The sequence below is a fragment of the Lissotriton vulgaris genome, chromosome 7 (genome assembly GCF_964263255.1).
Source record: "Lissotriton vulgaris chromosome 7, aLisVul1.2, whole genome shotgun sequence".
NCBI classification, from domain to species: Eukaryota; Metazoa; Chordata; class Amphibia; order Caudata; family Salamandridae; genus Lissotriton; species Lissotriton vulgaris.
Window position 1 is genome coordinate 334,076,564 of NC_141695.1, and position 72,089 is coordinate 334,148,652.

A 72,089-nucleotide genomic window follows, 5' to 3' on the forward strand; every position below is an offset into this window, starting at 1 on the left:
ACCAGTTGGTAAGTAGGCTGTAAAGCTAAAATAACTTGCTGACGTGACCTTTCAGTGTTTCAAATGGTCAGTTAGAACATAGTATTTTTTTAAACAAAAAAAAAAGAGAGAGGAGGTAGTAACCGGCATCTAATATAACTAGGGGACTGGAGAGAAACATTGATTGATTTTTTTTCATCATTGATTGAAGTCTTTTCCATCAAGTGATTGAAATTTATATCATCATTGAAATATTTCTCTGTATCAACACCTTGGAGTTGATATGCGGCAGGGGTCTACAGGATCCCATACGCGACAGAAGAGCCTAGGCAGGACAATAATTTATGACCCAAGAGTAGAGGGTTGAAAAGATAAAAAAGCCCTCCCAGAGTGTGGCGAGGGAAGCGGTGACCATTGGCTGGCTGCAGGACACAAGGAAATGTTTTTCAATTTTGCACTGTCCTGTCATTGATCAATGACTGTATTTAATTATGTTTAGAGTCTTTAAAAAGTATTGTCCTGCTATGTTTATTTGAAAATGCTTCTTTGAGTGATATCAAAACAAAATTGCATCAGAGAAGTCAAATTGTTTTATGTGGTGTCTGAGTGTTCCACAACTGTATATTTTTTTCTCTCAAGTCTCTCTATCCAAATCTTAACAAAATGTTACTTCCAGGAGACACATTTGTTTTATCTTTCAGGGTTTGAAAATTGTGAGTAAAGGGCACAATGGGTTCTGGTAATTCTAAAGGAACTATGGAGGTGGTAAGGCCTCGCATGGTGAAAAAGACAAAGAAATTGTTTAAACAACTGTCATTAGAGAAGGATTTTAAATTACCAGCAGATAGCCCTGCAGCTCAGGTTGTGAAAGATACAAATTGTTTAGAATATGTAACTCCTTTTTGCGCACTAGTATGGACGTGGAAAGGGAATGAAGGGCTGTGGCCTAGATTTGGTTCTCTTGAGATAGATGATATTGAACGCTTGACAGAAAGAATACACTTAAAAGGTGACCCATCATGGGATTCACATTATGTAAAAGATTGTTTACAGCAGTGGCTTTCAATTGCAAAAAATAAAGCTCTCCTTTCAAAAAAGAAAGGCCAGGGGAATGCCTCCACTGAAATAAAGACTGTTCTGCAATAGCAATGGTGAATAGTGAGTGCAAAAAGCCTACTAAAAAAGAGCTAGAATTAGCAAAAGATTGGCCCGCATCTTATAGCCAGTGTTTATTGGAATTAAGTAACTATGTGCAAACAGAACAGCATTTGTTGTCACTATGGCAAAAGTGTGGGTTTTCAACAATTGAAGCAGAACGTGTTAAGGAAATACCAAATGCCACTACTTCTAGAAGGGCTGCTGCTCTGCTATGTATCATAGCAACGGACTGCTGCCATTGGATCTATCGGGTAGAGAGAAGACGATTTGCTCCTTCTTCTGGACACGCCACTCCCAACACGAAGATAATTGAATTTCGTGACGCCGCAGTGGACGTTTTCACGCCACCTCACGGCCCTTGTGCCCCCCACCCCCCCCGGACCATCCAAGATTCTGTTGCGCTCCAGGACCCCGATCAAGATCTCCCCTTACCTGATTCATCTCAAGGCTACTCACTTTGGTCAGGAATTCACTGGACCTAGCACTGCACCCAGCCCTTCCCGTCCTGAAGATGATCCATAGTGATACGGATCGAAACGCCGTCGACTTCACAGCCAGACTTTAGGCGCTTCTTCAGTGGTTTTACCCAAATGAACTTTGAACCAAAACATTGAATTAATTGGAAACCATTGAATTTCACTGTATATATCTGCACTTTGCACTCTGCGCCGACCACGCTGTATATATTCTTTGTCACTTGCGCTGCCGTAGTGTCACCACTCACTGCACTCGTGCACCTTGTACATACCATTTGGGCTAATTTATTTACACAGTGCTGTAACTGTTTGTATTTACTCAATTTGCCTTTCATAACTTCTGAAAAATCATAAATTGATGCTTGTTTAGCACAATCATGAACAAAATTATTGACTCCTTATTTTTATTTTTTCCTTTAGGATAATACTGTATAGATATCCTTATTAGTTATTGGTTATTGTTTTTTGAATTACACCCTTTGGGATATTGTTTTATATACAACTGCTATGTATTTGGACGCACCGCCAAGTAAATATTGATATAAATACGTTGAAAAAACTGTTTATCGCCTCCAAGCCTCAAGGTCTTTTTGTCAAACTGGGGGAAGGAACAGACAATGAGCAAATAACTAGTAGCGCATTGACTGAGGAGGAGATTTTGTTGTTTACTGAGGAAGAAAGGAAAAGACAGAGAGTAGATGCAAATAGTGAATCTAATTCCTGGGTCTCTCATAGAGCCAGCAATGAGAACAGCCACCAAACAGTGGGACAAAACACCCTTCAGTCTGCAGGGCCTGTTTCTCCTGCACCTCAATTCTCATCCCCTCTTCCAGCAACTTCAATTTACCCATCACTTTCAGGCCCCTACAAACAGTGTGAAAGACATAACACACCTGAGCAAGCACTGGCTTCACAACCAAGCTTAGCACGTGTACCTTATTTCAAGGTGATTTAACTAGGGTACCTGACATACCAACTAACAACAGAGAGGGCAATTTTAGAACACCAGTCTTGAATGGGCACTTATCCTTAGGAGGGGACATGCTACATGCTTTTGAAACCCCAGCCCAACCTTCCACTTTTGGTCTGAGTGAAGACTTAGAGCTGAGTGCAAAAGAGAGAAAGGATGAGGAACATGAGCAGTTGGCACACCTGAGGAAAGAGGCAGATGAGTTCCAAGAAGAAGTGAACACTGATAGGGAGGAAATACAACGCTCCATTAATAAACTACAGGACAAGCTAGAGAGAAGGGAACGGCTGATACATATACAGTTACAAACACGGTCACTAAAGGGAAAGGGTGAGAAATCATATACTGATGATATATTATTGAACACTAAACTAACTGCACCAAAAATAGTGTTGGGGGGGGGGGGGGGGGGGGACAGCCATGCTAAAACCATGGACACCCTTGGAGGCAACACAAATGACTAAGGACGCACCTGACCCTCTGACTGCCAGTGTAAAATATTATGAGTGGCTTCATAAAATATGTATTGCCTATACCCCCCTCCCTCGAGATGTAGAAATGCTATTAAAAATAGGATATGGGAGCAGATGGTCTTTAGTAAAAAGTGCATTCCAAATTCCACAGGAAAGGGATTGGACCATACTGACTAATAATATGGATGTCACAGAAAATAGATTGATTAATTGGTTAGAGTCTATCAGGGACACAATTAATGGCCTAGCAGTTAAACATGGTGAGTTTTCTCAAGTCACTGCCACGTTGCAGAAGCCAGGTGAGTCAGTGGCTGATTACATCTTAAGGTACAATGAAGCATGGGATAACAGTGCAGGGGTACCACGCACCACAGAGGCCTATAAGGTATTGGCTACGCAAACCCTTATGAATGGATTGCTAGCTTCTGTGGCCCACAGTTGTAAACTACGCCACCCTGATTGGTCCACTAAAGGATATCACGAGTTGTGCACGCTTCTCATAACTATGGAAAGAGATGGTATTTTTAAGGTAAGGAAGGACATCGCTAAAAATGACAAAGGAATGATGTTGCAGCAAATACAAAGAGAGGAGGAGCCAGAGGGAATGTACTATCAGGGGGCACAGCAAAGACAGGATAATGGACAAGGATACCAGAGGAGAGACAAGAGTGGGGATCGGTGCTATTGTTGCCAGAGGTATGGGCACTGGGCACGCAATTGTAGAAATAATAGAGGTAGAAGGGACTGGAATGAGAGAAGTGACCAGTATAATAGAAATGATGGAAACAGGAATGAAAGGTCAGACAGAAATGAGACCCCGCCATCTGCACCACCCATGCCCAGAGACCTGAAGCAGACCCAGCACTCCCTGAGGAATCCTTTCCAGGAGCAACATGGATCAGCATAGGACAACGCGGAGAGAGAGATGGGACAAACTGCAGCAACCAGAGCCCAGTGCTTTATGATGAAGGTATCAGAGACACCAGAGGAAAATCCCATGTTTCAAGTTAAGGTAGGAGATAAAGAGATCGATTTCCTGATAGACAGTGGTGCAACCCTATCCGCAGTAAGAAACAAGTTGGGTCCTGGTAGTGGTGAAACAGTTACTACTATAGCAGTAAATGGAATGATGATGCATGAAGAATTGTCAGAACCCCTACCAGTTTCTGTTGATGACCTCACAATGACCCATCAGTTTCTGCTGTCACCAGATGCACCCATCAATTGGCTGGAGAGAGACCTCCTCTGTAAATTGCATGCAACATTATATTTTTCACAAAATGGGATTTACTTACAAGTACCTGAGGACAGGTTAGAATTGGCTAATAGAGCACTTACTGCTTGCAAATTAAGTGAGGACTCTGTGTTAAGTGCACCCCCTGTCTTCTCTCTCTCTCCCCAACACGTTACCAATGGACTCCATTACATGGAGGTTTTTATGAAAACATGTTCCAAGAACTGTTTAAATACAGCCCTGACATTGAGAGTGAATTAATTGGTCACTCATTTAGTGCAGTTGACATTAGTACCTGAGCCCATACACTGTACAGCAGCATTTTTCACAGGAGCAGTGCCTGAATGGTACGCCTACAGGGCAGATAAACATTTGCACTGGACAATGGAGTTGTTTGAGCACACATTATATGTAGGAAAAGAAGGGGGTGCAGTGAGCATTGAACTAGGACCACAGGAAATGAGATTATTTCAAGTGCCAGATTCTGAACCACATGTATCCATAGCTGTAGCACCAGGTTACTACCCTAAGGATTTGGGCTCCATGGTCAAACGCCTTCAGGACTTACCTAGAACTAAGGATTTTACATTTCCTTTAGGAATGGTGTCTGTGTTAGGAGATGGAGAAGGATGGTGTTGGACGTTGTGTATGAACAGAAAGGACAGGACTGCAGTTTTTGACAAACTTGAAGGGAATATGGCTTTACAGCGGACAAAAAAAAAAATCCTAGAGCAAGTGAACTCAGAAGTCTGGGCAAAACACAAAAATGAGGCAGTATTATTGAAAACATGCCCTCCCCATAAAGTGACACTTAAAGAGAATGCTGAATTACCTTATGTCCGTCAGTACAGGCTGTCACCTCAGGCAGAGGAGGGAATAAAACCTGTGATTGAATCTCTCTTGCAACAAGGTATCATTAAAAAGACATCCAGCCCCTGTAATAGTCCTATCATTCCATTACCCAAGGGCAATACTGGGCAGTATAGGTTCATACAGGACTTACGACAGATAAACAACATTGTGGTTCCTTTAGCACCTGTTGTGCCTGACACCAATACCATATTATCTTCCATACCTGTAGAGGCAGAGTACTTTTCTGTCATTGATCTCTCCTCTGCATTTTTCAGTATTAGAGTCCATCCAGAGAGCGAGTACCTCTTTGCTTTCACAGTGAAAGATACCCAATATACTTTCAGAAGACTGGCACAAGGCTATACTGAGAGTGCCACGGTCTATGCACAGGCAGTAAAGAGAGACCTGGATAGCCTACACCTGGAAGGAGGCAGTATCATCTTGCAGTACGCGGATGATTTACTCGTGGCATCCCCATCACTTGAAGCCTGTGAAAAAGACACTGTAGCGCTGCTGAATCACCTCCAGGAGAGAGGACACAAAGCTTCATTGTCAAAATTCCAGTGCTGCCAAAAAGAGGTGACTTACCTGGGTTATGTGGTATCCAAAGGAACAGGCCGCATATCACCTGACAGGATAAAAATGATTCAGGGCATGCAGCCTCCGTCCACCAAGAAAGGAATGCAGTCATTCCTGGGGATGATGAACTACTGCCGCCAGTGGATCCCTGAGTACAGATCCTATGATGCCATCCTGCGACAATGTACATTACAAGATGCTCCCAACAACATTGTATGGACTAATGAACTTGCAAACTGTTTTAAGAAACTGAAAGAGACTTTGTGTACTGCGCCAGCCCTGGGGCTACCTGATTACAAACTGCCCTTCCATCTCTATGTGTCAGAGCAAAATGGCATTGCAAATGGTGTGCTGACACAGCAGCATGGCTCAGGAAAAAGACCTGTGGCATACTACTCCGTGACTTTGCCTGCAGCAGTAACTGGGCATCCGGCTTGTTTGAGAGCAGTGGCGTCAGCAGCTGTGATGGTAGAGAGGACAGCTCCCATTGTGTTGGACTACCCTTGTATTGTTTATGTGCCACATTCGGTACAGTTGTTGTTGTCATCCGCAGCCACACAACATTTTTCGGCGGCCAGGCAAACAGGTTATGAGGTCACTCTGTTGTCTAACACAAATATCACCATTAAAAGATGCCCACCTGTTAATTTTGCAACATTATTACCTCCACTAGGTGATTCAGATGAGACCCCTGACCATGACTGTGTTGAAGTTGTAGAGACATGCACCACACCCAGACCAGATTTGCAGCAAACACCATTGGAAAAAACTGACTATGAGTGGTACACTGACTGTTCCTCCAGCAGACTAACAGACACTGATTAAAGAGCAGGGTATGCTATAACAACAGTAGACACCATAATTGAAAGTGCAGCCCTCCCACCTGGCACATCTGCCCAGCAAGCCGAGCTGTATGCTGTAACAAGAGCATGCATCCTAGCGGAGGGGAAAGATGTTAATATTTACACTGACTCTCGTTATGCCTTTGGAGTTGTACACAATTTTGGCCAGTTGTGGCAGTATCGTGGTTTCATAACAGCAGCAGGACGCCCCATTCAAAATGGCCCCTTAGTAAAGAATTTGCTACAGGCAATACTACTGCCCAACAGAGTAGCAGTAATAAAATGTGAGGCACATACAGGAGCTAATACTGAAATAGCCAGAGGTAACGCGATGGCTGACACAGCAGCAAAAAAGAGCATGTTACAGCCAGTACAGATGGTGCCTTTAATGGCAAAAAGTATTCCAAAAATACAGCTGATTCAGAGACAATTGTTGCTAGCTGATGTTAAAGAAGCACAATGGTCTGCACCTCCAGAGGAAGAAAGAGCGTGGAGTGATGCTGGATGTGAGCCAAATGATGAGGGATTGTGGGTACACCCGGATGGGAGGCCTGTGGCCCCACGCAGTATGTTCCTGCCCCTTACAAGGCTTGCCCATGGACCCACTCGCATGGCTCAAGGAGGGATGAATGCTTTGATTAGACAAGAATGGCTTGCACCAGGGATAACAGCTTTCACTGCACAATTCTGCTCCCAATGTCTTGTCTGTGCCCAGCATGCTAAAGGTCGGTCCCCCGCTACTCATGATCACTTGCCAGTACCAGAAGGTCCCTTTACCAACCTTCAAATAGACTTCGCCTACATGCCCCCAGTGAATGGATTCAAATATTTGCTGGTATGTGTGGACCAGTTTTCAAAATGGGTGGAGGCGTTTGCCACTAGGAAGAATGATGCAGCAACTGTTGTGCGATGCTTGATGAATGATATAATACCCCGATTTGGGGTCCCCCAGAGCATAAACAGTGACAGAGGGGGTGAATTTGTTGCTGCCATTGTGGAAAAGATGTGAGTGTTTGGGAATAGAGTGGAAACTGCATGCCCCTTACCACCCACAAAGTTCAGGGCAGGTGGAGAGAATGAACTCCACAATAAAACATAAATTAGCCAAAACAACTGATGCAACAGGCCTGAAATGGCCAGAGGCGCTGCCTTTAGTGCTGCATGCCATAAGAGCAACACCATCTAGAACAACTCTTGTCCCCCCCATGAGGTATTGATGGGGCGGCCTATGTCGGTGGGGTTGAGGTTGCCTCTCACAGCATCCCAAGCAGCACTGCTGTGGACGGATGAGCAGATTTCTGACTATGCTGTACAATTATCAGTGGTATTGAGGCATCACCATCTCCAGGTGAAGGAAGCTTTGCCCCATCCTTCCGTAGAACAAACACACCCTTTTAAACCTGGCGACATGGTCATGGTGAGAAAAGTAAAAAATGTTTCTCTTACTTCTAGGTGGACTGGACCCCACATTGTGCTCCTGGTTACCAGAACATCACTAAAGGTGGAGGGACGTCCCTAGTGGCTGCACGGAACAAGATGCAGAGCTGCACCAACAACGCCTGAGGCAGAGTCACCTTTAACAGATGAGCAACGGCCACAAGTGGAGCAGCGCGGAACAGAGGACAAGGGGGAGACAGACCAGACCTTTCCTAACAACAACGCTGAGGGTCCTTCATCAAGTGTCCCAGGAACGGTGACACCAACTGATGCTGTTGAGTGAAGCACGCAGGGCAGGTCCGGGAAACCGCCCCTGAACAAGACGACTACGGACCAGGAGGAGAAGCAGATGACAGCACACCACAAGAACTTTCATTATTGACACTTACGGAAAGTACCCTGGAACTGAGACAGAAAGGCACTGCCTAACAACATTTTAAATTCTGAAAGGAACATTTACCATTGTCCAGAAAATGCATTGCATTATGCGAACAATATTTTTAAGTACCTTAATTATGTGTGTGCTACCTGTACTGCAACAACCTGCTGACCATCCCCTCATTGCAGTACATGAGAAAGTTGCCCAGGCTTTAGGTCTTCAAAATTGCTGGATTTGTAGAGAGTTATCCAGACACCAAAGCGACCCTATTGGCCTTTATGAAACACCTGTGCCTATACAAAATTATGCGCAAGGAATAGGATGCCTCATATCCAATGTAACCTGGGATTGTGGAGAAGGAAGGATTGGATGGTACCCACGTTGTACCATACTGCCAAATATTCAAGCCCAATATCAAGTGTCTCCTACAGTAGAATACAAAGACAAGGAAAAAGCATTTCCTGTATGTTTAAAACATCATGTTTCAGGATATAACGCAGCTTCGCGATACTTGGGACATTTAAAAAGCAGCCAGTGTCCTAACATATTAGAATTTGATAATATCACAGGGAATTGGAACATAAAAGACAGACAGTTAGTAAGTAGGAACTGGACAGCTAAGGTACGGGGAAAACAAGTAAACTATACTTTGCATTACTGGAACATCACTGTAGATAGAGAGACACTATTGATAACACCTGATGGTCTTCTATATGATCCATTCATTGAGCAAAAGAATAAGCACGCTAGGGCATCAAATGTGATTTCTAAAATATTAGAATACCCCTTATGGGCAGCTCGCTGCTCGTACATGGCACCATGGGCAAATGTTACCCTTATAAATTCTTCATGGATTGATTACAAATGGTGTGATCAATTCCAAAACACTTTCCCTGAAGGGGTAGGCCTTCCACTCAGTAAATATCACACATTAGACACACAGCTACAGGGCGGAATGTATTTTGTTTGTGGCACTAAAGCATACAAGGTGCTTCCCCGCCACTGGGAAGGCATGTGTGCTATTTCTTACCTTACACCAAACATTTCAGTCGTGCCACACATTGCAGCCAATGAGCCACTAAATTTGGGGAGTTTTGCTCATAGATATAAAAGAGATATGAATGCACCTATTCTGGAAACTAGACAAGGTCTATTCTTTGAACTAATGCGTATATTTATTCCTGGATATGGGGTATATGATTTAGAATTGGCTCTAGTTAATATGTCTGCTGAGCTAGCTGTAGCATTCAATGCAACAAGAGATGCACTTCAACAGTTGCAGATGGAAATTAACTCAGTAGCTGCCATGACTATTCAACATCGAATTGCACTTGACCTCCTGACACTACAACAAGGAGGACTGTGCGTTTTATTAAATTCATCTTGCTGTTATTTTTTAAACAAAAGTGGGAACATAGCAAGGGATGTGGCACAAATTAAGAATGCAGTTCAAATATTCCGTGGAGCAGCAAAAATTACAGATTCTGATGACTGGTCCTGGCTATGGTCATGGCTACCAACAGGATGGTTAAAGCACTTACTTTTAGCGCTTCTGGGTATCTTTTTAACAATAGTGATATTTTTGTGTTGTCTTCAGTGTTGCTGCTCCATAGTACAGCAATGGTGTAGTAAAAGCATCCCTTCAATTTCGGCAGTTAAAACTCTACCTCCTACAGAACAGGAGCTAGCCTACAAGTATCTCCAAATACAACAGGATGTAGAGAAAGCACACAAAGAAACATTTCAATTAATGGCTATAGAGATATAATATAAAAGCATTAAGTATTAGTATATAATTTTATATATGTAGAAAAATGAATACCTCTTGGATGGTTCTACGCCAATATATGCATGTTATTTGAAGACTGTGATGCTAGTCAAAGATAAGTACTTTTTCGATATTTCTACCATATGTATGTAGTCATATTTTTCTTACAATGGTATTTGATATTGCTATCAAAAAGGAGGGATATTGTGGGGAAAAATATATCTCAATCCCATATTCTCCTCCACACTGTCTCAGTCCTCCTGAGCTAACCGCTCTGACCAAGCTACTTGCTCCGTGCTCCTGAACACCCCTCCCCTTACAGATCTATTAAAACTTGACCCCGAGCCCTACATTAACCTCTGCGACACGTCATGGGTTAACAGCTGTGGAAAGCCTCTGAATCTTGCAGGTTGGCTTAAACTTGCTTTCTGGTCCCTTGTGCCCTTATATTGCTCTATGTTCTGCGCCTGCATGGCACTTCTATTTGTATATGTACAACCGTATTTGGCCTTGGCCACATCTTATGAGTTTACTGATGACTGCACTTTCTGCCCTATATATTCTGCTGTAACTATTCATGAGGGGCAGAAGAAGCTTGTTCCAAGACGTGACAGTGCGTCTGCATTCTGCCTTGGCATGCCAATAAACGGACAAAGGTGCAAGAACATTTCCTGTGTTTTGGGAGGCAGCTGTGGTTTATTTGCTTTGCGTCTTCGTCTTGGCTCTGAGGAGGAGGGTTGGAGGATTTATTACCCAGCTTAATGTATTTATTACCCAACAATACAGCACATACGCAAGCAAAAAATTGAGGGTGCAATTCAGACGCACCACAACGGCTGCAAAACATTAAAATGTGTTTATTTCTCACAAAACATTAAGAAACAATATAACTTTACAATAGAGTGATGGATGGACTTTAATAAGCTACAGAAATAAAACATACCCACCTAAATAAAAAAATGCATACCATAATCCATTTGAACTTCAATTTGAACATTGGAGAGTCCTTTAGGAAATCCACAAGGAATCCGTTTTACAATTTAATTGTAAGCAAGGACTGTTCCTATGGAAAGGCTTGGGCAAGCATAGATTGGTCCAGCTGCAACAGAGTAAGTCCAATGGGCAGCAGTGAAATAGAGAGATCACTCGACAGGTGGCTCCATTGGGAAGCCATTCTCTGGCAGCAGATAACCGTCTCCAGACTGCATGGATTCCTGGTCCATGAACATGTCCTGGCTTGCTTCTTCCAACTGTTCCATCGTCAACCCATTGTCCGGAACCCCCACCTCCTCTTCATCCTCCCTCTCTATCTTAATCACTACACGGTCAACCCGATCTCGCTCCCTTCTGTGCTCCCTGTCCCTATCTCTGTCTCGGTCACGTCTCCGGTCCCGATCCCTGTCTCGATCCCGGTCTCTATCTTTATCCTTGTCCTTATCCTTGTCTTTGTCCTTGTCTTTGTCTTTATCCTTATCCTTGTCCTTGTCCTTATCCTTGTCTCTGTCCCTTTCACGGTGGCTACGTCGCCTGTCCCGGTCTCGCTCCCTCTCCTTGTCCCTATCCCGCTCCCTGTCACGCTCTCTAGACTTCTCTTCAGAAGGACCCTTCAATTCTGAGCCATCCACCCCAATCTCCGCTATGGGCACCTCTTCAGGGGGAGCATCGCCCATTTCAGATACCTCTCCATCCAATCGCTCTTCCTTCACAATCTTGTCACGGTCTCCTCTTTCTCGCTTGCGATCTCTGCTGCGACTCCTGCGCTTTCGGTCTCGGTCTTTATCCTTATCTTTAATATCTTTATCTTTATCCTTATCCTTATCTCTGCTCTTTTCCCGGCTGCGCTTGCGAGGTTCTTCCTTCTCCCGACTGCGGGTCCTTCGCCGGCGTTCCCGTGAGCGAGTTCTTCGGCGGTCACGCTCTTTATCTCTGTCACGGCTACGCTCGACGATGCCTGGCCGCTCTCGATCTCTCTCCCTCTCTCGATCCCTAATAAAAGACAGACAAGATTAAGGAGGGCATTCCACAAAAGCATTATACAGAAACAGAACAGACCTGCTCATGAACAACTACAGCACTGGTCAACCACTGAAGGATATAACAATCTCCAAAAAAACATTTGTTTGAATAAATGTTGCATATAGGACAGACAATGCTTCCTGAACTTTGTGCAATATAACACCTTAAGCTCCCAAATCTTAAGCCAAAACCTTAATGCTTGAGGTGCTCTTGAAAATACTAGACTGGTCATTATTTATGTTTGCCTACGTCCGATAACATGCCTGCTGCCTAGCTGTGCCTTGATTAAAGGTAACATATCAAAGGGAGGGGGGTGGGGGGACAAGTATCTCCAAGGTAGATCCATATAAAATGAGTTTTATATGCCCTGGGTAAAGTGAAATTGCACATTTCACTCCCCACATTGTGATAAAGAGCTGCCCAACATCGACTTTGGTGGTAGGAGCACTGGAGGGAGGATCTGCAATATTTTTAAATATTTAGAACCCCTAAACTCTCACCTATGTGTACGTGGAGTGGGACGTCTTGCAGATATATGCGGCATACTTCTAAAAGATGTTTTTATAAGCCCTGGTGCTGAAAAATTGGCCCAAGTCACTTTTCCATTGCAAATCCCATGCCGTAGGTTAACATTGGGAAAGGTTATTAGTTAATAACTGGAGAAAGAAAAGCTGTAAAACTAGGATTAAAGGACTCAGAATGGTAATGATAAATCCAACAATATGGTATTGTTGATAAGTGAGTGAGCCTGGCTGCTTTGAAGATGTGATAAATGACCCCTGGTGTTAGGAAGCCTCTCAAGGAGGAGAGGTTGCTGGGCATAGGAATGCCAGAGCAGGGGGTGAAGTCGTAAACCATGGACTTCAAAAGAAGGGGAGGACCCCTGCTCACCTCTAGCCAGATGCTAGGATTAAGGAAGGAATGCGAAAATGCAAGGAGGGACTAGCCATCCTAGGGGTGTGTCTAGCCAGGTCTTCTCTCCCTGCTGAAAATTCTGACATATTGAGTTTTGAAGAATAGTGGTTTCTAGGTTAGTATTTTGCAACACACTGCAGGAAGCAGTCGGAATTTTGGGAGGAACCCTGCAGCTCATTGGACAGGAGTGCCCACCTGCTTGGCCCCAGAGAATACTGAATAAGTATCTGAGAGGGGAGATGCCTCTACGATTGGTTGCTTGAAACTTAAGAGAATCAGAAGATTAAAAGTTTTATGTGCATTTCCACAAGCCTGAATCTGAAGACTGAACCTTTTTGCACCATTTGAAACGACAGCCCTGTGCATCTAACCTGCTTCAAAAAGGACAAAAGAGTGGACTGCGAGCTACAGGTTAACAGAGCTCACCTGGACATCACCACAAAGAATCCCCAGCCTGGAGTACTACCAGTGGATTTGTAAGGTTTTTGTTTTAATTGGACCCAGCCTGCTGGAGGAGGCTGCACAGGTGTGGTGAGAAATTCTCCAAATTGATATGGGTCAACGTGTCCCTGTCACAGCAAACAAAATGACTAAAAGGGGCACGGTTGGTTTCTAAGCACCAGAAAAAGACTAATCTTTCAAAATAAAATCACATCTCTTAGAGGGAGAGACCCTGGCGCAAGGAGTACGAACCCAGCACCCGTATGCAGGGCATTTGCCACCTACAAACAGGCAATCATTTCCAGGAAAGCTGAATTCTATGAGGACAGAATCTCAGCGGCAAGTAATCCCCAGAAAGAAACCTTTATGGTACTGACCGAGTTAAGGAAAAACAAGGAGCAGAATCTCCCCTTTACTTAAGAAGATCGTCACAAATTCCAGTCCGTTTTCACTAATAAAATATCGGATCTCCAGACAGAAATCCATCGCACCCCAAGCTTTAGCTGTCCTAGAAGTCCCTCACCGACAACCTCGCTGATTGTCCACCCTCTAACCACGCTACCACCACTTACTATGGAGACTCTGGCTGTCCAGATGGGGAGTGAAATCCGGGTCACCAGCAGACCCCTGCCCACCTAGGACCTTTAATCTAGCCCTGCCAGGAATAGAGGACGACGTACTCTCCCTTCCCAATAGCTCCCTGGAAACAGGACATGTCCCCACCAATTTTAAGGAGGTTCGTCTGACTCCGCTTCTAAAGAAGCCTGGTGCCGATACCAAGATCTTGAAAAATTTTAGGCCTATCACAGCTGCCTTTCTTAGCTAAGGTAATTGAACAGCACGCCCTTCCACACCTTTCCCGCCATCTTGAAAACAATCCTCTTTTAGGCCCGAATCAGGCTGGCTTCAGGGCCCATCACAGCACGGAATTGGTCATGCTCTCCGGGCTGGATGATCGGAGACTCAGGGCAGACAAAAAAACTATGCGCCATGGTGCCGTTAGACCTCTCTGCGGCATTTGATACGGTTAATTATGACCAATTATTGTCACGGTTGGGAGACCTCGGCATTCAGGGCACCGCCCATGCCTGGCTAACTTCAATTCTCAAAAACCGTTCCCAGAGAGTCCAACTGGCAATTTTGGTCTCCAACCCAGCAGGTCTCTCATGCAGAGTTCCCCAAGGCTCAGCACTTTCACCTCTCCTGTTTAACGCCTATCTGCAGCCTTTGATCTCTGCACTAAACCAGATGGAGTGCCGGCTCTACAACTATGCCGATGACACTCAAATTATTATACAAATTGACAATTCATCTACAGCACATGTAAGATTGCAAAACATACTAACATTAACTGTCAACTGGATGCCAGCCAATTCGCTAAAGATAAATCCGGATAAAACAGGTGCTGGTGATCACCACAGCGTCCAGCCCCTGTAACGACCTCCTTTGGCCAAAAGAACTGGGGCCCTCTCCGGAAACTGCAGCGGCTGTGAAAAGCCTGGGCATTCAAATAGATTGTAATTGAGCTCTACGCTGTGAATACCGAGCGGTGATAATAAGGACAATGACCATTGGGTCAATAGCCAGATAATAGTAACATCCGTGAGACCTCTAGGTAGTATGACTAGTATTCGTGGTTTACATCTACACAAACACACTACCACCGCAAATTGAAATGTATAAATTAATGTGTGTCATTTTGTTAACAGTCACATATTCTGCCATCGAGTAGCAACAATTTAGCAATTTCACATAGTGTGTCCATAACGACTTTCTGATAGCCAAAGTCGGTCTAGTTTATGTGATAACGGAGGCTTGAGAGCTGTTCAGAGGTCCCAAAACGCTGTTTGTTAATAAATAAAGTTTGTGTATTTTGAATACATACACACAGCTCACCCCAGTCCTATTTTTACTACAACGCTTTTAAATGGGAAGTGTGAGCGGCCTCCTTACGTCCAGGGACAGAGCCAGCACCAGCCGAAGGAGACCGCTCCCCACACGTGTAAGAATGGAGTCTAGTTAACTGAACTCAAGAAGCAATACTGCTAACGGTAAGAGCCACTTAATACTGGCTTTTTCATCTTTTATAGCTCGGGACCGATAGTACCCTTGCACCCCGTGGGACGTGACCCTTTCTCAATACAGGTAATATCTCTCATGTATCGCGCTTCATACTACTTGTGTCAGCGTAGTCACTGAATTATTAAGGCAGTGCGACCAGTCAATGGCTCGAAGCAGTATACAAGAGACGCGGTCCATTACCGACTTTGTCTCTTTATGAGTCCCCCTGTTTTATTTTAATATAGGAGCCTGGTTCACATGACGGACAGTCCATTATTAAATATACAAAGCGTTCCTTGAATAGATGCTTAAACGCGTCACTCTTATAAGGAGATCTTGTTGGTGACATTTCTTCACAGGTGGTGCATTGAACTTGTAACTGGACCATTGGCATAATACTAAGTGCCTCACCAGCAAGGTACACATGCCCTTACACCCAGCTCACCATCGGAGCGGCATAACATACATGTAGGATGCTTATAGATACTCGAGCTGCATTCAGGAAGAAGTAATCGACCCATATGAGCAGGTTGTCCTCCAGGTGAACACTTATCACCAATTGTGTACATTCGTTCCCAGCAGACAGCCTGGCAATTCAATACATTTGGGCTTCATTATAACAACAGTAGCATTGTTAATTATAGTTGGGAATGACACCTGTTCCCCCCTGATTAATTGTAGGCCTACGGACCCCCTTTTCGTAGGCCGTTTGTAGACACTTTCAGTTATAAGAACAGATATACTCTACATTCAAAAAGTACATTTACAGTAATGTCTCTCTCAGTCTCTTGGTTCGAACCCGGTAGGTCCTTAGTGACCTCCCTTCTGAAACTAGTGCTAACAAATTACGCACCTTTGATCAATTCTCATAAACAGAGAATGTCTCTAGTGCTTGTATGAATACACCCATATGTGCATACTCTGTTTTTCTGTTTCTTTCCCCTATTTTAGGAATTGAGAACAACCGAGAAAACAAGTGTTGAATATTACACTGTTGAAATACTACACAAGTGGTGTAAGTATCTATTTGTTGGTATTTGTTGTCCTAACGAATGCTCCACAGACCCGGCTGGGCAAAAAGGAGCTGAAACATGTCGACTGTGTCCATAAAGTGGTATAAGATCCAGTAACCTGATCCATCATTATACCCACCATAATTTTTAACCACAGAACTCCACCTTTTTTATTAAAGTTTCTTCTGGTGAGGCTCTGTTTTTAAGCCAACTATTCACACCCTCTCTCTGGGGGTGCCCCTCATTGTCTAGACACTGCTACCCAGACCAGAGGTTGCCTCGGGATGAGGCTGGCCACAAACTTGGACATCCGATGACTATGCCATAACGCGAATGTGGGGCGGAAAATAGATATACACCGCAAATAACATAGCGTTTATGAGGGTGATCCATGCTAACCAATGGTTATGAAGCTACAAGTGTCCATTCTCCTTTGATTACTTGACCATTCATATAGATGCCAAACTTTCCATGGCTCAACAAGTCTCGTTCGTTGTCGGCAATTGCGTGGGCCTACTAAGACAACTGTGGAAACTATCTCCACTCCCGATCTCGGCCACGCTCAGACGGGCTGTTTCAGCTATGATCCAGTCGTGCATGGACTATGGCAATTCTTTATATGCTGGCCTTCCCCAACAACTGTTGGCCACCCTACAAACAGTCATGAATGACGCAGCAAGATTAATCTTTAAAAAACCAAGACGGACACACGCTACACCACTGCTACGTGAGCTTAATCGACTCCCTGTACGAACAAGCCCCAAGATACATCAGGGAGCGCTTAGTTCCCCATGTTCCCAGTAGGACTCTTCGATCAGCAGATGCCACCCTTCTGGTTTGCCCCCACTTTAAACTATCCTCTATGGGAGGGCGAGCATTCTCCAATGCAAACAACTTGCCAGTGAGCCTGCGCATGGAAATGAACCTCCTACCCTTCAGGAAAAGCTTTAAACCGTACACTTCCTGGAGGCATGGGGTGCGTCCTAGCATTTTGCCCCCCTTTACTCCGCCATCTAGCCTGTGTGCACCCTCTGAAAAGCACTTTGAGACCCCTGGATGATAAAGCGCATCACAAATCTAAATAAATAAATCTCTGGTTCCCTACAGTGATTTTTATTGTTTTGGTATCATTTAAAAGATCAAAATATTTTCTAGTTTTATAAATTGGTGTTGGATTTTTTTTGTGTTGAGTCTTAATATTTACTGAATCAGTGTTTCTAAATGTTTTACAAACCCGTCTTTGAAGTTAAGCCTGCCTGCTTGCAGCAACGTTACCATGGATTGAGCATAGGAATAATTGAAGACCTATTTTGTGTTTGTGGCGTTCCTGCCAGTGGCAGACCTTCATTTGCCCCTACCAATCCACTTTCCAGCAAGTTTTATTAGAAAACTCAATTCCTGTCCCTTCTGTTTTACAGGAGTCTGGGAAGGAATGAGAAGCTCATCCCTCAAATTTATTTGTCTCCTACTTCTTTGCTGCACCGGTGCCAAACATCAGGGTAACGCTCTGCAAAGCTTGGCATTCACAAAAGTTCCAGCTGCTTTATCTAAAAGACTGGAACACACAGGACACGGTAGAGTTATTACTGAAGACAGGAGGTGTTTTTTTTATATCTGCACTTTGGTTAGCTCTGGTTTCCTGCCTTTGACACCACTACGAAAATGTCTGCATTAAGCCTCATTGCTGTGACGTGTGGACACCAAGTTTACCTTCCTCTGTGAGGAGTAGGGCAGTGCCTGCCAGGAGCAATGTATGAATCCTAAAAAAAATAAAGCCTTGTTCACAGGAGAATATTTCAATAGACCACCGAGGATCTACAAAATCCTCCACTGTCCTGTAGGCCAAAGGATCAAAGACCAGCCTATGGCTGAAGTCGTAATTTCGCCATTTTGTGAGCAGGTGACAGCGTCATATCCAATCCATTGTATACCTACACCTGTCCTCCCTAAACTCCAGAAGGACTAAGATTTAGTAATCCAAGACAATGTGGCTCCATTGCCTGGTAGAACATCTCCAGAACTCTTGCTAACCATTATAATAGCTAGAGACTGGAAGTGTATGTTAAAACCGAACACCAAGTTTCCATGCTGGTTAAGCTACTGTAGTCACTAGGTGCTTCCTGCTTCGTACAGTTGAACCGCTAGTTAACCAGAAGTACCAGGGTGTTGAGGACAAACCCTCTTAAATGATCTACAGCAGAGAAAGAAATAGCTTATCTAAGTTCCTGGTTTACAATCCACCCCTACCAAAAAGATTTCACAGACCTTAAATAAAAAAAAATATATCACTATGAACCAGTCAGTCAGTCACTTAGCTTTATTCGATTTAAAATCATAAAAGCATACAGATAAAAAACAAACATAGGAGCGTGGAAAAATACATATAATACAAGTTAAGAGACATATGCCAAACCTATAGGAGCCTTTTCCTTATTTAAAAATATAATACAAAAAAAACGCATTACTGACTGGGTTAAAATGTAAACTTGACCTTTTATAAAAGCTTCTCAAACATTGCAGTATTTGTAGAATAAGTCAAATCTATGGAGGGCAGGTGAGCTAATACCACCCCTTCCTAGCAAATAATTGTATACTGCTGTAGATCTTGGTAGGGGGATGTGTGGGGTACTCGGATAAAAATCATACAAATCCCAAATGGAGATGGGGCCGTCACCTTCGTGGGGCTGGGAGGATCGTAAATAAGGGACGATGTTGCTATTCCTAAATAGGACAAGAATTAGGTCCCCGGGAATGTCCTTAGGTAGTGACCCTAACCAGCCCACCCTTCTAACACTCAGGATACCACCGTCCTTATTGGGTCGCAGGGGTCTATTTTTAGCTAACCAGAAAATGACCTGATGTAATAGGTCCTGATAACTCTCGGGTTTCCTGTGAGCGGGAACTGGTACTCCTGAAAGAACAAGCACAAAGGGGGCGGCTTTCGGAGGTAAGTCTATACATGCAGCTCTGTTTGGCTCTGCTCTAGCAGCAGAGTAATTAGTTAACACAGGATATGGGGCAATTTTAGTGACCAGTGGGGGTTGACTCTAGGGAGGCTGTCTTTCAATCGGGACATGTTTTCTTGTATTAAACAAAGGTTTGTGGGCGGTTTTGGTAGCAGTTAGAGGTAACATGCTGGGAAATGGTCTTTCAGTTGGAACTATGAACCACTAAAGTGATAACAGACTCAATCTTTAACGACGAGGTTAGTGGTCAAGGCTTTTACTTTTTAGACACTGCAGTGGCCATTACAATACTGACAATAGGTTTGCTTTCAGTTAAAATTATATGGCTTAGTTTTCCTGCTTTTTACTGACTGGCTAATCAAGTCAAATTCCCTTCATATCTAATCTCTGTATGTAAGAAATATTACTAGAAAATCATATTGACTAAGTTCCTATTTTAGATCATCCGTACTACTGCCAAACAAGGAGTCGCACGTAATCATTTCAGCTAGCAGTCCTTGATGGCGACACGAACAATAGTTACTTACCTGTAATCTGTGGTTCTCCAATACTGGTGTCTTTCATAGATTCACATGCCTGAATCATCCCCGGAGTGTGAGTCCAGACGACGGGAAAAGATTCAGGCACGTGAATCTATGAAAGACACCTCAATACTGGAGAAGAACAATAGTTACTTACCTGTAATCTGTGGTTCTCCAGTATTGGTGTCTTTCATAGATTCACATGCCTGAATTTATTTATTTATTCAGAGTTTTATATAGCGCGAACAAGATCTTTGCAGATATCAGAGCGCTTCACAGGAGCAGGGGGTGAGGGCAACAAGAGGGTGACTAAACATAATGTTGGGTACAGTATAATATTCAATGGCAACATCGGATAGTAGTCATATGCTATTGGAATAACAAACAATCAAATAAACGATAAAATAAGAGCGGTGCAGAGCCTTTGGTCCAGCTACAATAGAGATCAGGAGAGCTAGGCTATAAGGTTGGCTTACACCACTTTCTAAGAGTTACAGGGAGAGAAGGGGTAGGGAACATCCAGTTTAGCAAACTAACATGAACATAAAACTAATAGGTAGTGAGAGAGTAGTATGATAGGCTCGAAATCTAGCAAGGATATGATATCATTAGACATTAGACAATGAGGTAGCTAGTGGTACCAAGTCAGTGCAAAGTCTCTGGTCCAGCAAACGATAAAGTTCGGGAGAACTTGGCCATAAGGAGGGCTTTCACCTCTTTCTTGAAGAAGGCAGTGGAGGTGATAAGCCTGGTTTCAGGAGGGAGTGCGTTCCAAATCTTGGGTGCCATTCCTGAGAAGGAGCGTTTGTAAGTTTTTTCCTTCCGGAATCTGCGAGGTTTCAGGAGTAGATTTTTTGTACTTCTATTGGATCTCGACCCTCCTGATATAGTCAACTTTTGAGTGAGGTAGTTGGGTGCCTTGTGGTGTACTGCCGAGTGTGTCATAACAGCAATTTTCAGCTGTATTCTGGCTTCAAAGGGCCATTCCCCATCGTCGGAGTGTGAGTCCAGACGACAGGAAATGATTCAGACACCCCAATACTGGAGAAAAATAGTTACTTACCTGTAATCTGTGGTTCTCCAGTATTGGTGTATTTCAAAGATTCACATGCCTGAATCATTCCCCGTCGTCGGGACTCCCACTCCGACGACGGGGAATGATTCAGGCATGTGAATCTATGAAAGACACTCCAATACTGGAGAACTTTGATGTACTTTTAGTATGAACGTCAATGGCTTCCTTTAATAACTACCAGCATCCACAAAGGAGAGCCACACAACCTTTATGACATGCTTAACAACTCAATGTAATAGTCTAAAACTTTCCAGCCTCCATCGGAACGAGATTCCTCCTTTAGTTAAGAAAAACTACAAGAAACTGTCTTTGCCACCTGCTAGTTAAACTCAGGACACCCTCTCCCTATCTCCCAGTAAAACAACAAGTTTATATTTGCCTTTGACCCAGTACAGCACTTCACCCTCTAATAATATTCACACTTCGGAAGTGCCACAGTGTCAAAAAGCAAGATGCATCACATTGTTAAACAGGCGTAGGTGGGGGGAGAGGAAGATGTAACAGTTTCCATAATCTTATTAGGCTGCTTCTTAGTGTGAGTCAACAAAATAGCTGCGCCCCAGTATATGCATTTGGAAGACCACTGACCCTGCGCAACCGCGTAGATATGAAGAAACATTTGGATAGCTAAATATGAATCAATCCAAATGATGGGGTTCAATTTAACCCGCGCTTCAATGTCTCGGGAATAATACCAGACAGAACCTAAACTAGTATGGGGGTTTGATGATAGTCACGATGAAAGTGAAGGAGGAGACCTAAACTACGCACCACCAGTTTTAAATCTCACTTGGTATCCTGACTCAACAGGGCCGCATACTACAACAAAATGGCACACTGTTCAACTCATGGTGGCAAACTAGTTCGGATTTCAGCACAATAAGATACTACAGGATCTAGGTAGTGCCCATTAAGCTCACTGTAGTTTTACTTAAGAAAATTCTTGTTTTGAAGCTTCGGTCCACACTTCAGTTTTTCACAAGAGCCAAGGTGAGTCTTCGTTTGGTTGCCTCGTGTTTATTACTGGCAGACGACTCTAGTTACCATTTGTGCAACACTCTTTTGCAGGGATGACAGGACTTACCTTTCATCATATCGAGAAGCGTCATCTCGACCGGAGTGCCTTATGTTAACATCAGCACCACCTCTTCGTGTCCCACCTAGTCCTCCTCCTATAAAACAAAGCCGAAAAGTAAGCATTGTGCCAACAGATGTTCGCTTAGTGGGCCCGCCGGTGGCGCAGTGCTAAGGGGTACATATAAAACAAGCGTAGTCACAGCCTTTCCTTCCCGGCCCAAACTAATCATCTAATCTGAAGAAAGCTATCACTTGTGCGAGACTCGGCAATTACAAGTTTTGACTTTGTAAACGTACCATTTAGCTGAATTGGAATTTTAATTGTGCAAACAGTAGACCCAATTCTTCACTATAAGAAACGGGTTAGGCCAGCGGTTTAAGACATCTATCCGGAGGTTAGATCCATGACAGATTTTTTCTTCAAAGAACTTTTAAAATTCGTAGTAAAACTGACCCATTTAAAAGTTTAAATGCATGCAGCTATTAGCAGTTGTGAAAGTCTGTCCCAGACCTCTTGTACTGTTAGACCACACTAGTGAAGATTACACTGTAGAGAACTGTGCAACATATAAACCCAAAAAGCATTTGTAAACCAAGAAATACAATCGCACCTGTACAGGTTAAACCCTGTGGTTCCATAAAGTATTAAATCTGGAAATCCTTACCGAGCCTGCGCGGCCGCCAGCCTTTTACAGTGCGCCCTCTTTCAACATCAACCAGCACTCGCCTTCCATCAATTTTCTTGCCATCCGCATGCTTGTATGACGCTGTAAGATTGCATCCAGAAGGATTGGGAAGTAAATTAGCCAGTGAGTAGAGAAACACCTCCCACCCCTCCAAACCCAAACAAACGTGGGGCGACACCAAGAGAGTCAGTCTCCCAAGGCTATCGCAAATTGCAACAAAGGCACTAGGATTCAAAACAGAGCGCCACTGAAAACACCTATCACACAAGCGAAATGGCCCAGAGGAGGTCTGATGGACGAGGGAAGCAAAAAAATCACTAGCACTCACCAACCACCATGGCTCCTCCTGAGTGATGGTGAAGCATTAAAAGGTTAGGGCACAAAAAAGGGCATCCAAATACCCAGCGTTAGGCACAGGCTACATTAGGTAATGCTCGCCTTCAGCGATTAAATAGCCGCAACACCAATGAGATGAAGCGCTCTAGTGTACCCACTTTAAGTGACACTAGCATGAATAATGCTTCCAAAGCCATTTACCAAAAGTGTCTGGGCTGATACAACCGATGCACTACTTGTCAGCGTAACTGCACACATGATTCAAGATCTCCGCCCCCTACAGTGCAATTTGTAGTGCAAGTGACAACTATGTCAATTCCATCAAAAACTCACTTAAGAGCATCGGTGCATGGGAACAGTAAGGCTTAACCGGTTAGAAAAGCCCATGCTTGTAACCAGGGAGTTTCGGGGCTGGAGTCTTTTCACAAGCAAGAGGATTCGCCAGCATTAATCAACAAAAACAAAGACTTGGAGGAACAGTAAAAGGCAGACCATCCCAATCAGCTACCCACAAAACATGGAATGCGCCCCGTTAAAACCCAGCTGCAAGAAAAGTAAAGTTAGTTAAACTGGCATAATGCTTCTTTGAAACGAATCGTACAACCTAAAAATATTACACGGAGTAGCAAGGAAGGAAAGAACACGCCACACGTCATTCCTGAGCAATGCCCACAGGCTTCGCCAGGCTTCACTTCCATGCAAACATTATAATGCCAATAAACCGGTAACAATTGGCGCCCGGCAAAGCATTTTCTTTGCGTTCCCAGTTTGCCTTTCGCACAATTAAATCACGACCCAATCAAACACGCACACAACTGCTCCAAACACTAACACAGAATTTTGCGATGGAATTTAACAATGGCTGCAGTTCCAATTGTAGTGTTATCCCTGGAAAGCTCGCACTCATTTCTTCCCAGACAACACACAGTCGCCATCCCTAGCACCCCCCGCCCACCGACTTGTAGCAAGCCATTAAAGGTCCCTCAAACTGATAAAACACTGAAGGGCGGGGAGAAAATAAAAAAAGAAAATAAACAGCGCACCACTAAAACAAAAAAGATTTACCTGATAAACTACTTACAAAATGTCATGTTATGGCCAAACGAATTCAGGATGCTATCTTGGCAAGAGAAGTTTCTCTGAGCGTTGGGTGCTGGAGGTTTATATTTGGCCGCTGAGCGAGACGTTCTGCTGGCCTTACCTGTCTCAGCTGCCACGATTTTACTTTTAAATACCTGGCTTTCAAAGCTCGCGTTTTTTATTTTCACTGCAATATCAGATGATTGATGGAAATGTTGGCAGGACAACCTGCTGCTCCAAGACATCAAGCCACGGACTCCAGCATGTTCCCTCTGTTCGAAGGGCTGACCCGGCAGCCTGGGTTGAAAGGAGTGGCCGCTCCTATGCTCACCAGCAGTCACTCGTCAGAATGATGCAGCCAGGAAAGAAAGCCAAAGGAAAGCTTCCTTTCCAAGGGACAAACAGCCTCAACGGACCAACAGGAAGGTCATTCTGGTCTAAAGCCCTTGAACCACAGATCTATCTCCCCCCTCCCACACCCTCTTTAACACTCACCTTATCCAGGACAAACCTAAGGATATGGCCATTAACATCCCCAAATGACTAGGATCACCTTTGCCAATCTTACCAGCACGATATGCAAAAAGGAGACTTGCAGGAAAGCAGAAGGGGGTGAAAGAGGACCCTCACTCCCCATTTTCAAGGCAATCCAAATGATCGTTTTCCAACCTAGAGTCCCAGATGAACACGAATCTGGATGGGCAGAAATCACCACTCGACACTTGCGAAAAGGATAAAAAGCTGGTATGCACAGGGAGCAGGAAGTCCCACAGCCTTGAGTCGTTATAAACCACAATCAGATAGAAGTGTCTTGGCAACTTACAAAGGCTTAAAGAGGAAGGGCAGCTACAATTGGAGCTAAAGAACGTATCCAAGAGCCAGGCACCACATTAAGACCCAATCTAAGGCCAAGAAAAACTACTTGAGTGTTCAAAGGAATAAGATTAGGACAAATTAAACTAGAAAACAGTAGGTCTTTCAAATTAAAAAAATGGTGTGCTCACAGGACTCTTGTACAATCCAGTGAAAACAATGGCGACACTTCAAATCACAACCACTCAGAAGAACAAATGATGTTCAATTAAGGACCAAAAACAACACCTTTGCAAGTAGGAAGGGAAAGGGAGGGAGGAAAAACAGCCCGATTGTACATTGGGGCTTCAAACGTAGCACAAATTCCAAGCCCACCTCCCACCGAGCACAGCTTTACTTTCCAGGTGCAGTTTCAGAAATAAAAGATGGGTTTTACCACTGCCGACTGGTTTCTGCTCCATACAAGCCTCCATTTGCGTGGTTTTTCATAGGTCGTGGCGAGGTGACAAGATGTCCCACATTGGCAGATATCGGTAGCTTACCTGAGCCCGTATTATCTTACCTTCACCTTTATAACCAGCATCAAATTGGTTTTATAAAAAGATGTAAACTAGCCTGTCTATGCTACTTGAAAGCTGCTACAAATATACTAAAGGTAAAGTTGACTATATGCTTTGAACCTTGCACAGTGCTGTAGGTGCTAAGTACCTTAAATAACTTCTAGTCCCGGTCAAAGCAGTTATTTTATTAGCATAGAACTCTTTGGGATTGGAACCAATTATAAAGCCTACACTAATTAGGAGGTGGACCTTTTATCTTCCTACCTCTACTAAACAAAGAAATCTAGTGTCAACGTTACTCAAAGCACTCTTTGGTGGCACTACTGAACGTTATTATATTTTTGCATGACCACGACTAACACATTTGTGAATAGCATTACCTTTTAAAGGTAAGCTTGCCTACTCAAACTTTTGAGCGAGTGATTTAAGTAAGGGCTTTAAGTCCCCATTAAGTTATCTGCTCAAGCAAAGCAGATTACAGCCTCTTGCCATTGAAGGCACTGCAGAGACTAGTTTTACTATGCTAACCGTCAACAGAATTTGCAAGGAATGCCTTCTCTCAGTCACTGGCTGTTTACGAGTTACTGCACCGCAAATGGGGTTGCTGTGCAGGAAAGTAATATGCGCCCCCGGAAAGGGTTCACAAGTTCCTCCTTACTCTTTACTTTCGCTATTTTGGATGTGGTGCTGCACTCCGACCGAAGTCCTATAACTGTGTGAAAATGGACCCTACCTACCATGATAGCAATCTTAAGGGGCAACGCTCAACTGAGCAGAAATGTTAATAAACAAACGTTTCTAAATTAAAAAGATAAGTGTATGTGGTGATATTGCAATTCAAGGAAGCTAAACTACAACTATATATACTACGCTCGACAAATCCCACTGCATGATTCCAAATAGGGATTACACCAGTATCCTCAACTGTTCTAAACCTAAACTAGTCCTTACGAGAACCCAACCTCTGGGGCGTGGGAGGGGGAACTGGCAATAGACTAATCTGTAGTCTTCGATGCCAGAATCCTGAGGCGGCTTCCATGACTGCAACCTACCAGGGGGCAGCTCGAACGGAACAGGCAACTGGGAATGCCCAGCATGCCTATATACCCTCACCGTCTCGGAGATAACAGGGAGATTTAAAATACCTCAAACACCACCCACCCGTAACCAGGCTTAAAACTGCAGAGCTCAAATGGCATGCGAGCCAAGTATATGCCTTCTATCAATTAAGAAAGCATACGTGCAGCGGAGAGCAGATCAATGACAAAGCATGTGTAAGAAAGAGCAAAGCTTCATAAACTCAACGATTCGAGGGCACTTTAATAAGTCGTTTGCTCACAGCAAGTCCTGGAAAAGGTCGCCACAAAGACTAATAATGAAGCAGATTTCATTTGCTCTGGAGTGCTGGGGCTGCATGGCTCTTTGGAAGACAAGTACACGCGAGGGAGGGAACATAGTTAGATAAAGGTACAAAGAGTGGTTTTAAAATCGGAAGCCTAAAAGGATATTCCACTAGCTCGATGTGAAGTCTTCCCTCTACAGATGCTATAGAAACACAGAATTGCAGAGAAAGGAGTCAGAAGTGTGTGGCGCTCTGGGAGTCAGCAGGATAATTCCAAGTACCATAACTAGTGGGGAGAGATCACATGTAAATCACATTTGAGCTCTGCAATCTGAAAGCAAGCCTTACGGGTGCCAAAGACCTGGAAAATGCGCTCACCATATAAAACTAACTATCCCTCAACACCAAATCCCCACCCGACTTACTACAAAGGAGTTCAGAGACTGCCCCCTTAATGGTTCAGCATAGCACCAACAGTATGCTCCACACACCAGCCTCTTATCAGCACCCAGGCTTGCGCATACCCGTGTAAAGAGCAACACGCGGAGCCTGTGAGTACCAAAGGTCGCCCATCCTTCCATGCAAACAGATCTTGCCCAGCTCACTTTGCTAGGGAAGAAATGTGGGATCTCGCCTGCACTGCAACCTTGCACTCCCTGTTAAGTGTTTGGTGTGTATATATATATATATATATAGATTGTGCATTGGTGCTGCAAAGTCTTACCCATCATACAAACCCATATACCAACCATACAATGAGATGTTGTAAAGGGGAGCATTAGCATCAGCTGCAAGCCAGCAGTGGCAATTGCCATCACAATGGTGGCTGCAGTGACAATAAGAACACACAATTAATACACCCGTTCATATTGCACTTTGCGTACAGTTCTTAAACAGTAATCCATTAACAGGCTCATTTATACAAACAAATGTGAGCTGGGCAACAGATATCCAATGAAACAGCTAACTACCTCCCACCACCCAAGAGATTAGCACTAAAAGGCTAGACTGTACACACAATAGACCATCTTGTGCTTTAAAGGACAGTTGCCCATCTCCTGCATATCAGGTGTGGGACCCGGATTACAATAACAGGCCGCTAAATAAAAGGCAAAAAATGCAGGCAACATTAACAGACCCATTCGAACTGGTCCTTCAAAGAAATTTTAGCTGCAAAGGAGAAGATACATTTCAGACTGCAATTGCTTTCTAACTCTGGAACAGATGATCACCAGTAACCTAGTTTACAAAAGGTTAGCAGTACAACACCCCCCCCACCCCCACTGGCCTCCATCGCAATTACACAGCGGGCACATATTGGAATCTGGGTCCTCCACCCAAAACCTGTAACATTACAATTCAGCATTGTCAAGACTTACCTCAGGGATAAACCAAGCCACTAGCAAGAGTGTCTTAGCTCTACAGTTACAGTGTGGGAATTCAAGATTTTCAGAAAAGGGCATTAAGAGGGTGGTCATTAGAAAATATAAATTATGTGCGCAGTGGACTTTAACACAACAATGGGTATGTGTATTAGTTAGAGGAGATGGGCGAATTTCTACATGTAGTGAGGCTAACGGGTGGGGTATACACCATGCCCTTGTAAACTGCTTTAAAAGCAGTGTATCTTAAACGTTCGAAGTGGTAATTTTGGAGGTTGAACGATAAAGATATTTAGCTTTGAAAAACAGCATCTCGTGCTTTATATGAAGCGTTGCAAATGTAAACTAAATGTAGATTATCTCAACAATGTCACTTACGGAAACAGGATTTAGTTTTGGAAAAGCAGTTATACCATGGAGCGAGTCTTGTACAGATTATACTGCAGATACAGGGAGAGATGATACGGATATTTTTGGACACATTTAGTTTGGATATGTGGTGCTTTAGTCACTCGATTGGTAAAGAACTGCACCAGCAGTTTATGATTTAAGAAAGTGCAATAGTAGTGCAGGCCTGCACTCCTCACTACCCACCTTTTCACTGAAAACTGTGGTTTTAAATTAGCTCCACTGCAAAGAGGTGTTATCAGTCTCAGCCCAGGGTCCACCTGCCTGGATCAGCGAGGCGGAGGTAGGTGTGAAGAGTTACTAATTTAGTATGCACTAAAGTATAACATTGGGTGTTTTGAAGTAAAGGAAGAAGATTAGGCAGATCGGTTAATACGTTATGCAGGAGGGGCCCTTGGAGGTGGCGTTAGTAACTTTGTCAAACTGAAAAACGCATCAGCAAAGTGGTGAGTTCGATGGCGATAGCAATAGCCTATTACTTCGTTAGAGAGGCCGTGTTGTAGAGAGGGGATAACCTGTTATACATTTTATGGCCCAACTTTGCTTAAAGCATACTTGGATGCAGTTTTCGGCTTGGGCCTAACTGAAATCACAATTGTGGATAGTAGAGCCAACGTATCCCGCTCAGGAACAGCACAAATTTTTGGGAAAAAATTGAATGTTTTAACAACCCCCTACCCCAAACTGGGCTTCATATTCACTGCGTTATGAACATAAACACATGCATAATATATTTAAAGGCCTGCCCCGGAAAGGCAACTTACAATGCATGTCTCTCTCATGTTCATACTCTATGAAAGCATAGCCACGCGGCTTCCCTGAACGCCTGTTAAATACAATGTGAATCTGTGTGAGGAAGAAGAGAATACATTAAGTGCCTTAAGAGGGCAGATATGCCTACACATCATTTCAAAGAACTCCATTACAAAAAAAAATATTTGTTAAACAATGCATCATAAAGCCCTTCTTACCCTTTTGATCGGCCCATAAACCTCAAACTCTCTTCTCAGCTTTGATTCAGTTGTATCGTAGTTCTGGAGAGAAAAAAAATTGGTATATTAAAAGACTGGAGTTAACACTCAAATGTTTTTAGCGTGATTTAATACACCATGGCCCTACTCTGTAAATGTAAAAGTACTGAAAGCCAAGATACTGGCTGTCGGAAAGTGAATTATTAGTTGCACTGGGTGGCAATCCATCCACCAAGAGTAAAAGTCACTAGCCTTTTATGCCTAGGCAAAGGTTTCAGTAATTCAATTAACCTCTGGTAGCTATGGCAAAGAGCAGACAAGATTTAAACAAAACAGGTTAACGCACTAGGAAGTGCCAAAACAATTAATATCGAAATCACAACAATACAAATACTACAGTTTATAAAGAGTAAAATGTAATAAAAAAATGACTATGAAAAAAAGTAAAAATGGGGGAAAATGGATATCTGAATTTTAAAAAGATTTAAGAGAACAAACACCATGAAAAAGAAAAAGCACTAATCGGTAGTAACGGTTTGTGGAGAATCGGTTCCTAGGCGGGACCAAAATGGAGCACAGGTCAGGCACGCCACCCAAGTTCAAGTCAAAGATTTCACCTTACGACTTCTCAGAACTGGGAAGTTGAAATCCTAGAATGGACATGGTTGCAGGCAAGTTCCCTTGAAGGAGAATAACCACTGGACGGAGCCCTGCTGATACTGAAATATTCAGACTTGAGCTCTTTCTTCAGAGCTCAGATTCCTCCAGTGGGAGGAGGCGACAGACTGCCATACATAGGGTTCCACTAAGCAGGTCACCTTCTCACAGGCCCGCTGAAACAGAGCTGCTGATGCTGAAGGGATCCAAACAGGAGGAAGCAGATTCTTCAGCGCAGCCAAGCTGCAACTTGGTCAGGTCGGCTTGGTGGTTTAAATTAAAAAAATTCTATGTACCAATTTTGCAGACAGTTACACTTAGGGGCCAGGGGTCACTAGCACAGGACACCAGCAGGGTCCAGTCCAGGTGCAACTGGTCAGGTGGGTTCTTCAGGAAAGAGACCTCTTGCATCACGTTTGGGCCCTGTAGCCACACAGGTAGTCAGCCATCTGACCCATGCAGTCTACTTTGCCCTGGATACAGGTGGGAGCAAGCCCGACACTTAAGGACTCTTCACAGGTCTCCACCAGCAAGTGCAGTCAGCTTCCTGTTCTTCCACATGTTCATTAAGTGTTTTGAATGAGGGAAGGGCTTGGGAAATCATAAAAATGTTACTAGACCTGCAGGTCTCCTAACTTGAATAATCTACACCACCCAACCAATATAGAAGACCGTGAATATTTTGCCCCATGGAGCCGCCTTTTTGTTTATCATCACCTAAGAGTACATTCAAATATGCATGGTCACGATTTCGGCTGTAAAAAAAAATAAAAAATTAGACTAAACGTTTGCTCGCAGTATACTACAAATCAAGCCCACATAGGGTACACCAGATCCCTGCCTTGCCTCCTAGCTCCCTAATAGCATTGTCATCTGGGCAGGAGCAGGAATATTTCCCAGTTCATTTTTTAGAAACTGTTCATAAATATTTTACTAAAGCATGATGTGGTAGTGGTTAGTGCACTGTCATTTATAGATGCATGTAGTTTTACTGTTTAGTATATAGCGCATAAACAATGTTTGGTATTTAAGTTTCAGCAAAAATAATTAAAATTGGCTCACCAAGTAGCGTTTAGATTTGTTTGATCCTATAAAACTTCTATTTTTACCCGTCGGTGTAGTTTTGCAGCCGGGAAGAATTTCTGGATTCACTATGCTGTGCATTATTTCGCCATCTAGTGGTTGGGTCTGGAATTGGAATTTTAGTATTTCTTCTCTTTTACGTGGCCTGGTGGGCGTCTACATACCATTTGGTGTCCTGTGACATAGACGTGCTTCCTCCGGAAGCTCCCACCTTTCGTCGCCATCTTCAGATTTTATTCTTTTCTTATTTCCTTTATTTGTTCCTCCAGTCCCATCTTTCTGGCGGAGGCGGGTGGGTTCGCTACTGAATCCAGAAATTCTTCAAGCTGCAAAACTACACGGACAGGTAAGAAACAATTTGTTTTGCAGCGTGAATCTTTTCTTGATTCACTATGCTGCGCATAGACTTTGTAGGGGTTTGCCAGTTTTGTGGTGGCTGGGTGGAAGATGAGCGTTGGTTTGTGAATATATGTTGTAAGACTTATTGTCCTACTTGTGCTTCCTTATTCATGTCAATTTCCAGAGTAATGCTTTGAGAAGGTGTCCACTGAAGACCATGCTGCTGCTTGGCAAATGTCTTGAATGAATAGGTGGGTTTGCTAGGAAAGCCACTGTTGCTCCCTTCTTCCTTATCGAGTGAGCGGGAGGTGCTCCTTGTAAGGTTTGACCTGTTTGTGGCACAACTGTATGGCTTGTGTAATCCATCTTGAACTGCTATTTTTTTTTTTGTGACTGGTCGTCCAAGAAAACGGTTAGTAAATGATATTAAGAACTGTTATGTTTTCCTGCATTCTTTAGTTTTTTCTATGTAATACGTGACTGCCCTTCTGGCGTCCAGGGTGCGCAATGCCCTTTCTGCTTGCGTCTTGGGAAAAAACTCTATTTGTATTGTTTGGTGTACGTGGAACTTTGATACCACCGTTGGCATATAATGTGGATCAGTTCTCATGACTATTCTGTCATTATGTATTTGGAAGTAGGGCTCTTGTGGTGTTAGAGCCTGTAATTCACTTACTCTTGGGTAATGATGTAATTGCCACTAAAAAAGAGTGAGCATTTGTAATGTTGCCTTATGGATTGGTTTGAATGGTGCCTCCTCATTTGCACTAGTACCACGTCAAGGTCCCATGCAGGTAGTGGCACCCTCTTTGGAGGTGCGATCCTCTTTGCTCTTTCTAGGAATCTTTTGACCACATTAGATATCTTAAGAAACTTTCCAGTTTCTCCCCTTGTGTATGCTACAATTGCTGCCAAATGTACCCTTATAGATGTGTAAGCAAACGTCCCTTACCAGTCTATACATGGTGCATTCCCATCGGGCTGTGCGCAGTTGTCTGGATGCAAAGTGATTTGCATAGTCCCATTTTTTTTTTATATATCTTTAGATTTCCGATCGATTTATCTCCCATTGGTGAGATGCTGATCTGCAATACATCTTCCCTGGGAGTTGTATTGCTAGTAAGTCTATGTTCCTTGGAATTGCCCATCTCCATAGGCTAGGGTTGATAGTGTTAATGATGGTGTTCCTCCTGGTTTGTGGATGTAAAACATTGTAGTTGTATTGTCTGTTTGAATAAACACCCTCTTCCTGTAAAGCTTCTTCTGAAAGGCTTTTAAGGCTAGGAAGGAATATGCTACTTACCAGTATGCATCTGTTCTTGGCATGTAGGGCTGCTGACATTCATATCGGTGCATAGATCGCCGCCTAGAGTTGGGTCCGGATGATTGCACATTGTTGTCCTGGAAAAGTCTTTGAAGTATCACGAGATAGGTGCCCCCCCCCCCCCCCTCCTCAGTGCGCATGGGCATCCTCTCCATCTTCAGATTGTTTTTCCCCATTGTGACAGAGATGGAGTGTAATACAGTAAGTGATGACAATGCCGGAGAATGATTCTGAGTGCTACAGCTGCGACAGGCACCGGGGAGGAGGGCGGGCGATATAAATCAGCAGCTCTACATGCCAAGAACAGATGCATACTGGTAAGTAGCATATTCCGTTCGAGGCATGTGGGCTGCTGAATTCATATCTGTGCATAGAATAAATAGCAGTTACCTCCTTAGCGGTGGTTGCCCGTGCCAGCTGCAGCAGTCTGAAAAAGGGTTTTGAGAACAGCCGGTCCTACAGCAGCTTGCTGTTTGGAGTGTACATCTACGCAGTAGTGTTTGGTAAATGTATGTATGGTGGTCCATGTGGCTGCTCTACATATATCCTCTATGGGAATGTTACCTAGGAAAGCCATGGATGCCCCTAACTTGCGCGTGGAATGCGCTCTCGGGGGAACTGTTAATGTGCGTTTAGCTTTTTGATAACAGATCTGTATGCACTTAACAATCCATCTGGCTATACCTGATTTGGAAATGGGGTTGCCTTTGTGTTGTGGAGAGAAGGCAACAAACAGTTGTTTAGTCTTCCTAAAATCCTTTGTCCTGTCGATGTAATACAGGAGAGCTCTTTTAACATCTAAGGTGTGCAGTGCTCGGTCTGCCACAGAATCTGGATTTGGGAAGAAAACTGGCAGTTCTATGGTTTGATTAATGTGGAACTGCGACACCACCTTAGGCATGACCAGTTCATCCATATCGCATTGCCCTGAGACTGCGGGTGTGGGAACCTGGCGGCGAAGGTTTGGCATTTTGCGTTTTCCTTTGTGGCGAATAGGTCTATCTCTGGATGACCCCACTGCTGGAAATATGGTTGGAGCACAGAGGGGTGTATCTCCTACTCGTGCACCTGATGGCTGTGCCTGCTGAGCAGGTCCGCCATCTGGTTGTCCTTGCCTGGGAGATGTTCCGCCATGAGGAACATGTTTCTTTGAATAGCCCACTTCCACATGCTCTGGGCTAGATGAGACAATTGTGGAGAGTGTGTGCCTCCCTGCTTCTGGATGTAATACATGGCAGTCATGTTGTCCGTCCGGATCCGCACGACTTTGTTGCACAAGTGCAATTTGAATGCCTTCATTGCCATCAGCTCCAACAGGTTGATATGCATCTTTTGCTGCTGCGTCATATATAGTCCCTGCACGGTATAATGGAAGACATGCGCTCCCCAGCCCTGGAGAGATGCGTCCGTTGTCAGTACTATTTGTGGGACAGGCTCTTGGAACGGTCGTCCCCTGCAAAGGTTTTGTGTGTTCCACTAATACAGAGAGTTGTATGCACAACCAGTCACCAACACTAAATTTCTCAGATGTCCATGAGCCTTGTTACACTGTCGTGCCAAGCACTCTTGAAGCGGACGCGTGTAGCCTCGCGTGCAGGACTATGAAGATGCAGGAGGCTATCATACCTACCAGCTGCATGAATACCTGCGCTGGGAGTGAGTGTTGGGGCCCGAATTTCTGAATGTGCAATTGCATGCTGTTGACTCTGGCAGAGTTTGGCTGCGCTGTTGCTGTCAGAGTGTTTATTGTTGCACCCAGGTACTGTTGTACATGTGCGGGCTGAAGGTGTGATTTGGGGTAATTCAGTGAAAATCCTAGACTGTGTAGGAGGTGAATTGTGCGGGATATGTGGCTGGCACATTGCTGGGCTGACTTTGCTTGGATAAGCCAGTCGTCCAGGTAAGGATAGACATGGATGTGTTGTCTTCGAAGGTGCGCAGCCACTGTCGCTAAGCACTTGGTGAACACCGTGGGGGCAGTAGTGACCCCGAAAGGCAGGACCATGAACTGGTAATGTTGGTTGTTGACGGTGAACTTGAGATATTTCCTGTGACCTGGGTGAATGGAAATGTGGAAATATGCTTCCTTTAGGTCTAGGGTTGCTAGGTAGTCTCCCTGACTGAGCAATGGTAGAACTTGCTGTAAAGTTAGCATGTGAAAATGTTCTGACAAGATGTACTGGTTCAGGGGTCTGAGGTCTAGAATGGGCCGGAGAGACCCATCCTTCTTTGGGTTTAAGAAGTACAGTGAGTACACCCCTATACCCTACTGTTCTAAAGGCACGAGTTCATGGCCCCTTTTTGCAGTATGCAGAGTACTTCTCGCTGCAATAAGTGCATGTGCTCTGCGGACATAGGACGGTGCCTTGTGGGTATGTTGGGAGGAGTGAAGGTTAGTTCCAGACAATAGCCGTATTGGATAAGTTGTCTCACCCACCTGTCTGTGGTCTTCCCAGACTGGCAGGAACTGCTGGAGTCTTCCCCCGACCGGTGTTATGTGGTCTGGGGGCAGTGACAAGGCGTCACTGTTTATTGGTGGCGGAGGATCTGGCATTATTATTTCCATGTCCTCTGCCTTTGGTGCTGTTCCCACGATATCCACCCCTGTTATTCTTGTTATAGGTGGTTTGCTTGCTCCCCAGGTTGTATTGGGCTTGCTGCAATGCTTGACCTCTAGAGGCTCCCCTGTTACCGGAGCGACGAAAGGAACCGCCCCTGAACTGTTGTGACTGCAGAGCCCCCATGGATTTTGCCGTCTGTCTTTTTTTTATCTTTTCAAGTGTCGTGTCTACATCAGGACCAAAACGAAAGTCAGCGTTAACTGGCTGATTGAGCAAAGTTGTTTGGATCTCTGGTTTAAAACCAGAGATGCGGAGCCAGGCATGCCGTCTCAGCATTACACTAGTGTTGATGGCCCTAGCTGCAGTGTCGAGTGCACACTTGATGGATGCATTTGAAATCAACTTTCCTTCCAGTATCAGCATTTCTGCTCCCTCCTTATAAACATCAGGCAGGTGTTTTAGTAGCTGCTCTAACGTGTCGTAGTGAGCCCTATCATATCTGGCTAATAGGGCCTGTGTATTTGAGATCCTCCAAATATTAGCCGCTTGAGCCGCTACACATTTGCCAGAAGCTTCCAAGACTGGATTCTTTGTCCGGAGGAGGAGCATCAGCACTTGTTTGAGAGTTTGCTCTCTTGCGAGCATTAGCCACCACTAGGGAGTCCAATGGGAGCTGGCCTTTAATGTACGTAGGGTCCACAGGCGCAGGCCGGTATTTTCTTTCAATCCTTGGGTTTACAACCCTTGCGGTTTCCTTGAAAATGTCAGCAGCATGTTTAGCATAGGCAATGTCTTTACTGATCTTTCTGAGGTTGAGAAAGTATCAAACAGAAAGTCTTCCTCCACTGTGTCAGCGTGCATTTCCACGTCATGTTTATTGGCTGCCCTTTCAATCAATGCATTAAACGCCGCCATGTCTTCAGTAGACGAGGTCTTGACAGTATAGGACCGAGTATCAGGCGTGGTGTGTGGCACATCAGGGTCAATCCAGGGTTGAGGTTCCTCCTGATCTGTGTCAGCAGGATAAGTAAATTCATCCTCATTGTATCCCTCCCCCACATCCTCATTGGTGCGTGTGGGAGAATTGGCATAGTGTTGTGCATATGACTCCACGGGTTCAAAGAGAACAGGTGAGGTGGCAGAATCCTTTTTCCTTTTGTGAGGGATTTTGTATGACTCCAAAGGATGTTCTGGAGCGATTTTCCGTTTGTGAATGGTGAGTCTGCCAGAATCCGAGTCGATGAACAGCTTCGACTGATTGTCCTATGAGGGTGCCTGGAACACCACCTCCTCCTGAATGGACTGAAACCTGGAAAGTACCAACACCTTCTTGGACGTCTCGGTGCTCTTCTGTGGCTCGAACGCTTTGGGTCGAGCGGTCGGGGCAGTCCGTATTTAATTGGTGGAGGAAGCACTGTAGACGAACAGACCTTTTTTGAGGGTGGCTTTGTCTTCGATCCGACTGACTTCGTCGGATCACCAGCTTGCTTGCGGCCTTGCGTCGACTCTAGCTCCTGGTGCGCAGCAGGCACAGTCTTTTGCTTCGACACGATATGCTCTTTCGGGTCGGGTTTGTTCTTCGACTCGAAGGCCTTGCTTAACATTGGCTGGGAGGCTGTAAGCTTCGGATCGACAGTCTTTTTAGCCTCGAGTCCCTTGCCAGTGTCGCCATGTTTAGATGCCGACAAAGTCAAAGCGACGTGCTTGACCGTAGAGACAGGCTTCGGCGCCCTGCTCTTCGGGCTGACGCGCCCCTTTGTGACCCCGAAGGGTCGATGACACTTTTAGACTTAATCGGAGCCAACGAATCCGAGGCCATCGATCCGAGGACTGACTTCAGCAGTTTCGGTTTTGCATCTGTCGGTTTCGGTTTCCATTTTGGTGGATCGACCGATGGCTCCTTAGAAGTATTCTTAGCCGGGCCTTGACACGGGGCTATAGAATGTGGGTTAAGATCTTGGCTAAGGCCTTCCGGCGATGCCTCGACCTGAGCCGTAGAGAGTACAGCGTCAGTATTGGGCCCCGCGATTGCGGGTAGGCCCTGGTCATCGCTTGAGTCGTCATAGACTGCTCCGATGGCCTATGCATCGTCTCCTACCTCGACGAAGTCTTCTTCATGGACGTAGTCTTCTTCGTCCACACATCGAAGTAGAGTCTTGCTCAGGGTCCGACTGCTGGTCAGGACCCTGTTCATCGACTCCTTCATCGGCCTCGAAGATGTTATCCGGGTCAGGCGCCGTTTTCTGCGCCGACTGTCGTGCGGCGCGTCGAAGTGTCTTCTTTGACCGGAACTTGGAACAGGCCATACAGCTGGCCTCGTCGTGGTCCGGAGATAAACATTTATTGAGGGTATTTGGAGTTGCAGACAGAGCATCTCTTGAACGGGCTCAGTTCAATCGTCAGTCGTTGTTGGGGCCTTTGGTGTCGAAAAGGCAAACTGCCTTCGACGTCCTGTCCGAAGAACTGGATCAAGTACAGGCACCGAAAGAGAGAATACAGACGCCCCGAAGGCCTTTTGAAAAGTGTTTTATATTGATTCCGAACTTGAGTCAAGAAAGTACATCCGAACCCAATGGCGGAAAAAAACAATCTGAAGATGGAGAGGATGCCCATGCGCACTGTAGTACAGGGGAGGAGCCACCTATCTCGTGATACTTCGAAGACTCTTCCAGGACAACAATGTGCAATCATTCGGACCCAACACTAGGCGGCGATCTATGCACAGATATGAATTCAGCAGCCCACATGCCTCGAACACGGTCTTTAACTCCAGGAAGTTGACGTGTTTTATCTTATCCCGTTGTGTCCATATTCCCCTTATTGGAGGTTGTTCATGTGCGCTCCCCACCATACGTGGGAAACATCTGTTGTAATGGTCACTGTTAGGAGTTGGTTGTGTCTCCCCCCTATGTTTTGTTCTTCTTGTTCCACCATGCCATCTCTTGATGAACCGTTTGTGTGACAACCACTAGATCCTCCCAACTCCCTTTTGACAGACTAATGTTGCGGAATCCATTCCTGGAATGGTCTCATGTGTAGACAAATGTTTGGGACTAGATGGATGCATTAAGCCATCAACCCCAGCAGTTTGCCCACTGTCCTCCCGGTCAGAGCTTGCCCCATTGGGGTATAGATGTGTCTCCTTCAGTATTGCTTTTGTTCTTTGTGCTTGGAAACACCTTCCCTAGTGTTGTGTTGATCTCTGCCCCATGGAGTATCTTTGCTTGTTATATTGATGATTTTTCCTAATGTATTGATAAACCGAGCTGGACCAATGTCCGTAGGACTCTGTATGTGTTTGCCAAGATTGTATGCGTTTGCTCTTACTAACCAGTCTAGGTATGGATAAACGTGGATCCCCTGCCTTCTTAGGTCGGCCGCTACTGCTGCTAGGCATTGGTGCTGACTTCAGTTCGAATGCTAGCACCGCAAATCGGTAGTGCGTCTTGATCACAAATCTGAGTAGGCTCTTGTGCCTGCTGTTCATGGGGATGTGCAAGTATGCATCCTTTAGGTCTATAGTTGCCATGTAGTCCCCTACCCATATTTTGAGGTATTACATCTTGTAAGGAAGTCATTTTGAATTGGAGTCTTTATGAACTTGTCTAAGAACCTTAAGTCTAGTATAGGTCTTAATGTTTCATCCATCTTTTATATGACAAGTACGTAGAATACACGCCCTTGTTCCTTTTCTTGTAAGGTACCGTCTATTGCCCTTTAGTTTAGAAGCTCTTGTGCTTCTTCGAGCAAATGAGACAGCTCTCTTGCTAAATGAACCTTGTTCTTTGGTCTTTTGCATGGAGATTGCTTTGCCAGTTCTATGCAGGATCCGTATCATGTTGAATATCCATCTGTCGAATGTAATCTTTTTCCACTCCTGGAAGAAGTTTCCTATTCTGCCTCCACTGGTGTTACTGATGTTGGAGGGATTGTTTGTTCTTTGGGACATGTTATTTGTACTAGGTTTACTTGTTGTTGTGCCATCTGAGGTCTTGTGTGCGCAAAACTTGCAGTGCAGTCACTTAGAGGGGAGTTGCTGTCCCCCTCTTTGCTGTTGGCCTCTTCCTTGAGTGCTCCCTCAAAAGGATTGCCTTCAGTGCGGATATCGCCAACCATGTTGACCCCGTTGCTCTCCTTGGTAACCTTGTTTAAAGGTTTGGTGTGAGGATACTGGCTGGTTGTTACCTCTGCCTGCTGATTTCCGTGATTGTGTCTCTCTACGCATACCTCTGAACTGAGCATACAGTGTAACACCACCAGTTAAAGGTCCGGTTATTATGGGAGATAACAAATGCAGATAAGGCAGTACCAAGGAGGGACTAAATCCCATTCACAAATGTAAAGCAACCATACAGTAACAGGAGCCACCAAAACAAATGGGTGAGGAAATGGGGGAAAGAGTATATGCCATACTTAAATGCAGTATGCCGCACACAGCGCATGCGATGCCCAGGCTCGACCTACTAAGCCTATTGACAAATCAAAAGCTCCCATTTCCAAAGGACACCAACAGGAGTCAATTAAGACAGGTGTATAATGGGCAGTGCTAATTTTACTCCATACTTGAATACAGCACGTCAACCTAAAAAAAGGGGGTTCACAATGTCAATTGATATTTTTGAGAGGTCAGGCTGCAGGTTAAATTTTTGGTAGTTAGTATTTATTGGTAGGTATGAAGTCAGGTCTCCCTTTGTCACACTCCCGGGTGGCACAATAAGTGTTGCATGCCATGGATGTATTTCTGCACTACATACTACTGTCCTCCAGAAAAATTAGACCTGCCAATCAGAGACTACCCAAGTTTTACATGTTAGTGGTGATGCAGGGGTGGGGGACCTTAACCCCTTCCACGCTGATGACGAGCTGGGCTCGTCATGGCGTAGCCTCCTCGCACGCTGAGGACGAGCCCAGCTCGTCACGTAACATGCGTTTTCAAAAATCTCAGCGCAGGAGCGGAATTCCGCTAGCGCGCATGAGGTTAGGATGCACTCTTATTCCCAGCTCATGCACATTTGCATTCTACCTGATGAGACTGTATGGGGGAGGGGTGCAGAATCAGTTAGGCTGCTGACTGCAGGAAACAGCTCTCCTTAATTTGTGCAGCAATTCTTGTAATTTGATGCACCTCCAGCAACCAAACCATCTTGGATATGAACTTTTATTACTAAAAGCTGTAACTACACAGGTCTGGTAAAAACAAATTAAGAAAACCAAACTGTCCGCTTTACCAATGATTTTTCGCAGCGGATATTGGCTTTGGCAACGTGACAACCTACTAAAAAGTGCTGGTTTTAGCAACACCAACTAAAGTATGTTATACTATCATGATAGTAGCACCGTGAGTGACGCAATGTGACAGGTCATGTGAAATAATGCTTTCAAAATTGCCACCACAGTGCGCTATTTTGAGCCGCACAACACCGCTGCATCTTTAAATTCTAGAGATAAAGTCAATTACACCTGCTGAAACAGGGAAAGAAAAGGAGGCACCCAGGAAAGAAAGCAGCCAAAAGAGTAAACTGGCATTTCTCTAGAAGACATTTTTCAAGGCTGAATTTGAAGCAGCTCAGACTTACAACTCTAGCAACAAAAAGGGTCCGGAAAGCATCTCCCAGTGCATTCGGGTCATTGTGAGGATCCCCTGAGATAGAGAAATAGTACATGTTAATACTTTGAAAGGCAGGAAAGAACACTACAAAACCCTTGATCTATTGAGAATTTCAGACTCACCCACCCAATCATTTGTGGGCAGCACAGTGCACTTACATATTTTAAGTTCATTCTCCACATCTTGCTGCCTTCGTTCAATTTTCTCTCGTCTCTATAAAGAACAGAAATAAGAGTAAATAGTAATTGCAATGCTCATTCAACTTTCTCACAATTCATCATCCACTCAAAAAAAAATTATGGTTTGCACAGGAGCTCCTAGTGAGCTGTACCGTGTAGAATAATTTGTAGTTTTCTGCATGCTTAATGCTTTAAAAAAAAGTCTTCAGTGCACATGAATCTAGTAAACAAACTCCCCTAGCAGAAACGCATAGTAACTTAGGCTACATGAAAAGTCGGCCCTGTCTGCTGAAACTGTACAAGATAATCAAGACCCCATTTTTGGCAGATGCAAAAACATGCTAAACAAAACATTAAATCGGTTACCGGCTGCCTGTGCCCAATATATACCCGGATATTCACGTCTCCACACTGAACAGGCAGTGTACTAAATAAAAGCTGGTGTTAAATGTCTGGTCAGAACTGGCACTAGTGCTTAAAAGGTAAATACTGTGTCAGACAAGAAAGGTATGTTGAAAAGGTTCAAGATCAGTAGGGCATGTGTTATCAGACGTCCCTGAACCAGTGAACGGCAAAAGGAGCTGCGATAAACAATCAACCACTGGAGCAAGATAAATAACACAAGAGAAAGGAAACCAGAAAAATGTTCAAAAAGAACGCGAAGCCACAGATACTCGGCATTAAAAAGTAATAAGCTAACCTGTGCTTCTGGTCCTCCATTTATCATTACAGAGGGAGTAACCAGAACATATATTACACACGGTTTCAAAAATGCAACAGGGGGGATGTCTTGGCGCCCGAGGCGAATGGAGGCACACGGGTGAAGCTCAGCGGCTCACCTGGAAGACCCGGACTCAGGGCATGCTTTGGGACCTTCGACGAACTCGGCTGTTACAGATAAGCACCTTAATTTCCTACAATGAGCGCCTTTGCAGCTCTGTTCACACCGTGGCCGCCGTTTTGATTTTATCGCGCGTTTCCTCACGACGATGCTGAATCTTTCACAAATGTCACCTACCACGCTTTTGGATTGCAAGAATCATTATTTAGCTGCTCCCAATTAAGGATTTTAAAGAACTTCGAGGAGCTGTGTACTTTGATCCTAGTTTCAGCTCTCTCATTGCAACCTACGTAACGGCCATTTTGCGCTCTCATCCTTTCCTCACAGCAAGTCCTCAGGTTGCAGTTTACTTTTACCACATAATTGCTTTGAAAAGAGCACTTAACTTGCTCAACGGTTGTGATCTTCACTATAAAAGTCTTTCCAGCTAATATCAAAGGCATAGACATGTCAGGGTATTGACTTCTCCTCATGAACTTACCTCTCTTATTGTGTGGTCTTTAATCCATCATACCCGACTCTGCGCTCACATTATTACGAATTGTGTTTAACCCCTTCCATGCGGCCGCGATTCCCCTGGTGTGCGGTAAACAACACGAACAGGGGCGGGCCGTGACGAACCCCAGCCGTCATCAGCACACGAGCACCGTAGTGCATGACGGCTGGGGTTCGTCATCAGCATGGAAGGGGTTAAAGTGCTTTGTGGGCAATACGGTGCGCCACCTTCACTTTTTATGCCAAAGCACATTTTTATAAAGAATTCCAGGATTTTTTCTGCGTTCTCCAAGCTTGAAAATTCTCCGGCATCCTCTCCTCAAGGCTCAGAGGTAGCAATGGAGCCCTCTCCTATGGCCTCAGGGAAATCTAACACTAAACGACTAAAAAAAGACCCCCCCCCATCACCGCCTAAATTAATCTCGCCAGTGTCCATGGAACTGGGATTGGAAGAAATTAGGGCCCTTTTTCGTTTTGCTGACCCCGGATGTGTTGTCCATTCCATGTGGCTCCACCCCCTCCCTATTTGGTTTCTCCTTATGTAGGTATGCCATTCTCCTACATTCCTATTCTATTTTTGTTCTTTCCTATCTACTTCTCCTTTCTTCTCAGGCGTCAATGATATTCTTTTTCTTTGTGATACTTTTCATTGCTCTTTTTTCGTATTATCGCTTTAATTCGGTTATACATCTTAAAATTTTCCAGCTTCTATTCTTCATTTTTAACACATCTCAGTTCTTTTTTCATTCTCTTCTTCTAACTCGTCGTTTTGACTTTCTCTCTCTCTACTTTACTAATCCTACCTATCAAATTCTTCTTTACTATTTAGGTGTGATTGATAATTCCTTCCTATTTGTCTCTTCTAGATTATTTATATTGTTTTTTCCTACTTTACCATACTTTTCTTATTCTTTTTTGTAATACACATTTTTTGGCAGCTTTTGATATCTCTTACTTCTCAGAATTTGCCATGTCGTTAAAGTTACTTTCATGGACTGTTAGAGGTCTCAATTCTCCTATTAAAAGGGAGAGTACTCGCTCATTTGGCTAAGTTAAATGCTGAATAGTATTCCTGCAAGAGACCCATCTCACAGATGAGTCATTAAAATTTAAAAAAGGGTTGGGTGGGAGAATTATTTTATTCCAGTGGAGATGGTAAACGTAATGGAGTTATGATGTTGTGTCGTAGATCCCTTAACTTTAAGCTCATCTCACAAGACTGATACAGATGGCTTAATGTAAAATTTATGCTTAAGGAAGCTCCAGTCTATTTTCATTGTTTATGCCCCAAAGGGTGGGACGCCTCCTTTTGGCACTCAGTGGCCAAACAGCTAACTTCACATGGAAGACAATTTTATTTTGGCGGGAGATTGTAAACAGGTTTTTGATCATTCTATAGATCGGAATTTTAAAGTATCTTTTATCCCTAACAAACAGCATAAATCCTTTATTCATACGATTACACAACATAAACTTTTGGATGCCTGGAGATTATGTTACCCTACTATAAGGGAAAATACATTTTATTCCCCAGCGCATCATTCCCAGTTACAACTTTTTTGTATCACATAATATATCACAAGCACTTACACATGCGGAGATAGGCCCTATTTTATTATCTGATCACACCCTGTTCTGATTGATGTTGACATTTTACCCAAACCTAATATTCCCAGAAGATGGCATTTTAACAATACTTTGCTGTTGGACCCAGAGTTTTCCTCTTCATTCAAACCCTTTTTTAATGAATACTTTTTCCTTAATCACACTGATTCCCTACCCTTTTCAACTATTTGGGATGCTATTAAAGCCTCAGCTAGGGATTTTATTATTTCTTATGTGTCAAAGAAGCGTACTATTGCTCGCAATCGTAACCGTTCTTTGTTCCAAGACATTACGAAACTGGAGCATTCTTTTTACACCTCTAATTCCAAAAATGTTCTTACTACCCTTGTGAAAGCAAAGTTACAGTTTAACAAGGAATCAACAGATAATGCTTCTCTATATTTATTAAAATCTAGCGCAAAATTTTATGGTGGAAGAAATAAGGCAGGAAAACTCAGCGAATTATTTAAAAACGAAACAGAAGGTGAGTATTGATGCTATTTTTCATGATGCTTCGGTCTTAAAAAAGTTTAAGGACTCAGATTTTAGATGAATTTGCTCTATTTTATAAACTGCTATATTCATCCGAAACGAACTCCACAGACCATTCACTTTCACAGTTCAACAACCCCAACAGTCTTCTGCTGACTTATTACTGGAAAATTCGATTTTGCAACAAGAACTCTTAGCTAAACTGCAACATTTGAAAAAAAGACAGGGCTCCTGGACCAGATGGGTTTACTGTTGAGTTTTCATTTCTCCAATTAATGCCCAAATTACACTTTTTAATTGAGTCTTTTCAATCATTAGGGAAGTCTGGTGGTACCTTTTTAGATGCCCTAAGAAAGGGAAAGATCCGAAATAAGAATTCCGGACCCATTTTACTTGTTAACATTGATTAGAATATGTTTTCCAAGTCCTTGGCCCTTTGTTTGGACTCCTATCTCCAAGACATTAGGCAAGGAACAGTCTGGATTTGTGAAAGGTCGTATTATACAAGACAACACCAGACTTTTCTTCAATATTTTATCCAAGAGTATGTATTTGAAACACTCCCTTGCAGCAATAGCACTTGATGTTAAAAAAAGCATTTGACAGAGTAGAATGGCGATAATTATTTTACACTCAAATCGTTTGGATTTGGTCCTCATTTCATTTCTTTAATTTCCCTACTATATTCGAATCCTCGTGCTGCTGTGTGTGCCAATTTCCTCTTTCTTCGACCTTGGAAGAAGGGCGAGTCAGGGATGCCCCACCCCCTTTTGAATTTGGCCCTTGAACCTTTCCTTTCAAGAATTCGTCAAAATCTGCACATACATGGTTTTCAGACCACTACAACTAATGTCAACCTTGCAGCATATGCGGTTGATATTTTGCTTTTTATCTAAAATCCTACTGAGTGGATCCCAGCCTTTTTGGACAAAGTCCATTCATTTTCATTGATATCAGGCTATACATTGAATAGTGATAAATGCGAAATATTGCCTTTGACTAAGTATACCTTTAAAGCTGACCATCTCAAATAACTTTACATGGATATCAACCTATCAAATATTTAGGCTTCAATTTTTACGCCGACAATAAAGGAGACAGTTACGTTACGCATTGCCTCCAAAAACTCAGACCTCACTAATAAATGGCACCCTCTATATCTTTCCTGGTGGGGTCGCCTAGATACTATTAAGATGATGCTTTCCCCCATAGTATTACATACCATATCTAAAATCCCTGTCTCCATATCTACTAAATTATTTAAGCCCATTAATTCAGTGTTATCCTCCTATCTCAAAGTTATTACGGCCTAAAGCTGAAGGTGGAGTTCATTTTCCGAGCTTTATTGCCTATCACAAAGCTTTTAGTTTGCGACAGGCTTCATACTGGCTGCTTGACTCTGCGGGGGATTCCCCACTTTGGACGTCAGTAGTGCTCTCGTTCCTTTCTCCTTTTTCATTTCAAGAATACCTCTCACAAACCCCAAACACTCTACCTCAAAATTACTGAAGGCTATATTTCCCCTACTTTCTGACTTCACCCATATGGCATAATAAAATGTTCCCAATATGTAATAGACCTTTTTACTGGAAATCCTGGAGACAACGAGGTATATTCTGGATCCATCAGTTGTTCTCAAATGAAGAATTTATTAAATTTTCCTCCCTCAAACAGTTATATGCCTTACCGAACTCCTTCCTTTCTAAATTTCAGTGTCTTCGTAAAGCTGTTCTTGATGTTCATACATCGTTTTCCAACAACTCATACACAAATACCTCGCCGACCTACTACACACTCCGCCCAAGGTTTCTAAATTATACTATTTTTTGCAAATCACCAGCACTTTGAGACAGAAAACAAATACTGAATTAGTGTGGGAAAAAGATTTCAACGCGGAATGGTCTCTTATTCTGTGGAATAATTTATGGTCTAAAATACGTAAATCTTCCAGATTAGCTAGCTTAGCGAAAACACTGTTTTATGTGTATAATAGACTTCCGTTATCTCCACAACTTTAACATAAAAGATTCCTCAATACTCTGGATATCTGCTTGACATGTTCCTCTCCAAATGCAGATCTATTCCTATCTATTGCTCTCATGCACGTTAGTATATAAATTAGGGAAACAGGTCTGGCTTCAAATTAACGTAATTTTTTCTACACAATTCCTGTTCGCTCTGACACATTTTCTTAGGCAGCTTTTCTTCAGTTTGGGATAACCATGCAACTAATTTTAAAATAATAGATCTAATAATGGCTGTTGACTTTCAACAAATAACAAGAAATTGGAAAAACTAAGAAAATTTCATAAAAGGCCTGGTGGTATGATGTGTGTCACAATCACAGACTGGACACCATTCTCTAATCTACCTTCATCTACCGCCCTCAAAAGACTTCAGCTATGGCTACCAGTTACGACCTTTTTTGACACTTGTGCCAAAAAACACTTCACCGAAACCCTCTCAACAAGAAGTACTTAAACCTCCATAGTTCCTTTAACTTCCTTATTTCTTTTGAAACTTATCTATTATATTTTTCCTGTTTTTCTAATGTGGACATTATTATTCCTTGTTTTTATTCAAATATGTATGCTGGAATCCATTTGTAGTGTAATATTGTTGCTCACTGTTCGTTGCTTAATCGCATTTATTGTACAATGACACACCTATATTCTTAAATAAAATTCTTTTTGAACCTAAAAAGAATTGCAACATGAACCCTTTGTGAATGCTTTTCTTTGACTTTACTCTTACCTTTCTCTCCATTCGCTCCTCCCTGGTCTCTGCTCGGGTCGGTGGGGGGGCATCGCGAGGATCCTGTAAATGAATAGGCACATTAAGAAATTTTATAAGGGTGACATTTGGACCGAATTTGAAATTAGCACCACAGAGTAAAAACCATATTCAAAACAGCATGTACTAAGTATTTTTGAAGGATAAAACTAACAATGTGTTTCAGAAGTCTCAGAAGAAGTTAGACCAAACATGTTTGTATGAATCAGCATTTTCATATTATGGACCATGCCTGTCATGTGTCTTCAAACGTTTTAACTTTGTGTTTTTTTTTCAAGTTAGCACCTGGCCTGGCTACGTGTATATATATATATCTATATATATATATCCCAGCTTCATATCAAGAGAGGTACATGTTACTGTTTCACTATGTTGATACATTGTTCTGAACGTGCCTCGCGTTGAAAGGAGAGAAAATTGCAGGAACCAAGTCACGCGCCCAAATTAGAAAAAGTGGTACCATAAAGTACATGTAGCAGTTGGGTTCATATTGCCTTTGCAAGAGTTTAAGCTATCGGCATTGTAAATGACAAAGCCTTTTACTTAAGCGCTTTTAAAACCAGAAATAAGTATAATGCCAATAGCTTCAGGGATGTGAAATTCCTATAGCCCGACGCCCAGGACATATTGTTTGGGGTCAAGGGCAACAAGTTTTCATGTGTATTTTGTCCTTGGGACAAGTAGGCCCACCCCTGCAGCGCAAACCCTTTAGCAGCCAGTTTGCAGTACCATATTATGGATCAGGGAAGGGCACAGTCTGCAGTAAGGTAATCTTTTTGTCCATATGTTTATGCTGTTCAAACTTGTATTTATGGTTCATTAGTTGAAAACCTTTGGGTGAGCTTTCAAAGTAAATCTTGTAAGCACCAGCTGCACTACTGACAGCTTCCAGTATAAAAACGTGCACACACGTTTTTAAGGTTTAGCAATATTAGACTATGCATAATCCTCCCAGGATGCTTTCTGATTTGATGCAAATACTTGAAGAAGCTTGAAAGCAAGATTGATGATACTTTGATTTCAAAATAAAATGTTCTTTAAAGAAAATGAAAGCAGGAAAAAAACATTTTGCTAAACTACTGTAAAATGTCTGGTACCATTTATTTGCAGCATCATTTAGTAACATGTTTTTGATGCATGCTAGTATTCCCCAAAAATATTCATAATGGAGAATCAGTGTAACCAGTTCCAATAAGATTATGGGAAACACAAACAAGCCAGTGGGTCTGAAATTGGTGGGCAGCTTTTCAGTTTTGTCAATGTGTGACTTGTTTTGGCATGGTTTTTGTAAACCTTTATTGGTGTGGGAGCTGCCCGGCCCTCACCATTATAACAAACATTGGCAAAAGCAAAAATTGTTTTTGGTTAGTTACTCGCACTGAACAAACTTACTTTGTGTGCCAACATGCTCCATCTGAAAAAGCAGAATGCTGTCACTCACAGTGAAGCCAGCCAATACAGAGAGAGAGACGGACTTAATAAAAGATAACGGTCATGGTCAACACCAGACCAAATTAGGGGCCCAATTATTAAAGAAAGTCTCAAAAGGGCACCCATGGTATATGTCCTTTCATTAAGTGCAGCTATATGGCTTTCGTGAATTACCAAAAATTTACAGAAGTAGATCGATCAAGAAAAAGTACTCCTAGAAAATATTTGTGAACTGCATGTTAGCATGAGCAAATATGCATGTGTACATTTGCTCATGTGAAAATCTAAGTATTTGAAGTTCACTTTCCCTCCAACCACTTTTTTCCAACTCCAACATTTGTCAGTATGGGAAAAGATTAGAGAGTTGTTGAAAACCCTTAAAACATGCACGTTAGTAGGTTTGCACAGACTCAAAATGGCATTCTAACCCTGGAACTATTGCTTACCACTACCTTCCGCCCCAATATGTAGATCTGCGGAAACGTGGCAACATGAGGGGACTGCAAGTATTCAAACACTACCATGGTAGGAGCCCTGGCATAATCAGGAGAGACTATATCAGAGCTCTTATATAATGCCATAATTTGTCGCTGCACTACATGGAACCAAAGGGACATGTGGATTTATTTATAGGACAAGTAGATTTATGAAGCAACCTGCCCCATGGACAAGTAGATATCTTATTAAATTCCACACCCCTGTAGCTTAAACCCTTGCAAATGCAAGACCACTTGAATGGTGGCCATGTCCCTTTTAGACGCTGCTCGCCTTATTCAGGTTACAGTGAGCAGCGTCTAAAGAAAGGGGCGCAGCCAACATTAAAGTGAAAGTGCAAAATAAACAAAAGGTACTGTAGCGCGGTCACCAAAGTTAAAGCGGACTGTGATGGCAAATTAACTAAATAAGCAAAGCCCCTATAAAGTGGACAGTCCCGCAAATTAAATCAGGCGGTCTCTATAGTTAAAGCAGACCCGCAGCCATTACTATTAAAAATATAAACGCAGGTGGCGTGCTGTCTTGAAGGTACGTAATAACATTGTGGGTGGACTAGTGTAAGATCATTAAACAAAAAAGAGCTCACAGACAAGATAAAGCAGAACGTGTACTAAAAGAAGTAAAAAGTCTAGTCCTTATGAGAGGTACAAATGCAGACAAGGCAGTACCAAGGAGGGACTAAATCCCATTCACAAATGTAAAGTAAGGACAGTAACAGGAGCCACCTAAAAAGATGGGCAGGGAAACAGGGAAAGAGTGTATGCCACACTTCAATGCAGCATGCCGAAGAGCAGCGCATGTGCTGCCCAGGCTCAACCTAAATAGTAGTACTAAAGTGGGACTACTAAGCCTATTGACGAATCAAAAGCCCAAATTTACAAAGGACACTAACAGGAGTCAATTGAAAAGACAGATGTAAAATGGGTAGTGCTAATTTTAGCCAATTTTAGACATAGTGAAGGGGGTTCACTATGTCGATGGTTATTTTTGAGAGGTCAGGCTGCAGGTTAAAATTTTGATGGTATTTTTTGTCACACTACTGGGTGGCACAATAATTTGCAATCCAGTGGGGTTAATTAACTTTCCATGCCGTGGATGTTTTCTGCACTACCTACTACTGCCCTACAGGAAAATTAGATATGCTAATCAGAGATTAGCTAAATTTTATATGTAATTTTGGGTGGGCATGGGTCACCAGAGGACCTGCATTGGAAAGTAGTGCGCAGTTTAAAATCAGCAATAAATTTCCATAGGAATGGGGTTGACTGTTTAAGACAGACAAGATAAAGCAGAATCTGTAATAAAACAAGGAAAAAGTCAGTCCTTAGGGAGGTTCAAATGCAGACAAGGCAGTACACCAAGAAGGGACCACTAAGCCTTTTCATCGATCAGAAGCAACGATTTCTAAAGGACAGTATTAAAAAGATAGACGGGAAATGTATGGAGCTCCTATTTCATACCTTATGAAAGCATACCTCGCAGAATATCGCCGCCAGGGCTCGGAAAATCCCCCCAAAAAAATGGTACTAGTCCTGCAGGACTAGTACCTTGAAAAATCTCCTCGCCCTAACTGAAACCTACTTGACCTCCGGTTCTGAAAGCGGAGCAAATGTGACAAGATAAGATTGAAGGCCTCTTAATTGCTCATTAACTTTGTGAGCAATAAAAATGCCTTTAAATCACATTATCTTGTCACATTTGCTCCATTTTCACAGACCGAGGACAAAAGTTAGTTTGTCTTCCTACTCGCCAGAAAGGGAGAGTAGGAACTAATAAAAACAGCTCACCCTCGTTAAATTTAGCTCGCCTATGCGAGCGGTCGAGTGGATTTTTTGAGCCCTGGTCGCCCAGGCTCTACCAGACAACAGACTTCTGCACTTGCAGCTGGATGTCAGACAATGCTAATACTCCAATATCTTGACAGGCCAAACTTGGCAGCCCTCCTCTTCTCAGCTATGTGCGCAAGACAGAGGACAAACTTTTCACATCGGCTTCCGGTCAAACTGCAGAACTGTGAGGCGACAGGTTCTCGACTTTTCCTTCCCAGTAAAACAGACACTAACTTAAGGAGTGCAATTTGAAATAAGCGGAGTCTCAACTGCACGCATAGTGAGGGGCAGGATAGTATCGTTTCCACATAACAGAACTTTTCTTCACGCTATGTGCATTTCCGGATAAAGCCTATACATCTGATCAAAGCTGGGCTATTTATGCCACTGTGGCTCAAACGGTAAAGTAACAATGGTTTCACACAAAAGAGGGGCTACACTACATCGGGGCACCCTGGAGCAAGGAGTAAGTGTGTGTGTGTGTGTGTGTGGGAGGGGGGGGGGGGGGGGGGGGGGGGGGTGGAACAGACCTAAAGTGCATGGCTCAGGTACAGGCAGCTTAGTACGAGAGGGGGGAGGCAAAGGTTGCTGACTTATAGGACAAGACAAAAGGGGCCACGTAAAAAAAAAATATATATAAAAAATGTTTAAACGTTACAAAATTAATATGAATTTGAAACCCTTTGTGACCCAATAAAGACCTCATGAAAGGTCAAGTGTCAAAACCAGTCATTCCATTATTTTGTACTGTAGGCTAGTCACTGAGCAAAGAAAACTGACGAGTAGAAAAACGGCCCGCTAGCATAGATTGTTTTATGCGATAAGCAGCACGATTATAACATTCGTACCTCAAACTCTCTGATGTAAGGCGCAATACCGCAATACGGCTGGTTGTGGTGTTTTTCGTGTGGCAATTTCTCCAGAGGCGGCAGGTACGGAACAGGGTCCCTTGGTGCGAAAAGAGCCAACAAATTTGGGGGTAGGAACTGCGTCATCGTGGAAATCTGTTGGAAAAGAAATAGCATTCATTTAACAACAAAAATTACCACAAGAACACTGACGTCGCAAGCAAGTAACTGCCTACTCATCAGTGACAGTTGTATAGATCACCTGTTTGGGCTCACAAAATAACGAATTAACGCGGGCAGACATCAAGAAATGCAGACTAAGCACCGTGGGGGACAAACTGGACCAGTTACGGTCATTAACAGGGTGTAATTATGATACAGTGACGAGTACATAAAGTATCTAGAGCACATTAACATTAAGCAGCAACTCAGATAAAAGTCGCCTGCAGAGAAGAGAAATTACAAGCCAAAGACCTAGAAGCATTTGCAACATCTTAGAAACGAATTACCAATTATAAAACACGTCTAATAATGGGGTTTGACTACGTGATCTAAACAGGATGCATGTTAAACACTAATGTTAGATCACCAGGTTGCCCAAAACCAAAGCATACTGTAGCAAATAAAACCCGCCTATTTTCGGGTCTCGTCTGGCGACAGCAGCGCTGCCCTCGCCATGCGAGGGCTTCTTGTAATAAATACGGTTGAGCACGGGGACTTGAAGTCCCGCCCCCTCTTCCCATTGTGTGCATCATGTTACAGGCCAAACGCTAGCTTTCTATTGTAAAGGAGGCTTCTTAGTCCCTCCTAGTTACCACCCTGTCCACTTTTGGCCCCGCCCACAGGGACTCAAACGTTTACTGGCGGAGTTACACGTCCTCTTTTATAACTCAGCAAGCAATCTTATTTTCATTTTCAGCGCAGTACTACATGACAGTGCGGTTGCTTTAAGTTTCGCTAGGTATGTATACAGTGGTCAGGGTCTATTGATTATAACCAAGAATTTATCATGGAAACCTTTACGTTAATAAATTATTTAGAGATTCCTTCTGTGCAGTACAAAAACATTTATTCCAACATTATGGTGATAGTGTACTTAATGCTATTCAGATAAGTACCACAAGTACTACAACAAGCAAGAGACCAATTACTTCATTGGATCAAGCAGAAAATGGAGGACGTGAGTCTCAATTAAGTTGGTATAGAAAACTTTCTTGTGGGTACAATTCACATGTATTCTCTACATAGTAAACATTTCAACGCGCTCAAAGTGACAAGAAAAAGAGACAGTTAGGTGGGATGGGTGTGGTTGGGTACAGGTGAGGACTGGGTAAAGGATGTTGTGACCTTACTACAATCACAGTGGTATTCAATGCAACTTTTACAGACTAATTTTGTTTATTAGTTCCATATAACTCTTTAACATAGGATCTGTATTAATCAATGGGTTGCTTCCTATGTTGAGAGGGTAAGTACAATCCGGTCTACGTTTCGACCCCTGGATTAAGGGTTGATTGAAGCCTCATTCTGGGGTCTTCTTCAAGACTTAGGGGTGCAGGAGCGCTTAGTGTTGGGCCGTCCAGTGGCCTATTGAGATTGGACCATCATCGGTTCCTCTGTAGTTAATAGTGACTGGGACATCTGCGGATTTCCAATCAATTAGTGCATTTTATCATTTCCGTATGGCTCATCCAGATGCATTTATTTCGTCAGGACTTCATCAGAGCGAGTGCATTCAGCAGCGCTGCCCGGCCGCGAGTGAGCAAGCCGCGAGGTGCAGGCGCTGGATACTTCCTGGATGCTTTAAGTTTCGCGGCTGCGTTTTTTTGTTTCTACGTTTCAAGCGGATTGCTACTTTATTTTGCGGCCGGGTTTTTTCTGTTTCTAAGTTTTAAGCTGCAGAACCAGGAGACAAACTAAGTTGGCTTTGCCCGAATTGAAACCGCAACACCCCCATTCTCTAGCATGAATAAACATGTTACCAAGTTTTCACTTGCAGCCCTCCTTTTCTGTTGTGCTGCATGTTTTGTGTTAGAGTGTGCCCAAGGCTGCTCCGGAGAGCCCAGTGTGCCAGCCGATGATAAGTGCTGCCTGCCTCTTCTCTGCTGTGCAGGCTTTCCAACTCTTGGGAGTTCGAAAATTCGTGCACTTTCTGAAGTATCGGAGCACCATTATATTTTATGTTTTTAACCCCTTCCATGCTGCCTCGATTCTGCGCCTGTGCGGCAGAATTGCGAGTGGGCGGGTTTATGAAAGCCCCCAGCCGTCAGCACACGAGCACTGTAGTGCATGACGGCTGGGGGCCGTCATCAGCATGGAAGGGGTTAGTAAGCAGTACAGCACATACACCATGCTGTGCTGCTTACTCAAAGCATTGAAAAAATTAAGTTTAACGAGCTGCACCTTTATTTACATGGCGCCGCTCACCAAACTCATTTTGTGCTCTCTGCAAGCCCCGCCTCACCCCACTCCCCAAACTCTACTTGTTCAATATTTAATACTTTTAATAAGCAGCGCGGCACAGGCAACATGATACCTGCTTACTAAAAGTATAGGGGGAAAAGTTTGGTAAGCTGCGCCTTTATTTTATTTCTTTAGCAGGCGATCACGACAGCAGAGGAGCGTGGGCAGATGTTTGTTTTTTCCCCTTCATAGTGAAGTAGTAATGTTCGTCAGCAGAAGTCTTGTCGGCATCTATGGGGTCGACAGAATAGTTATAGTAGGTGTAGACAGTGTGCACAACATCAAACAGAAATGACATTGGAAGTTTAGATGGCTTGTGGGTCCTACACTGTTGGGGGGACCTCTCAGGTGTTCGTCGACAATGGCTTAGAAGAACTCTTAAGTGACGCAGGAAACTATTTCCACTGTGCCAGGGACAGATGCATTGATGATTCTCTCGACGAAGATATTGTAGATGAAGCATTTGGCAGAATCCTGTGGGAGAGGACTACCACTTTAGGAGAAAGACTGCGTAGTCTGACAGACTTTCTTTTTTAAAAGCTTGCTTATGTAAGGACATTGCTTATTGAAGCTATGGCTTCCGTAGCATACACTTTGATGGTCTTACTTGATTCCAATACTTCCAATTGTGGGGGGTTTATACGCACCACATGGTGATGGTGCACGTTGTTCTGACGTATCTTCCGAAGAGAAAGAATATCTGGCCTTAGACTGCGGAAGCCTCATCCAAAACCAATTGGTTTACTTCTATTTTATGTTTCTGTGGGACTAAGATACGAGCATATGAATCTATTAAAGATACAATGCTGGAGAATGGCAGTACTAAGCTACTCGGATCTCTGTTCATATGAACAGTCCCTGAGCCAAGAGAAGGCAGAAGCCAGGATAGGGCTTTGCCGGTGTGAATTTTTCTAGTTTGTGATGGTAAATCTGTTGTTCCTTCTATCATGCACAGAAGATGGGGCAGGAGGGTGATGAGCCTGCGTTCTGTACTTCAACATTAATTGCTCGCAGCGGGACATAGTGGGCAAAGCCTGAGTTCAAGTCATCAGTAAATTGCCGTTTTACAATAGCAGAAGTGTCCTTTTACTGCCTGCTGTGCTATAAAAATGTTGGGGGTGCGTGGGTGGCTGTAACAGACGTGCTACTTTGTTTGAGAAGTAAGCTATTTTTATATCCCACAAATGTTCCAGTTGTGCTCGTCCTATTCATTGTAATTAATGGATTAGTAACTTAAGAATAAACATATAAAAGCTAAAAGCAATTACAATCATTGGCACTCTTGTCTAGAGAGTTGTTTAAACTACTCACTCCACCTTGTGTACACTACTGACCAGACACCATTTCATGAACAAATAAGCCTTGAAACGGTCATAGTTAACCCAGAGATTTTGCTAAAATATTACCTGGACGAAATAAAATGGGCATCAGGACATTTGGCTTTCCCTGGAAGAGCACATTGCCTCCCAGCTCTACACTTCACGGGTCCTGTGACCTGGTTCCAGTTGCTAGTGCACTTGTTTTCACCTTTTCTATTTTAAGATGACAAGTTTGTGCTAGCAAAATGGCACGTGGTTTTCAGAACAGGTGTAGATACCATGAAACAGGTCAGTTATAATGATTTAACAAGCATTGGCATAGCAAATAGGTCTCGCCTTTCCTTATAAGGTCCCAAAGATTAGACCTATTGGCAATGCCAATGCTTGTTTTTGTTGTTAACAAGTACACATTTGTGTCCATTTTGGCAAACTTCTAGGCCTGGCGTGTAATGGCGCTGGGGAGAAGAGGGAACTGCTGATCAAGAGGCACATTCATTAATGTACACAAACCTTATTAAAACGGCACGACAGTAAACAAATCTGGAAAAATTTATTACTGATGGGCAATTAAGTTCACTTCCTGGCTTGAAGTGGGTGTCAAAGTGCATGCGTGTGGAGATGGAATGGGTTAAAGTCCTACTCTCGTTTCCAATAAAATAAAGGACCACAAGGTGAGCACGTAACAGTTACATTTATAAAAGGGATAACATATCAGCGAGGTCTGAATTGATGCCTCTTCAGAGTTGCCAGTTATTTAGATTAATCACGAGAATAACCTATCATAGTGAAAAGGTTTTGGAGTGCAAGTCCTGTCCCTTAGTCATGCCGCAGACTGTTGTGAATCATTTTCTCCATGATCTTTGAAGTGCCTTCCCAGTGTATTCTGCCATTTTTTGCTCCTTCTACCCGTGTTTGGTACTCTTTTGTACTCGGGTTATATTGAGCGGATATGTTTGTTCTATCATGTTCTGATTCAATGCCCATTAGATTCCCAATGTTAGACGGACAAAAAAAATAAACTTTCAGCCATTGGTTTCTTTTAATTATTACTCCATTGTATGCAGACAGTTGAATTAACAACAAAGAGTACAACTCTCAAAAGTGAGTGGGGGGGGGAGGGGGGGGGGGAAGAGAGTTAACAATGCAGATTAATATCCGGGATAGATGACACGCGCATTACCAAAGATGGTACGATAACAAGGTACAGCAAATGGAGCACGTATAACTACCTCAACAAAAAACGCTTGATAACCAAACGAAACCAGTCGCCCATGAGAGAAAGGGCACGGCTCGCACAGAGCCTGCATCGTTTACAGAGGGCCACTCAAAGGAACCACTTCTAAGGAGCAATGCAATAGCAAATGGAGCGTAGAGGGCATGCTTGCTTTTCTCAACATCCACTCGAGGAACTGATGCATTTAGGGATTAAAGCGGTTTCAGTGAATGACGGATGTGGTAGACCAGTCCGTAAATCTGACCAACGGTGTTCCGTAATAACGAGATTGCCAATAATACAACCGACTATTATTGGCAGGGAGGCAGTGGTCATCATGCGCATTTCCGTGGCGGGGCGACAAATGGCCAAACCTAGACCATAGGACAAATTGAGTGGAACACATTGTATTTACACTGCCTCTGATGAGGCAAACTACTCGGAAAACCATGCGTAACTTTTGTCAGTTATGGATCGCGGATTAACTGGGTTCACATAGTGGCCAAACAAAAACATTCGTGCGCGCGTTAAACGGATTGGTTTTGTTGACGGGTGGCAGAAGCCAGCCCACCGGGGAAACGGCCACTATGTACCGGAAAGGGAGGAGGCACTAAGAGTGCAGTCGCACACTAGGTAGAAACCCCGCGCGTTGCAAACGGGAATCAGCGATTCGCCTCCCACAATATCAACACCCTTGAACAAACAGGCGACACACGTCTTTGGAGATGTCCGGGCTTCTCTTTTAACGAGGTACAAGGGGACTCGCTACAACGCGCCACTTTAAAAAAACCAAATCAGGGAGAAGCGCGAAGAATGCAAATAGCAACGGCATGCTCTCTTTGTTAGTGCGTGGGTCCGGATATGAAGCAATCCGGGGACTACAATACGACACTGCACGCTCGCATAGGCCGCGTTTGTCCTATCACGGGGGGCCGAGGCTCTAAGGCTTTCCCCGTACCCCAAAGCTCTAGGCTGGCATGTATATCCCCAAGTACCTCTCCTTACCTAGCGGCGACGACTCCACTACGGGCCTTAACAGGCGGAGCGCCTTCTCCGCTCCAGCCCCGGCTGCGTTCTCGCTCCGGATCTTCAGCAGCAAGAAAGAAAGGACAGGCCTCAGGCCGCGCGCAGTCCTACGTCGATCTGGAATTCATCCGCCGCCGGAAGGACACGTTACAGTTGAGCGTGCGTCACGCAGTGTCCTTTCGCGAGCAGGAAAGAGACGTCTTGCGCAATCCAAAAGAGTTCTCGAGAAGGCAGGCGTGAAAGACTCCCCAAGCACAGCCAGGCACTGGAAAGATTATTTGAGAAGGGCGCGGTTTAATACTCAATGGGTGTTTCCGTGGGCGGTCAGTCTTGTAAGTCCACAAACGAAAATAGACTACTTAGTAAGTTGAGGGTTGTTTTTGGGGTGCAAAAAATAAGTTTCATGAAAAATATCGTCAGGTTAAACCTGCGGTTATTTTTCGACAAATAAATCCAGATTTTTGTCCGATCACGAGGGTTTTGGTGCGAATAGCACCAACAATCCGCAAGTTATTCTCCCCCCCAAAAACTCGTAATTGTTTTGAGTTTTGGGGAGCAAAAAATAAGTTTCTAGAAAAATACCGGTTATTTATCGGCAAAAAAATCCAGATTTTTCCCGACGCTGCGGTTTTTGGTGCCATAAGCACCAACAATCGGCAAGTTATTCCCTAAAACTCGTAATTGGTTTGAGTCCTTCACACCCTATAAAATTCAGTTGGCTCGTATTTTCACTGTGCCAAGTTTACAGTTTGTTTTTTTGTGTGCTTATTTATGTGCTACATTTCATTGCATATGTGGGTTACTTTTAAGTGATACTTTAGGATGAGTAAATCAGAGAAGTTATATCCTGTTGTAATCAAACGAAGATCCAACTCCAGGGTACAGAGAGCCCACACTAGGAGCAGCCTTCCTGCTGCTCAGCCCATACACCAACTGCCACCCTCACTCATCCAACATTCCACAGCATCATCACGCATCAACATTCCACCCCACACTCACACTAGTTGAGCAGCAAGTATAACACATCCCCCTTCTTTACAGTGAACAAGAACATAATGCAATGGTTCATGGAAAAGTACGCATTGGTAAAAGGTACATGCATGGAAAAAAATGAGGACCCATTGCAAAGATGTGAAGATGAGTAAAAGGGCCTACCAGTTAAGATCAAAAGCAAAGAAAGCACAGTACAATAGTCATGCAAGTTAACATCAAAATGCAAGGAAGGCACAGAAGGATGTAACTTGGTAACCTTTGCTGTGCGGATTGTGCTAACTTGGAGGAGCATTATTGGGAGATACGGATTGGGGTTGACTCGCAAACCCCTCCTGAGGACTTCAAAGCAAACAGGCAACTTCTCGCCACTCGCACCCGATAACAACAAGGGGAGAAGCTTGGGAAAAGACTACGACTCCCAAAAGACATTGCGGACCAGTTACATCCACCCGCCACGCCCAGCCCAGAGCTGACCAGGTGAATAAAATCACCGGACCTGCGCACCGCGGGACGAGCCGCGTAAAGGGCGGGCCCTCTTAGGCCCTCAGAGGCCGGGCTGGGCCCCTTCCCTTTCCGTTAGCATATTGATGTCCATGATTGTACAAGGACTTCCACTACAATCACTGAGTAAGCAGATCCACCTAAACAACTCTAAATGGTTCCTTGTAGTAAAATGTTTTATTAGAGATTGGCCTGAGATCATTGTTAGAGTCGAAGCTTGTTCTAATTAGGCTCTCCCACCCACTACTAATTGTTACAATGTCGTCCCTTCAAAAGGAAAATTCACAATTGCCTGGAGGAACTAAACGAGGTACACTCGATAACTACATTTTCAGGGTTGGCTCAGAAACTGACAGGGAAACTATGCTTGCAGAGCGACAGGCCGAGAGACGCCGCTCAGTGGAGCTCATTAAGAATAAGCGTTCGTCTCTGGGCACGTTGCAGCTAGCTATTTCACCCATCCCTAGTCCCATTTGCGAAAAGGAGGGCTGTGCTGAATCCCTTAATAATAGTATCCCAATAATTTTCCAGGATAGATCCCCTACACTAGCTGAATTTAGTCACCCGACAATAAATGTCTCAACATCTTCTTCTAACCCGATCCTAGAGGTCGAAGCTCTGTTAGACACTCCTCTACCTAAAGCTAAGTCAAATCAAAAAGCAAAAAAGACACATGAATCTAATCAAGCCCAAGGTCCGCCCCCGAAAAAAAGGAGAAAGAGGGGCAGTGGTCCACACAAAACAACACCACCCATACTAACTTGGGGAACACCAAAAGCTCCTTAGACAATCCATCCTTAACATCTGTAGTGGTTACACCACCACATGTTCCATTAAAAGACTCGTCCACCACTGATCTAGTGGGCAATATGGAACATTTAATTAGATCCCTCATACTGCCACTAGCAGAGAGGCTAAAAAGAATAGCCCTACAATTGGGAAAGCTGGAACAAGTCATTTGGGGAAATCAAAGAGGCCACTAAGGACCTACAAAAGTTGACACCAGCCCCCCCAATATCTGTCCCAGCCCCAAATATCACAATTCAAAAAGAAATAAAAACTGTGAATCCACCCAAAACAAAAGTGACAAAATTAACCCCCCCTAAAACAACAGAGCCAAACATAAACATAAAAAGAAAAGAGAACGAGGCCCTAGTGAGTGGAAAATTGAACCCTCCTCGGAGTGTTCCAAAAGTGAATGACCAAAAAAATGCTGTGAGGGAAATCCCACCTAAAAGGCTCATAGTGGAATTGCGCCGGAAGCAGTCCCATATGTGGTGGTTCTTACTGGTGTGCCTCCCCTAGAGGAGGGTAGCGCAGAAGCTGAATACCAACTGAGAAACAAAGTCATATTTTGGCTAAAACAGAATCGCCCACTCCCTCCAAATATAAACGGCAAAATTCTGTATGTCAGACGTCTTCCCTGGCTAGGAAAAAGACATAAAAGGGGATATCATAGTAATACATTTTAGAGATGAAAGAGCTGTTGGACACATTATTAATTGGATTCCTAAAAATGGCAGTAATGTAATTACTGCACGTGTTTTGACATACTCCTATCCCAGAGGTTCAACGGCCCCTGTAAGAAATGTCAGGCCCCTGTTTCATCTCCAGAGCAATCACACAGGGCCCCCATTTCGGAACCAGAATGACTGGTTCAGGCCTCCACTCTTAAATTTGGAAAATTGTCCTAGGTTCTTTTCCCATCAGCAATTTAACCATCCCATTCCCGTGTACAATCGTTATGCCGTTTTTTCAGGCATGGAGGGAGTTGACCGACTTGATTCTGGGATTCCACCTAACAATACTTCTGACAGCCCACAAAAGGTGTCATTTACGACTATAGAACAATCCCCTAATGCCCTTTCATTCACCCAAAGCCCAAAGCAATCCTGTTTGCAGGATATAGTGATTGACCCCGCGACTTTGACTGCGGGTCAGAATCATTCTTCTATAGCTTCCACCTCTAAACAGGACTTAATCCCAAAAACCACTAATAGATTGGCATCAGACAATGGGGATGTAAAGGGGCTGAGAAAAAACATTGTGTCGCAGTTCTATTTTGGAATGTGGCAGGGCAGCGGGCCAAAGTGACTAATGATAAATGGGTGGACTTTATTCCCAAATTTGACATTATAGCAATACAGGAGACCTGGGCATGTGATGTGATACATATGGAGGGTTTTAAGACCTATTTCTCACCTGCTCAACCATCTACTTCAGGCAGAGCGAAAGGAGGTCTAACAATTTATGTTGCAAACCTCCTCAACACAACTGAAGTTGTGCCCATCAAATTAGACCCACATTTTCAGATTCTAAGGTTATGCTTCAATAACAAGGATAATTTCCTTGTAGTAAATTTCTATAACAACCTGTCAGATCTTGAAGCACTGAATGTGGGATCCCTGATTCGCTCTATACTATTAGCTCGCAAGAGAAAGGCCGTCAAGGAGGAGGTAATTATTTGGGGGGGGATTTCAACCTGGGACCATGTATTTCTGGAAGAAATGACATTTGTGGTATCCTAGATGAAGCCAGCAACCCAATCACACACTTTAGGCATTCCACCTTAGGTAACCTCCTCAACTAAATAATCTTTGAATTAGACTTAGTTGTAGCAAATAATCTTAACAAGGCAGATTTGTTACCTACACCAACATTTCATGGGAGGGGGCACCAAACAGTCATAGATTATATCCTGGTTTCAAATGGCGAAATGTCGGCAGAAGCAGTGTTCACTTCACATAAAACTGCATTAAGTGACCACACCCCAATTAGCATCTCAATGCCATTGTCCCAGAATCCAAGAAGCGGTTATAGTTCCATTTTAGCACAAAACAACTTGGCCGTAAACAGAATAAACGGTTACGCTTTGAAATGGGGGAAAATAGACCCCACAGAAATAACAAAGCAAGTGGTAGCAAGGGCTTTCCCTTACCTCACAAAATGTCTTAGCTTGGATGTAACAGATCAAGAAATCATTACCAACTTTGAGGCAATTATAAAAGTGATTAATGAGGCTTTGTGGATTGAAGTAAAACATAAATCCACACAGAATAAGGGCTGGTTTAACCACGCTTGTCAGGGTGAATTCTTTTTATAGATTGGTTGCATATCCTTCCAGAAACAATTGGGCAAAAGTGCTGTCGCCCTGTCCTTGTGATGCAGTCTCTTCCCAATCTACTTCCCACACCATTTTTTTCTGTAACTTTTATTACAAACTCAGGAAAAAAAGACTGATACCTCTTTTAAGGAGTACTGGTTTTAAACAATATCGTCCAGCATTGCTTTTCCTACAACTGCTACAGGGTGAGCGGCTTGTATTTTTAGTGGCTAGCTTTCCCAAATGTCTTGTCCGCCACCGCATGACTTTAGATTGTACACTTTATAACACTTAAATCTGAAATTTAATACTGTAATAAGCAACGCCAAGTTTTTTAACTGAATTCAATTCGTTGGTTGCCAATTGCTCAATATTTTAAACTGTAAATATCGTATTTTAAAAATTGTTTTATAAATGGTTATTCGATTGTATTTATTTATGCATATGTATATGTCTATTTTTCTGTATGCTTTTTTGATTTGCAACCAAAATCGAAATAAAGCAATATTGACTTAAATGCCAACATAAGATATGAATTGATGGAAAAACCTCAGCGGTGCAGTAGAACTCGCCCCACAGAAAAAATACACTAACGTGAGATTATCCCCCAACCGCACAAGTGGAAGGAATACGCGAACAAGTACACATACACCACTCAACACAATGCCAATACAAGTGGGTGATACTCAAAGTCAACCACCAACAACAAAAAGGTGGCAGACGCAAGTGACTCCTGGCCAGTCAACTCTAACACAACTCCAAAAGGGTGATCTGCCTAAATCAACCCACACCCACAAAAATAGTCTCTAGAAGTCTTCAATCGATCTATGCAGAAATAGAGGGTATTGTAAGTTCCCTCAAAGAATATTCAAAACAGTTCACAAGTTTCTTATATGCTACCTCATGCATACCTGATATAAGGGACAGTATAGCCTCCCCTATTTGTGTCTGACGCTCCGGTGTTTAAAAGTTATGGCAAGGGAAGTCGGGTCACTTCCTCCTCCCGCACTCGTTTGAAGGTTCCGTCGTCTTGAACCTAATACAAAGAAGCAGCAGTGCTAATTACACAGTCCCAGATTATATAAAACGGTATAAGTGAAAAAATCGAGCAATGTTAGTACGTCTCCTGAGTTAAATAACTCCAATGTCAGCGATTTCTACACTGGACTCCAAATCCCAGCATACCTTCCGTGAGGCAGTCAAACACCCTGGACCCAACTTCAGATACCCGTCAAATATTCGATGTAATACCGTGCACATATATTTCATAAAACGTCTACAATGAAAGATAGCAGAGACTCATGTTCCTTTATAGGGACATTGCTAGGTATATATGTTCCCATACCAAAAATGACAAATTTCCATTTGCTCGAATGGTCATATATCTAAGACTCTCTCCCATGTCTATAAGGAACGTCGGGGCTCTCCCAGAAATTCTAAACTGGGGGTACATAACAATAAGTGAAGCTCCCTACAATTTTCACCCCCCCCACCCACAACCCCCCCTTTTTTCCTTTGTCGTTTTCTTTCACTCTTTTCTCAACCTTATCCCCACCAATCTATATTTATTTATTACAACTCTTGCTGTACCAACATTGGTTTGTTAGCAACAACTGTGAATTTTGTAACCTATGAGACAACAATGATTTGGAAATTCATGTTATTGATGGAATTCATGGATATAATCTTGTGAAATTGTAACTGTGTCTCTGGACAATAGACTAATATGAATTAGTCGTAACTTTTCTGCTAAGTTGAAGCATATCATGTTCGGTCCCTTTTCCTCTCTGTGTGTTGCCGCACAATTTCTTCCCCCTTCTATGGCCACACAGTTTGGAAAAGGGATTGTTAAGAATCCTGTTGTGCCTTTACCGTAGGTATATGTCCAAAACATTTTGTGAATCCTTATGTGACATAGGCACTGTCGAACATGTATCGGAAGCAAACGATTATGACATCTTATAATGTGGCTCTAGTTGGTCTTATCATGATACCTTGTTTTCTGGCCCTAGTGGTCCTTTCAATATTAAGTACCGCGCCTTCTCTTTTACTGTGAGCTATAATTTGTAATAGGTTTTTTAAAATGTGTAATATGTATGGTAAATTGTGCTTAGGAATAGGATTTATGGCCCATGAAACTCATGGAACCTTTTTATCTACTTTGTTTTCAGCCCTGAAGAAACTCCCTGGAAGGGAGTGAAACGCGTTGGCTGATTTGTTTGTAAAGTGCATGGGGATTGTTTTTAAAAGAATGGACAAAAACAAATAAAGAACTTTTCTGTATACACTAGCGACTATCTTTTTGGACTTTTTCTTAGTGCGCCCCCACAAAGAACCAAACAAAGTACCTTTTGATCTGGAAAGCACAGCGACGTCAATTAGCAGCTGACGTCGGGGTTGGCAGCACAAAACTTTAAAGATTACAATTTGGAACTGGATTTTAGGTGCGGCACTGTAGGGTCCGCTGCTACATTCTCTGTGATTAGTTAAGACTATGTTGGAAACTTATTAGATGTTTGACCCACCCATCACCGAACCTAATACCTTTGCTGTTATGGATTGCTTTATGTCACATTTTTTTTTTCCAACTACCGCATTACCCTCAGGATGGAAGGGACTAGAATACCGCAATGCATCGCCCAAACTAACCATGGCCTCTTGTAAGCTCGAGAGCTAAACGCAGGACCCTGGTCAGAATGTAGTGCGCCAATTGCGTATGTGCCGATAAAGATTTGCAAATCCTTTGTAACAGTTCTGGCGTCAGCCAAGCGCTGGGGCCATAACCAAATAACTCTCGTCCTAGTAGTTGTGGGACCGCATTTGTCTCTAGGGACGCCTGCGAGTAGATAGCCCAATGCTGTCTAACAGAGGTGTCTGTATCAGGCTGGCTACTCTGTAGTCAGGTGTCTGGGTCGGTTCATTACTGCGATCTCTGTTGCAGTCTGGGCAATTAATTGCACATTAGTAGCTGTCCAAGCTCATTCCTGGCCACCAGTACACTTTGTCTAATTCCAGTATGAAATCTATGATCTTTTGATGTCTTAGACCCTCTCCCATGTGTGCTTCTTGTATCAAGAAAATTCTCCGTTTCCTGTTTGGAATTACTCTGTCCCCCACTCCAGGGATTCAAGCAAAAGGAACGGAGTTTGCATCAATTATGTAGGTATTTTTGAGTGGATAGTTTAGAGGTAACGCTGCATGATTGCCATCCATTGAGACTTTTACTGGTAATAGCGTTTCACCATCTATTGTTCTTTTTGAGCGCTTAATTGTAGCTATGGTAGCCGCTTGCACAGCTGACTTCGCGGCTTCATCAGCCAATGAATTCCCTGCAACGTGAACGCCATCACGCTGATGACTCAGTGTATGTATCACTTGAGTCTTTTGTAGTTCTTTCTGCAAAAGAACTACTTGTTCCCAAAGCAACTTATGCTTGATTGTGCCACCTTTAGCGTCTTTGAATCCGTTTTGAACCCAGTTCTGCAGATACTCATTGTAAGATTGAACGCAGTAATACGAATCGCACACTATAAGTGTGGGGAATTCGCGATCGGTATTTTCAAGCGCCATCTTGAAAGCCTGTAGTTCAGCTCACTGAGCTGTACAGTCTCCGAGTGATTGAGTTTTTGTGACCATAGGTCTAAATTTGCCTTCGCGCCAGCGACCTTTAACAATCGCGCACGCAGCACTATAGGCTTGTTTACCCCCAATTGCGGGCTGTGCTGATCCATCTGTATATATTATGCAGCCATAATGTTCAAGAGGAAGAATTTCGGTCGGCAGAGGACATTCATGTTCATATTGGAGAAATTCTTGTGTCTTTAGACTAGGGTCAAAAAAGTATTGAACGTCTGTTGCAGCAACAGAGTTAACCCATTGTATCCATCTCGGATGTAAAGCTTTAGAATTAGGAATACTTGCTCTTGTTACTGCCTCTAAGGCAGGTACAGGTGTAACGATCATTATGCGTTTACCCTGCGCGAGAGCTCTCTCTTTTGCAACAGCAATTTGAACCGCTGTCAGAATTTTCTCTGTAGAAGTGAACTTCATTTCTGCTTGTGTGTACAAGTTTGATTTGTAAGCTATTGGTACAGTTTCTCCTTCATTAAAGGTTAGGTACGTGAATCTGCATCTTCCTGGGATGATTCGGATTACAAGGTTGCGCACGTTTTCGCGCGTGCCTAGTTTAATTTTTGCTAACATGTCTGTTTGGACTGAACGCAAAATTTCTGTGTGTGTTTGAGTCCAATGTGTTGGTTTAAAATCAGGTTTGATTAATTTGTAGAGAGGTTTAACCCTCTCTGCGTAATTCAGAACGTAAGTTCTTCCAAAATTCAGGAAACCTAGAATTGATTGTAAGTTTTTCAGTGTCTTTGGAGGTTGGAGCAGCGCACTTTTCTCTAGAAAGTTTGTTATGTTATGTTATGTTAGTTTTGTCTTTTATAGCGCGTGGCTACTCCAGAGAGTGTCCCGGCGCTTTTATTAAAACCAGTCGTAGAGTAACACAACACAGAACAAGCAAAAATGGAACAGCAAAAATCAGAGAGAAAAGAATTACTGGGCAAAAAGCCAAGTTTTAGGGCCCTTCTTAAAATTCAACAGATTAGAGGTGCTGCGTAGTGCCAGAGGCAACGTATTCCAAATCTGTGGTGCCAGCAGCCTGAAGGAGCGACCCCCAATGCGGGCCCTCTTAACTTGGGGTACCACCGCAAAGAACAGTGATTCAGATCTCAACGATCGGGTCGGCTGGTAGAAGGCAATCCTCCTTTGGAGATATTTAGCTCCCGAGGCATGGAGAGCCTTATGGGCCAGGGTCAAGGCCTTAAAAACTATCCGCTTCCGGATAGGCAGCCAGTGGAGCGACTGCAAAAGGCGTGAAACTCTAGAACGTCTATAAAGGCCAAAAATGACCCGCGCGGCCGAGTTCTGGATGACCTGCAGACGTTGTAAAAGATATTCCGGCAGGCCAAGATACAGGACGTTGGAATAGTCCAATCTTAAGCCAATTAAGGCCTGCACCGTCGTCTTCCTATGATCTTCTGAGAGCAGAGGAAGAAACTTACGGAGCAGCCTCAGGAGGCCAAAACATGTCCCCGTGAGACCAAGGATCTGAGATCTTAACGCCAGGCCATTATCCATCTTGATCCCCAGATTCTTAGCTAGCTGGGAAGAGTGCGCTGGAGGAAACATGTTGACAGGCCACCATTCCTGCCAGTCTGGGTTGTGTGGGCAGCCGAAGAAGAGTACCTCAGACTTGTCTGAGTTGCACTTGAGGCTGTTGAACTGGAACCATTTAAAAACAGCCCCAAGGCACTCGCGGATACTCTCTCCATCAAAATCTTCTCCTTTCCTGCAGGTAAAGAGGAGCTGGGTATCGTCTGCATAAGATACAATCTGGGTCCCATAAGACTCCGCCAATGCCGCCAAGGGGTCATAAAGATGTTAAAAAGAGTCGGGCTCAACACAGATCCCTGCAGAACTCCGGACTCCCAAAGGCGGCATAACGGCGGAGCTGGGTGAGGCCCAGACCGTTTGTCGACGGCCAGCCAGGAATGATGTAACCCAGCTAAGCACCGTCCCCCTTAGACCGATCTCATGAAGTCTGGTGAGGAGACCCTCGTGGGGGACGGTGTCAATGGCCACCGACAAGTCCAGCATTACGAGCATAGCTTTGCCGCCCGAATCCAGTGCCTCTTTTATGGCCTCGGACACCTCCAAAAGCGCTGTCTCTGTGCTTAAATTGGGGCAGAAGCCAGATTGAGTGGAGTGCAGCAGATTGTGAGATTCCAAGAAATTGGAAAGCACGATATTAACATGCTTCTCCAGGATCTTAGCCAGCGCAGAGAGGAGAGAGATTGGCCTGTAGTTGACCAAGGCCTCCGGGTCAAGACCCGGCTTCTTAAGAAGGGGAATGACCTTTGCCTGCTTCCAGGCCTGCGGGACCATTCCCGGAGTCAAGGAGAGATTCAAGAGTGGATTCGCCAGCGGATTTACAACGTCGGCCATTTTCGCCAGGAATTTGGCAGGGCATGGGTCAAGAGGCGACCCAGATTTAAGATTGGCCATAAGTGCCAATGACGAAGGAGCTGAAATAGGCGGAAAATCTGCCAAGACTGAACCCGAAAGGGCCCATGGGCCTGGCCCATCTTCAAGGCTCGGAGGTACTTCAACTACCCTCAAAGGAAAAGAATCCTGGATCGATTTGATCTTTGTGTTAAAGAAGTTGGCGAGAGCGGAGGCCCACGAGTCAGAGGGGGCGACCAGGGTCGAATTAGTTCGAGGGGCCGTGAATTCCCCTGACGATCGTAAAGATCTCCTTGCATGAGTTGGAGGCAGCCTCTATCCTCCTAGCAAAATAGCCTTTTTTCTTTGAGAGGATGTCCCAATGGTAGGCCTTGACCGCTGTCCTGTAGACAAGCCTGGCTGCTGGATCATACTGAGCACGCCACGCCCTTTCAGCCACCTTGCATTGCCTACGAGAGGCCGACAATGCTTCGGTGAACCAGGGGGCAGAAACCCGTTTCGATGTTAATCGGGGGGCCGTCTCAGGGGCCAGATCGTTCAGCCTATCTGTTAGCCACGCCTGCAAGGACTCTAGGTCTTTCTCTAAAACTCCCGTGAAAGGGCAAGGATAATCGAGAGATGCTTGAGCCAGCATCTCAGGAGTCACCCGATGAAACGCCCTAGGGGCTCGCCCAAGCTGCCTAGAGGCGGTGCTAGTTGGTTTCTTTGTGCGTAGAACATAGAATTTGGCCATCCTATGGTCTGACCAGAGCACCTGGCAGAAGTGACATGATCTCAATGGGAGACGTTGAAAAAACCTGATCCAGAGTATGACCCTTTTCATGCGTTGGTCCGAACAGGTAAGGCGCCAAGCCTAAGGGGGCCGTAATCTCAATCAACTTGATCGTATCTGGGTCCGATCCCTCATCCATATGGAAATTGAAATCCCCAGCCAGGATGCAGTGCTCAGCTCTCAAAGCCAGCGCCGAGATAGCCGACTGCAGCTCGTCGAAGAAAGAGCCAGCCGGTCCAGGGGGCCTATAGACTAAGAGCCCTTTAAGAGATTGATGCGGCGCCAGAGCTATAGAGAAAGCAAGGGCTTCAGATCCAGTAATAGCATCCATGGGAATAATGGAGCAAGCGGCCCATTTATTCACCACAAGTGCTACTCCCCCACCCCTCCCATCCAACCTATCTTGCCTGAAGATATTATATTCTGAAGGGATTGCTATGGCTATATCGCGATTAGAAGAGTCCTCAAACCAAGTCTCTGTTAACATTAGACATAACAGCTTTTCAACAGTCAGGAGATCATAGATATCCTGCGCATGCCTACGTGCTGACCTAGTATTTAGAAGCAAACAGAGATGCTTCACACTATCCGGCTCCCTATATGGTAGACTGGCCGGGGCATTATCTGGTACCCACCCACAGCCAGGGCATCGTCTCTTACCCCTATATCGACCCGGAAAAACTTTATGACAGCCACAGGGTATCTTTAACAGAGACCGATGCTCAAACGACGTGTAGCAAATCCTAGTAGCAGCAGGAGAAGGTAATCTTGGAGAAAGAGCCCCGCTTGCCGCCCCGCTCGCCTCCGGGACGCTGACGGGCGCAGACGGACTGGACTCTGGCGTGCCTCCGGCGGTGATCTGGCTTTCCTGCTGCGTGTGACCGCTGCGCGTCAGCATGACTTCCTTAAGAGGAGGTCGAGCGTCCTTGGGCGCTAGAGCGTGCACTACACGCCCGGCGTCCTTCCCTCACCTAATCTGGCCGCCAAACTGCCCAGCTGCCGAGAGGCAGAAACAAAAGGATCCGGGACCCGCAAAACGCGGTGAAATACCAATTATAGTGCAAGTGTGGGGGAGCAGCCCTTAAAAACAGGGGAAAGACAAAATAAAAACGGAAAGCAAATAAAAAACGAGGAGATTTAAAAATGCTTGCAAATCAAGCAGAATGCACCACTTTAGCGAGCAATGCGGTGTGACCGCTCTACACAGGTCAGATCTTTGCTGCTAGGATTTTGCCTTCACTTGACAACTCATATCCCAAGAATATGATATTGAGGTGGGCAATTCTTGATTTTTTAAAATTTAATTTATACCCCTCAGAAGCGAACCCAAGTATTATGGTGTTCACTCTTTTCAAGTGTTTGTCCAAGTCGTCATCTGTAAGATAGATGTCATTGACGTAAGATAATGCCTCATCATCATACGTTTGGAGTAACTCTGTTACTCTTGCTGAAAACAACCCTGGCTATTCTTGAATCCTTGGGGGAGATGACAAAATTGTTGCTGTGTCCCCAAAATTGAGAAAGCGGTCAAATGCCTGCTTTCTGGTGCAATATTTTGACAGAAAAATCTATTTGAAATATCTAATGTCGTTTTATATTTTTTGCGCACAATGTTATTCATCAGTGCTGCACTGTGTGAATTTTGTACTGCAAATGTTTTGCAGAAAGAGTTTAAGTGTCTGTAATCCAATACTAGACGATATGAATTGTCTGGTTTGGATACAGGAAACAAAGGATTGTTCATAGACGAGGTGCATGTTTCAATCACCCCTTGGTATTCAATTTGATTTAAAATCTCCCTGACCTGTTTTTTAGCTTCTTGCTTAACTGGGTACTGCCTTTGTGCAGTGGGCTGGTTTTGTAACTGGATTTTATGGTGAGGCGAATCCTCATCCCATCCTGCGTGATTTTTATATAATGCTGGAGCTTGGGCTACTGCCCATTTTCTGGCATATGTATATTTTTTATGAATTGGAATGTGATTAGAGAAGGCTGGCATAATTATCTCTTCGCCATGTGGGCACTCCCTGACAAATTCAGGCGGCCAGTCTTGTTCAGCTAGAAGAATGTGATAGCCCTTAGGGAGCTTCTCCCAAAATATTGCTCCTATTTTTCTAGTTATGTCCCCCTCCATCTGGAGTGTTACTTCATATAACCTATGGTGTACACTAAACCTGGTGTCTGCAGTTTCAACCTGAATGCATTCATTCAAGTCCACTGTCTCCAGATGATCCTTCAGGATCTTGCAAACTATGGTTACTTCTGCTGCGCTGTCTAGCATTGTC

The 72,089-nt window shown here is 43.8% G+C and overlaps 1 protein-coding gene across 1 annotated transcript; it reads right to left on the reverse strand.

Annotated features, from left to right (window-relative positions):
* Positions 1–10,984: 10,984 nt before the first annotated feature.
* SNRNP70 (small nuclear ribonucleoprotein U1 subunit 70) lies at positions 10,985–58,680 on the reverse strand. Its single transcript, XM_086930191.1, has 10 exons — positions 58,391–58,680; positions 52,391–52,546; positions 47,749–47,811; positions 41,541–41,595; positions 41,351–41,415; positions 29,811–29,873; positions 29,604–29,685; positions 22,898–22,999; positions 22,240–22,327; positions 10,985–12,133 (listed from the first exon to the last, which is right to left on the reverse strand). Exons 2-10 carry the CDS (start codon positions 52,535–52,537, stop codon positions 11,290–11,292), a joined length of 1,509 nt encoding a protein of 502 aa, XP_086786317.1. The 5' UTR covers positions 52,538–52,546; positions 58,391–58,680; the 3' UTR covers positions 10,985–11,289.
* Positions 58,681–72,089: the final 13,409 nt, after the last annotated feature.

Coding starts and splice junctions, on each gene's coding strand:
- SNRNP70 (XM_086930191.1), bottom strand. CDS start 52,537: ATGACGCAGTTCCTACCCCCAAATTTGTTGGCTCTTTTCGCACCAAGG. Junction 23,000..29,603: donor ACATGAGAGAGACATGCATT/GTAAGTTGCCTT, acceptor GCAATCTTACAG/CGTCATACAAGCATGCGGAT. Junction 22,328..22,897: donor CTGGCGGCCGCGCAGGCTCG/GTAAGGATTTCC, acceptor TTTGTTTTATAG/GAGGAGGACTAGGTGGGACA.